Source organism: Mirounga angustirostris, unplaced genomic scaffold, assembly GCF_029215605.1.
Source record: "Mirounga angustirostris isolate CCGP_5_RB_7025 unplaced genomic scaffold, mMirAng1.0.hap1 SCAF_13, whole genome shotgun sequence".
In the NCBI taxonomy this organism is placed as follows: Eukaryota; Metazoa; Chordata; class Mammalia; order Carnivora; family Phocidae; genus Mirounga; species Mirounga angustirostris.
Window position 1 is genome coordinate 47,726,285 of NW_026991721.1, and position 72,089 is coordinate 47,798,373.

Below are 72,089 nucleotides of genomic sequence, written 5' to 3' on the forward strand. Positions count from 1 at the left end.
CTGCTTTGTTGAAGATTAATTGACCATATAGCTGGGGGTTTATTTCTGGGTTTTCTATTCTGTTCCATTGAGCTGATCATGTTTTTAGCATGTAACCTGTCTTTTTTAGCTTAGGTTTCTGGATCAGAGGAGCTATACCCACAGGGCAGCAATAATGGAGTCTTTTCTATATCTGGACTTAATTTAGAGGATTAGATCCTAGATTCCAATCCTGATGTCGCCTCATAGGATTGTTGAGTATAGTATTTCTATAGTATCTCACATGGAGAAGATACTTAACATGCAGCAGTATGATTCTAATAATTTGTGTTTATAATGCCTCTGTACCATCAATCAAAGCCAATGGTCAGCCTTTGTAAATTTAAAGTTTTAAGGAGCTTTATACCTTTTTATTCCAATTTTCTTATTTAATTTATGGGAAGGCTAACATCTAGCATGTTTAGGAGATTGTATGTTATTCTGTTCATAACAGTGTCAGTGTGTTTGATTCTGACCTCTATTCATTTGTTCTTTCTTTCTCTCTCTCTCTCATTCATTCATTCTTCCTTCCCTTCCCTTCCCTTCCCTTCCTTCTCTATCTATCTACCCACACTATATCAGGTTTCTCTGCATAACAATATCAGAGTTTATAAAGTTTACTTTGAAGACATGATCCACCAAGTGCTTAAAACAATGATTTAATGTTTAACATCCTTAAATTTCAATGAAAGTTTCAATTTTGCAAAAGTCTAGGTGAGCAAAACACAATTATATATATATGGCCAAAGATTAAGACCACTTACCCTTGTAATTAACATAATTTTCACAGAAAATATGTAGTAGAATCTGCATTTCCCCACCTCATAGAGGTCTAATCTATTCTTAACCTAAGTGGAATAATATTGTGGATAATAGTTTCCTCCTTTAAACAATGAGGGACACAGGCATTTGTGGAAGAACAGCTGAAAAAATATATAATATATAGATTCGAGTTTATGAAAGAAGGTATAAGTAGAATGAGGACTGTAGCAGGAAGCCTGAAGAGAGATCCTGATAAAGAAGAACTGGGACAAGGGACACAAACAGACAGTGGTGGTGAGGGAGAACCAAAACATCAGATGTTATATATATTATTGGGGGAAATGGGAAGAAGTGATTATTTCTGCTTGTTTTTATGTCATTTGGCCATTCTAATCAGGTCGTTGATGAGAGAGAACTTAAATGATATAATCATTATTAAGATAATCTCTGTGTCTCCTAAATATTGCAGTGTACTGAAATTGTTTAGATACTGGAAGTTTCTATTCATGAATAATAAATATTATGTAATCCCAGCAACATGTAGATCCCAGGTACTGGAGTAAATTACACTCTTTAAAGTAGTCACTGAACAGAAATGAATTAACAAATCTCTACATGTAAAAGTCATCAAGAATAAGGTATAAATGCTGCTTTTAAGGACTGAAATAATTAAATTATATTGTTTATAAAATATTAATGTGCTTCACATAGGACAGACAATTTAATAGTGTTTAACTCTACACATTAACAGCTGGGTAAATACTGTGTAACTGTACTTTCCTTGGGACTCAGGGCACCCATTTATTGTGGAAGGTAAAGGCTACAAATGAAAGCTCAGGGCAGGACTTAAAATTGACAGGCCACATTCTTTTAGAGCCATATTTCAAAAGGCTGCAAATTTTCTGCTGCTGAAAGCTTTTTCAGACAAAATGAATATTTACATTATTGTGTTTTTACTCCCATTTCATCTAATTAATGTATTATTTTAATGAGGATTAGATGTTGATTAGATATAATGACTGCTAATGATCATATGTACTAATTTTAGACAGATGTTAAGGGATTTATTCTAAAAAATACCTCCTGTAATAAATCTCAGGAGAAGCTAGTGAGAGAAAGTTAGATCCTTCTGCATTTACCATGGTAATGAATTAACCATGACCTGAAGAGACAAGATGATTTGGCTCACATACAGGATGGAAATAACAGATGTTTATAGTGCTTTAAAATTTGAATGCAAAATATTTTTAGAAGTGTTGACAAACTGAAGAAGATGAAGATTTTCAGAGCAGAATAAAGAATCCTTGGATTTCTCATATTTGTTTTAGAGCTGGTAGTATCTTTAGAGATGTATTTGTCCAACCTCACCCAGTGACGTTTCTAATTCATCCAAAGTCAAGTAAGACATGCAGAAACTAAATACCAGGTCTGTGTTCTCCTTTTTTTTACATGTATGGCCCTGTAGGGCCAGTTTCTTGGGCAAATTTCTTGGATATTTAATTCAACAAATTTCATTTTATTCAATTTTATGTATTATTTATGTGAAAGCACAGTAGTAAGCAGGGAACCATGATCCATGTAAAGAAATCCCTTTGCCACTTTAGGTATTCTAAGGATTAAAGTGGAAAACAAAATGGATGGTTTACCATCCAGAAGGGGATCAATACCAATATCTTCAAATTTGAAGTCAGTAATACATATGATTACCTTGTAATTCTTGTGTTTAGGCTAGCTGGTGTATGAAAACCTCAGATCTCCATGGTTTAACCTATTAGGTTTAAAATTCATTCATATAGTAGTCTAATGAGGGGTTTGGGGGGTGGCTTTTCTTAGGTGATTTATAGTCTCAGGTACCTTCTATGTTGTGGGTTTGTTAATCGACTAGGGTTTCAGAGTCCTCCATTGAATTAAATATTGATTACATATAATATTAGCTAGTGAACTGGAGAGTCACAGAAAGGTTTTAAGGACCATGGTCAATTAGTAGTATACCTCACTTCCTTCCATATTTCACTGGCTGGTATTTGGTCACATTGGTCCCACTTCACTACAAAGCAGGATAGGAAATGTAACCCTTTCTTTTGATCATGAAAATATAGATGGAATTTTACATCTTTTCCGTAATCCCTTTGTCCACTTTTTAAAAAAAAAATTAACACTCTCCCAGATTTCTCATGTTTCTGTGACAACAGACTGTTAAGTTAGTAATGTATTACTACTCATATTTTGAATAGTTCAATAGGAAATAGGAATTTTTCCTCAGAATAGGAAAGGACATATATTATTTTTTTTGTCATGAACTTTTTTTGTGTGTAGTAAGAAAAGTGGTTCAGAAGTCTCTAGAGTTTAGATTCAGTTTCAGCTTTATATCCTCCTAGCTGTGTGACTTAGCCCAATCACATCACCCCAAGTGAAGATCGTAGTACCAGGCTTATCAACCAGACTGATAATTTCTTAACTTCCAGTAGACTTTATTTTTAGAATAGTTTTAGGCTCACAAAAAAATTTGAGAAGAAAGTACAATGAGTTCCTGTATATATCCTGATACCCCTCCTTTACCTGCCCCACCATAAGCACAGCCTCCCCAACTATCAACATCTCCCACCAGAATGGAACATTTGTTACAATAGATGAACCCACACTGACACATCATAATCACTTAAAGTCCATAGTTTGGCTTTTTTGATTTTGTAATGTACATTTAAATTTCTTGTCTTTTCATGGGTTGCTGGCTCATTTCTTTTTAGCACTGAATAATATTCCATCTACCACAGTTTAGTTATCTATTTACCTACTGTGGGACATCTTGATTGCTTCCAGGTTTTGACAATTATGAATAAGGCTCCTGTAAACATGCATATGCAGGTTTCGGTGTAGACATGTTTTCAACTTTTTTGAGTAAATGCCAAGCCGGGTGATTGCTGGATTGTATAGTAAGATTGTATTTTGTTTTGTAAAAGACTATCAAATTGTCTTCCACTGTGTTGTACCATTTTGTATTCCCACCAATAACAACTGACAGTTTTTTTTATAGACATACCTTGTTTTATTGTTCTTTACTCTATTGTACTTTGCCAGTATTGCATTTTTTCACAAATTGACAGTTTGTGGCAACCCTGCATCAAGCAGGTCTCTTGGCACATTCTTCCCACAGCATTTATTCACTTAGCATCTCCATGTCACACTTTGGTAATTCTTGTAAAATCTCAAAACTTTTCATTATTATTAGAGTTGTTGTGATTTATGGTCAGTCATCTTTGATGTTACTATTTTAATAGTTTGGGGGTGCCACAAACTGTGCCCAAATAGGACAGTGAACTTAATTGATAAATGTGTGTATTCAGACTGCTCTGCCAATTGGCCAGTCTCCTTCTTTTCCCCTCTATTCAAGGCTCCCTGTTCCCAGAAACATAACCATGTTGAAATTAGACTAATTAATAACCCTACAATGGTCTCTACATGTTTCTAGTGTAAGGAAGAGTCACATATTTCTCACTTTATTTTATTTTTTCTCCCAAGTTTTTATTTAAATTCCATTTAGTTAATATACAGTGTAATATTAGTTTCAGGTGTAGGATTTAGTGATTTGTCACTTACATACAACACCCAGTGCTCATCACAAGTGCCATCTTTAATACCCATCACCCATTTAACCCATCCCCCCACCTACCTCTCCTCCAGAAAACCTCAGTTTGTTCTCTATAGTTAGGAATCTGTTTTATGGTTTGCCTCTCCTTTCCTCCCAACCGTGTTCATATATTATGTTTCTCAAATTCTACATGAATGAAATCATATGGTATTTGTCTTTCTCTGACTGACTGACTTCACTTAGCATAATACTCTCTAGCTCCTTCCAAGTCATTGCAATTGGCAAGATTTCATTCTTTTTCTTTTAAAGATTTATTTATTTATTTATTTATTTTAGAGAGTGGTGAAGGGGCAGAGGGAGAGAGAATCTTTAGTGGACTCCACACTGAGTGAGGAGTCCAACACAGAACTCAATCCCATGACCCTGAGAGCATGACCTGAGCTGAAACCAAGAATTGGCTGCTTAACCAACTGTGCTACCCAGGTGTTCCCCTATTTTTTTTTTAAAGATTTATTTATTTATTTGAGAGAGAGAGAAGCTTTCATTCTTTTTTATGGCTGAGTAATATATCATTGTATATATATACCACCTCTCTTTATCCATTCATCAGTCAGTGAACATTTGTGCTCTTTCCATAATTTGGCTATTGTTGATAATGCTGCTATAAACATTGGATTGCATCTGCCCCTTTGAATCAGTATTTTTGTATCCTTTGAGTAAATACCTAGTAGTGCAATTGCTAGATAGTAGGGTAGTTCTATTTTTAACTTTTTGGGGGAACTCCATACCATTTTCCAGAGTGGCTCCACCAGTTTGCATTCCCACCAACAACGTAAGAGGGTTCCCCTTTCTCTGCATCCTTGCCAGCACCTGTTGTTTCCTTTGTTGTTAATTTTAGCCATTCTGACAAATGTGAAGTGGTATCTCATTGTGGTTTTGATTTGTATTTCCCTGATATAAGTGATGTTGAGCATCTTTTCTTGTGTCTGTTGGCCATCTGGATATCTTCTTTGGAAAAAATGTCTGTTCATGTCTTCTGCCCATTTCTAACTGGATTATTTGGGGGTTTGGGGGGTGTTAAGTTTGATAAGTTCTTTATAGATTTTGGATGCTAACCTTTTATCAGATATGTCATTTGGAAATATCTTCTCTCATTCTGAAGGTTGCCTTTTAGTTTTGTTGATTGTTTCCTTTGCTGTGTAAAAGTTTTTTATCTTGATTAAGTCCTAGTGGTTTGTTTTTGCTTTTGTTTCCCTTGCCTCAGGAGACACATCTAGAAACAAATTGCTATGGCTAATGTCAAAGAGGTTACTGCCTGTGTTCTCCTCAAGGGTTTTGGTAGTTTCCGGTCTCACATTTAGGTCTTTCAGCCATTTTGAATCTATTTTTGTGTACACTGTAAGAGAGTGGTCCAGTTTCATTCTTCTGCATGTAGCTGTCCAGTTTTCCCAACACCATTTGTTGAAGAGACTATTGTGTAGTCTTTCCTGCTTTGTTGAAGATCAGTTCACCATATAGTTGTGGGTCTACTTCTTGATTTTCTATTATGTTCGATTGATCTATGTACCTGTTTTTGTGCCAGTATCATACTGCCTTGATGACTATGACTTTGTAATGTAAATTGAAGTCTGGAATTGTGATGCCTCCAGCTTTGCTTTTCTTTTTCAAGATTGCTTTGGCTATTGGTAGTCTTTTATGGTATATTTCTTACTTTAAATAAAAAACTAAAAATGATTAAGTAAGGAATACATGTCAAAAGTTAAGAGAGACTAAAAGCAAGACCTCTTGTACCAAACAGTTAGCTAAGTTGTGGGGTTGCAAAGGAAGGGTTCTTGGAGGACATTAAAAGCACTACTCCAGTGAATAAATAAATGATGAAAAAGTGAAACAGGCTTATTGCTGATAAGGAAAACGTTTGAGTGGTCTACATAGAAGATTAAACCAATCACAATATTTCCTTAAACCTAAGCTTAATCCAGACCAAAGCCCTAACTCTCTTTAATTCCATGAAGGCTGAGAGAGGTGAGGAAATTGCAGAAGAAAAGTTTGAAGCTAGCAAAGATTGGTTCATGAAGTTTAAGGAGAAAAGCCATCTCTGTAACATCAAAATGCAAGGTGAAGCAGTAAGTATTGATATAGAAGCTGCAGAAAGTTATCCAGATGATCTAGCTAGATTAATGAATGAAGGTGGCTACACTCAACAAAAGGTTTTCAATGTAGATGAAACAGCCTTATATTGGAAGATGATGCCATCTAGGACTTTCATAGCTAGAGAGGAAAAGTCATTGCCTGGCTTCACAGCTTCAAAGCATAGGCTGACTCTCTTACTAGGGGCTAATGTAGCTGTTGATTTTAAGTTGAATCCAGTGCTTTTTTTACCATTCCAGAAATCCTAGAACACTTAATAACAATGCTAAATGTACTCTACCTATGCTTTATAAATGGAACAAGAAAATCTGGTTGATAGCACATCCATTTACAATGTGGTTTCCTCAATACTTTAAGCCCAAAGTTGAGACCTACTACTCCAAAAAAAAAAAAATTCTTTCAAAATATTACTGTTCATTGACAGTACACCTGGTCACCCAAGACCTCTGTTGGAGATGCACAACAAGATGGATGTTTTCATGGCTGCTATCACAATGCCCATCCAGTAGCCCATGGATCAAGGAGTCATTTTGACTTTCAAGTCTTATTACTTAAGAATTACATTTTGTAAGGCTCTAGCAGCCATAGATAGTGATTCTTCTGGTAGATCTGGGTAGTCAATTGAAAACCTTTTAGAAAGCATTCACCATTCTAGATGCCAGTAAGAACATTTGTGATTCATGGGAAAAGGTCAAAATATCAACATGAGCAGAAATTTATAATAAATGGATTCTAACCCTCATAGATGACTTTGAGGGATTCAAGACTTTAATGGAGGAAATAACTACAGATGTGGTAGAGCAGATGTGGTAGCAATAGCGAGATAACTACAATTAAAAGTGGAGCCTGAAGATGTGACTGAATTGCCACAGTCTCATGATAAAACTTGAACAGATGAGGAGAGTTTTCTTATGGATGAGCAAATAAATTGGTTTCTTGAAATGGAAACTGCTTCCGATGAATGTACTATGGAGATGGTTGAAATGATGCAAAGGATTTCTATTACATAAACTTAGTTGATAAAACTATGGCAGGGTTTGAGAGGACTGACTTGTTTTGGAAGAGGTTCTACCATGGATAAAATGCTATCAAATAGCATAGCATGCCACAGAGAAATCATTCTTAAAAAGAAGTGTCAATAAATACAACAAACTTTATTGTTTCCTTATTTTAAGACATTGCCAAAGCCATCCTAACCTTCAGCAACCATCACCCTGATCAGTCAGCAGCCATCTGCATTGAGCCAAGACCCTTAACCAGAAAAAAGAGTATGACTCAATGAAAGCTTAGATGATGGTTAGCAGTTTTAGCAATAAAGTATTTATTAATTAAGGTTTATACATTTTTAGATATAATGCTATTGCATACTTAATAGACTACAGTATAATGTAAACATAACTTTTATGTGTACTGAGAAGCCAAAAAATTCATTTTAGTTAGTTGTTGTGATATTTGCCTAATTATGGTGGTCTGGAACCAAATCCACAATATTTCTGAGGTACACCCCTATTTTGTTTTAAGCGATGTAATTTTCTAATGTCATCTGGCCCTCCTCCTTGTTCACATTGGTCTGTATTGTGTCCCTGCCTTAGACCCCTCATACTTGAGTTCACTCTTGCCTGGGATGATCATTTCCCTAGATCCTTACAGATTTAGTTCCTTCTCACATTTTGAGCTTTAGTTCAAACACCCTTTTTTCCAAGAGGTTTTTCCTGAACATCTTTCTGAGATATTACCCCTCCTGTGCCTTTTACTCCCTGTGATGACACTCTGTATATTTTCTTTAAGGCAGTTATCAATGCATACTTAATAGAGTCCACTAGAATGTAAGTTCTGTCTTGTCCATGATACATATGTGGACACTGAGTAAAGTATCTATCAGGTGAATTCATTGAAAGACTAGAACACACACAGCCAGAACTATGTATTAGTAAAAATATTTGTTTGATGTTGGGCAAATTTTGTTTCATCTCTGGACATTCTGAATTTCTAGGGAACATTTCAGAGTCCTTTTTAAACATAAGGTGGTCCTTCTGCTTTTTGTAGGTTCTCAGGGACCACCTTGAGAAGGTAAGGCCTTTTGTTATATAGTTCATTTAAGAATTATGGGCATAAGTTGCAGCCTACTGAAGAATTCTGCAATGAACCTCTTACTAATTGTTTGATTTGGGTTTTATGTGGGCTTCACCTGAGCAGTAGACAAACAAAGAGCATTTGCTTAAAGGGAGGCAAGTGCAACTAGGTGGTATTTTATCTGTATTCTCTGTCATTTTGATTTTGATCAATTGGGGTTCACAATTATGTTTTGGAATATATGGCTCCAGGTGATGTACTCTTGCTGTTTATCATCTAATTTTAAAATTATAATACAACTTTTCTTTATGTAGAGTATTTTAAAGCAGTTTATCATAGAAAAACCTGTGAAGGGTTTTTTTTTATGGCATAGTTTTTACAAAGAAAGGCATGATGCAGGCTTTTCAAAGGGCAAAGCACTATATAAAATTATTTGAAAATAAGTATATATCAGAAAAAAAATAGAGATCATTTAAAGATTTTAAAATTTGGAGGATAGGGCATTAGGATGAATGCCCAATATGATGTAATTGGCCTTGCAACCTTAGTATAAACTGAATAGCGTAAGCTTCTAGCTTTCTGTTCTTGAATCTTAAGTATGCCTGACTTAGATTAAAGAAATTTATTTTTTAGAGAGATGATAAATTACATTTACCAAGCACTTTTACTCAAATCATCTCATACAATTATTCAGATAGGTTTATCAGTGAACTCTTACTAGATCTATTCTATAGAGACTCTGAAAAATGTTGAGTAATTTGTCCAAGTTTGCATAGCTATTAAATGACAAACCTAGTACTCAAGCACAAGTCCATCTGACACAAAGCCTGTGGTTCTTCCATTCTTTCACTATCTATACATTTCTTGTACATTGTCTCCTGACAGGTGAGGTGAATTTATTTCCTTTATTTTGTATTTGTAGCTCTTGGGGCTCAGAGATTAAGGAAATACTTTGTTACATTTAAACAAAAAATTCAGGGTTGATTAAAATCCATGCCTTTCAGTTCCAAATTTCAGAATATTTTAGTGTAGATGTACTTCAGGTGAGATTCCAAAGATATAAGGATTATTAATTCATGTGTCTGTTAATTCATGTGAAGACCAGAATTGAATCTTTCAGTCAATAGTTTCTATAGTATTTTTGTTCATTTAATTCTGAAATAGTTTCAAGTATTTTTCTACAAAAATTACACATTAAGAAAAATATGTTGTACGTTAAGAAAAAAACATATTTTTAGACTCCTCATCTCCACAGATTCTTTTTCAGTAGTTGTGAATTGAGGCCCATCAGTCTGTATATTTAACAAGTGGATGTTTTTGATATAAGAGGTCTGCACAGGAAACTTAGGAAAGCACTGTTATTTTAGTGTTTACTGTATTATAACATGGATTTTATTCCACAATTCCTATTCACTTGAATTTCTCATTCCAAAGGTCAACTCATATTCAGAGTCCTAAAAAATCATGGTGGACAGTGAAATTGATAAAATGCTTCCCTTACATTTATAGATAATGTTACAATGAACAGGAAATCTTTTTTATTACACTGTTGAATAATTATCTTAGACAACATCCAAAGGGGAGGGATCTTGTGCATTGTGTTTACTCCTAACCATTTGAAGTCACTTTCTCAATTTCTGGTTTCTCAGACAGCTTATAACAAACTCATTCCAGATTTATCCCACTGGCTGCTCAGTAGCATCATCTCCATATAATTGGCCTCTTTATAGGTCTCTAATTTTACTTTGACACAGACAGTTATCTGTAATAGGGGTGTTGGACCTTGAAATATTTACTTAATCCAAAAAAATAACTAAAAAAAGAAATAGAAAAAGAGTACAGCATGTCAGTGTCCTTTCTTTCTCCTTGACTGAAAACACTGAAGACTTTTTTTGTTTGTTTGTTTTGGTTTTGGTGGTTTAATTCTGGAATTAAAATCAATTAAAATAAATGAGCAAGTTACAATAGATTTCAATTTGAACATTGTTTATAACACCCACAAGGCTATAATTAGGATATCAAGAATTCTGCTAGTTGTTCCTTCATGTATTCATGTAATGGATATTTACTTAATACTCACAATGTTAGGTACTAGACTAGACAAATAAGACAGGATGGTTTCTTCTTTCATAACATTTGTAATCTAATGAAGAAGATTGGTACTAAACAAATACTTAAAAAGTGTGAAAGGAATAGTATTACAGAATAACTGGCATGGCATGCATCTCATTAGTCCTGAGCATCCTCTCACATGAAGTGTTGGGTGAGCTGATGCCTAAAGAACTGGGGGGGGGGGGGGTTGTCTAGACAGAGTATGAGGGTGCAGTTGACCTAAAGAACAACCTTAACAGAGTTTAAGAGAAGAAATGGTCTGCTCTGTCTGAAAGAATGAAAGCATTTCTATTTGGTTGAAGGTACTTGAGTGAATAGTAAGAGAAAATGCTGGATGAAACCATAGGTCTGATCAAGAAAGGTCATGGTAAGGGGTTGGGACTTCATTCGAAGGACAAGAGGCAAAGGTATTTTAAGCAGGGATGTCAACACATGCAGATTCACATTTTGAAGAGATAATTTGCATTGTTTTGTGGAACCTGGATCTGAGAAGAACAGGAGGGAAGTAGGAGATGATTTACCAGGCTGTAGTAGTCACCAGGTGAGGATTGACAGCCTGACCTTGGATGTTACTGAGACTCATGGGAGTGGAATCTACCAATCTAGAATTGGTGTTTGAATAAACGTTGGGGGTGAGGAAGATGGGGATGCAAATTAAATGCTAGGTTTCCAGTTGTTTAAAGATAGGTATTAATTTGTGCTTTATTCTTTCTATTTTAGAAAGACAAGTGAAGTTAAGCCCCTCTTTTTCTCTATGCCTCTACCTTTTTACCTCTGAAAGCAAGCAAAGTTTTGAATTCTGTAGGTCCTTTCTCAATAGCATCTTTTGAAAAAGTAGAAGTGTCAAGGAAGGAGCTCTGAAAGTTGGATAACAGAGAGGACTATGTTTTCTGAGGAAGAGAATAGCTTTCTTTTCAAGGACAGGAGAAGATGGTGTTAAAAGGAGTATTAGAATTATTTGATCAGTTTCTTGTCCCTTAGGAACTTAGAGAGGGGTGGGGATAATTGGGGTTGTCTCTCTGAAAGATATGTGGGATGAATTTGACACAGAGCAATGAGCAGATACCATTGGAATAGAAAATAAAGCTCTCACAAGGAATTTTGATACATTCTGGACTTTTTTTTTTTTTTTTGAGGCATTATATAAGCCTCTTAATTCCTCTGGAATTCTATGAGGGGGGGAAGAATCCCAAACAATATCTGTGCCTAAATATTTTACCACATAAGTTTTCTTATATACTTATTTTCAGAGTACTTGAAAGTATGGATTTGAGGGTCAAAAAATGTTAGAGAGTATATTGAATAGTTTGGACTATGGGTATTAGAAGGCTAGATAAAACAAAACTCTTAGTGCCCACTAAGTACCATCATGGGACTGTGCAGTGACTCAGTTCTACCAGCTCCACTGTCATCCACATTTTGCAACTGAGCCAAGTGGGGCTCAAAGCTGTCACATGACTTGTGCATGGCCACATACTGCTAGTGGAAGAATAAATTTAATGCCAAGTCACAACATAATGGCTTCTGAAATGCTACTCAGAGGCCAGTGGGGCCTAATAATCAAATACCACTTGACCCAGGGAACAAACCTCTAAGCAGGAACTGTGCTTCTTTTTAACTTGAGTCTGTGGAGCGCCAGCCCAAACTTTCAGGTTAATAGCTATAACTCTCTATTGTAATTACCCACACATTTGGGTGCATCTATACTGTCTGCCTTCTACTTTTAAACCTAGGATTTATCTTCTGTGACATATTTTTTTTTATTCTTATGTTAATCCCCATACATTACATCATTAGTTTTAGATGTAGTGTTCCATGATTCATTGTTTGTGCATAACACCCAGTGCTCCATGCAGAACGTGCCCTCCTCAATACCCACCACCAGGCCAACCCATCCTCCCACCCCCCTCCCCACCAGAACCCTCAGTTTGTTTTTCAGAGTTCATCGTCTCTCATGGTTCGTCTACCCCTCCGATTTCCCCTGCTTCATTCTTCCCCTCCTGCTCCCTTCTTCTTCTTTTTTTTTCTTAACATATATTGCATTATTTGTTTCAGAGGTACAGATCTGAGATTCAACAGTCTTGCACACTTCACAGTGCTTACCAGAGCACATACCCTCCCCAGTGTCTATCACCCAGTCACCCCATACCTCCCACCCCACCCCCCACTCCAGCAACCCTCAGTTTGTTTCCTGCGATTAAGAATTCCTCATATCAGTGAGGTCATATGATACACTGTGACATATTTTTTTAAGATTTTATTTAATTATTTGAGAGAGAGTGAGAAAGAGAGAGCACAAGAGGGAGAGGGCAGAGGGAGAGGGAGAAGCAGACTCTCCTGCTGAGGAAGGAGCCCCATGTGGGGCTCTATCCCAGGACCCTGGGATCATGACCTGAGCCAAAGGCAGATGCTTAACTGACTGAGCCACCCAGGTGCCCCTCTTCTGTAATATTAAACACAGTTTTCCAGTTAAAGGTAATTCAGTTTCTCTCACAAAAAAGCTTACTTTTATTGTTCAATAAATATTGTGCTTAATTTCTTCCTTTCACATTAGAGAACATATGTTTTTCTAGGCATTTCTATGTCATTTTCTTTTGATTCCTTTGTTATGGACTATAAGGAGTATGGTTGCCTCCTTGAAAAGTTGGTCTTATACCTCCTGGATCAGGCAAATATTTTTACAAGTCTTCTTCCTGTAATATAAACAATTTGATTTTGGGGCACCTGGGTGGCTCAGTTGGTTAAGCATCTGCCTTTTGCTCAGGTCATGATCCCAGGGTCCTGGGATGGAGACCTGCATTGGGCTCTCCGCTCTGCGGGGAGCCTACTTCTCCCTCTCCCTCTGCCTGCCACTCCCCCTGCTTGTGTACTCTCTCTCTCTGTCAAATAAATAAAATCTTTTAAAAAAGTTCAATTTGAAAATAAAATACAAAATCCATGAGTCCATATGAGATACAGTGATATACCAATGAAGATTATACAATGAATATGTAGAGAGGAACTACTCATACTTGTTTGTTGTCCATTCAGTGTATTTGAAGAGTCTTTATAGTATCCAGGCACCATCTTTTCCTACTCAGGTCTAGAAACCATCTCTTTTTGTTCTTTATTGTCAAAGGTGCTATCCCTGGTTAATTTTATAACTCTTATGATAAGAAAAACATAGCAGTGCTGTCATTACTTATAATGCCCTGGCTCTTAAGAACTTATTTACTTAAAATAACATAGATCTACTTGGCTATTCAGTTCCCTAATTCCATTTTAATGCTATTTACACCATTATTCATAATGCTGCATCATCCAACACATTCATTATTTACAGTACTACTGCTTATGAATACTGACTTCCAGTGACTCTCAAAAGTTACTGCTGTACCTTGTTGGTGATGACCACAAGGACAATCTTATCCAGAGTATGCAGTACATGTGACTAATAATTAGTTTTCTGATCATGGTATACATATCATTTAGTATTTTTTTAATTTTAATTTTTTGGTGATGGACCTTAAGAAGGAGGGCACATGATGGAATGAGCACTAGATATTATATAAGACTGATGAATCACAGAATTCTACCTCTGAAAGTAATAATACACTATATGTTAATTAATTGAACTTAAATTAAAAAAAAGATACACATATAATTTAAAGATGTCTAAACAAACAAAAATAAATAAATAAATAAATAAATAAATAAATACATAAATAAATAAATAAATAAATAAAAGGGGTCTGAAGATTTGATTAAAAGACAGAGATTGTCAGATTGGGTGGCAATGCAAAATTTAAGTAAAAAATAAATTAATTAACAAACAAGAAAGGTAAAAAGGCAAATTCACATTTTAGCCATTCTGACCAGTGTTAGGTGTTATCTCATTGTGGTTTTGATTTGTATTTCCCTGATGCCAAGTGATGTTGAACATTTTGTCATATGTCTGTTGGCCATTTATATGTCTTCCTTGGAGAAATATCTGTTCATGTCTTCTGCCTATTTCTTGACTGGATTTTTTTTGTTTTTGGGGGTGTTCAGTTTGAGAAGTTCTTTTTTTTAAATTTAATTTTATTATGTTATGTTAGTCACTATAAAATACATCATTAGTTTTTGATGTAGTGAGTCCATGATTCATTGTTTTTGTATCACACCCAGTGCTCCATGCAGTATGTGACCTTCTTAATACCCATCACTGGGCTAACCCATCCCCCCACCCCCATCCCCTCTAAAACCCTCAGATTGTTTCTCAGAGTCCATAGTCTCTCATGGTTCTTTACTCCCTCCGATTTCCCCCCCTTCATTTTTCCCTTCTTTCTCCTAATGTCCTCCATGCTATTCCTTATGTTCTACAAATAAGTGAAACCGTATGATAATTGACTTTCTCTGCTTGACTTATTTCACTTAGCATAATCTCCTCCAGTCCCATCCACATTGATGTAAAAGTTGGGTATTCATCTTTTTCTGATGGCTGAGTAATATTCCATTGTATATATGGACCACATCTTCTTTATCCATACATCTGTTGAAGGGCATCTTGGCTCTTTCCACAGTTTGGCTATTGCGGACATTGCTGCTGTGAACATTGGGGTGCATACGGCCCTTCTTTTCACTACATCTGTGTCTTTGGGGTAAATACCCAGGAGTGCAATTGCTGGGTCATAGGGTAGCTCTATTTTTAATTTGTGGAGGTACCTCCACACTGTTTTCCAAAGTGGCTATACCAACTTGCATTCCCACCAATAGTGTAAGAGGGTTCCCCTTTCTCCACATCCTCTCCAACATTGGTTGTTTCTTGCCTTGTCTATTTTTGCCATTCTAACTGGTTTTGATTTGAATTTCCCTGATGGCTAATGATGAACATTTTTTCATGTGTCTGTTAGCCAGTTGTATGTCTTCTTTGGAGAAGTGTCTGTTCATCTCTTATGCCCATTTTTTGACTTGATTATTGTTTTTTGGGTGTTGAGTTTGAGAAGTTCTTTATACATCTTGGATACCAGCCCTTTATCTGTAGTGTCATTTGCAGATACCTTCTCCCATTCTGTGGGTTGCCTCTTTGTTTTGTTGACTGTTTCCTTTACTGTGCAGAAGCTTTGTATCTTGATGAAGTCCCAAAAGTTCATTTTTGCTTTTATTTCACTAGCCTTTGGAGATGTATCTTGAAAGAAGTTGCTGTGGAAAACCCAAAGACTCCCCTTCCAAATTACTAGAACTCATACAGCAATTCAGTAATGTGACAAGATACAAAATCAATGCACAGAAATCAATTTCTTTCTTATAACTAACAATGCAACTGTACAAAGAGAAATTAGAGAATCAATTCCATTTACAATAGCACCAAAAACCATAAGATACTTTGGAATAAACCTAACCAAAGAGGTAAAGGATCTATACTCTAGGAACTACAGAACACTCATGAAAGAAATTGAAGACACAAAAAATGAAAAAACATTCCATGCTCATGGATCAGAAGAATAAACATTGTTAAAATGTCTATGCCCAGAGAAATTGGTATCTTCAATGCCATCCCAATCAAAATTCCAATGACATTTTTCAAAGTGTTGGAACAAACAATCCAAAAATTTGTATGGAATCAGAAAAGACCCCGAATTGCCAAGGAAATGTTGAAAATGAAAAACAAAGCTGGGGGTATCACGTTGCCTGACTTCAAGCTATATTACAAAGCAGTGATCACCAAGACAGTATGGTACTGGCACAAAAACAGACATATACACTAATGGAACAGAATAGAGAGCCTAGATATGGACCCCCAACTCTATGGTCAAATAATCTTCGAAAAAGCAGGAAAAAATATGCAATGGAAAAGAGACAGTCTCTTCAATAAATGGTGCTGGGAAAATTGGACAGTCACATGCAGAATGAAACTCGACCATTCTCTAACACCATACACAAAGATAAACTCAGAATGGATGAAAGACCTCAGTGTGAGACAGGAATCCATCGAAATCCTAGAGGAGAACATAGGCAGTAACCTCTTGGACATGGTCCACAGCAACTTCTTTCGAGAAGTTCTTTATAGATTTTGGATACTAGCTCTTTATCTGATATGTCATTTGGGAATATCTTCTCTCATTCTGTAGGTTGCCTTTTAGTTTTGTTGATTGTTTCCTTTACTGTGCAAAAGCTTTGTACCCTGATGAAGTCCCAATACTCCATTTTTGCTTTTGTTTCCCTTGCCTTTGGATATGTGTCTAGCAAGAAGTTGCTGTGGCTGAGATCAAAGAAGTTGCTGCCTGTTTTCTCCTCTAGGATTTTGATGGATTCCTGTCTCACACTTAGGTCTTTCAGCCGTTGTGAATTTATTTTTGTGTATGGTATGAGGAAGTGGTCCAGTTTTATTCTTCTACATGTGGCTGTCCAATTTAAAGATAGGGAAAAATCTCTCTTTGTGTGTCAAATAAATAAATAAAATCTTAAAAAAAAAGAGGGGTGTGCCTGGGTGGCTCAGTCAGTTAAGCATCTGCCTTCGGCTCAGGTCATGATCCTGGGGTCCTGGGATCGAGCCCTGCATCGGGCTCTCTGCTCAGTTGGGAGCCTGCTTCTCCCTCTCCTTCTATCTGCTGCTCTGCCTACTTGTGCTCTCTCTCTCTGTCAAATAAAATCTTTTTTAAAAAGATAGGGAAAAATCTTGAAATTGTGTCTCCTCTTGAACTCTGCCTTTACTGGATTCCTATATAGAATGTGGTTTTTCTTTTCTAATGTTGACCATATTCCTACTTTCCACAGACTGACACCTGTGGGAAGGATAGGAAAGAGTCCCATGAGAGATTAAGAAAAGCGGTCCTAATGAAGCATTTGGCAAAGCATAAGACCAACCTGAGAAAGTACCCCTCACAGAACAAATGAGAAGCAACAGAGAATATTGATTGGAAGAGCTAGTTGACTTTGCAGAGAAGATAGGAGGAGCCATTTGCAGAATACTGATAGAGTGTCCTGGAGTCTGCAGAGGGAGTGAGATGACCATCCAAGGAATGCACAGAGTAAAGGAATCCTGGCCACCATTTCTTCACCCTTGGGTGCTATAGACTAGAGGTAACACTGCAGTCAGAACAGACTGATGAAAGAGAATCCTTGACAACAAAAGGGACTTATTAAAGTTCAAGGACCAAGGGTAGACTATAGGATGGGGCCTAGTAATCTGCATATTTACTAAGCAGCTGCTTCTGAAATAGGTCTTTACACCACACTTTAGAATTACTCTTCTTTCAGTAATTGTTATATTATGATGTATTGATTTCCTTTTTGTAATTTTCATTCACTTGAATTTCTCACTAAATCAGTCAATTCATATTAAAAGTCCTGTGCAAGTGTGGCAGACAATAAATTTGATAAAATGTTTCTGCTTACATTTATAGAAAATGTTACAATGGATAGAAAATCTGGTTCTATTTTTCTACTGTTGAATTTCCTTTGGTTACATATCAAGGGAAGGGATTGCTGAATCAAAAGCCTTGGGCATTATGTTGACTTGATTAATTTTGACTTCTCAGAGCTGGTGACTCTCACTCAAAGTTGAGCATAGAAAGTCACAGGGAACCCAAAGGGAAAAATCTGAGACCATGTGAGTCCTAGGCTCAGGGTGTTCTATGATCAGCCCCACACAATTCCAGGGACCAAAGTAAGATCTATAAAATTTCAAGAAAGACCCCTCCACAGTATGGGCCTTACTGAGGCACAAGAAAGGCAGTATTGTTCCAGATACAAAAAATTAAAACCAGCTCTCAAAATAACTCCCTTTGGGAAATTAGGTCAATTGTCTTACCTCTCTTAATTATAGGTTTCTTAAATATACAAGTAAGGAAGGAAAAAAAAAAAATCTCTGTCATACAGTTTTTGAGAAGGCACACTTTTCATAGAATACTTTATGTATCCAAAATCTTACATTTTTTCCTTCCTTAAGGGTCAAATTCCTATTTCATTTTTTAAGAATCTTTTTCTAGTTTTTTTTTTTTTTTAATAGAGGAAAAATGACCTCAAGCAAAACATTGAAGGTGAATTTTTGTGCCTCTGGCTTCTTCAATTTTATCATCTTTTCCCATTGGTTCACTGTGCTTTATGTTCTCTCTCCATTCTTTTCAGAACATGTTCCTTGGGATGATTCTGAATAAGTTATTCACATACTTGTATAAAGATGTGTCAATGTATTTAATCTACTAGTAATTCACTCATTATATTTTAAAATAAGTGTTTATTGAGTACTTTTATTCTGGATATTATTGTAGATACTGGATATAAAGTGAAACAGAGCCAGCTTCATGTGTGAGTGTGACCTGCGCCATCACACAGGGTCCTGCTCTCAGAAGTCTGCCATGCTTGGTTCAGTGCTTTATTGTCCTCATCTTGAAATCCTTAATAACTTTTGAATAATGGACCCATGTTTTTTTAAATTCTTTTTTAATTGGAATATACTTAATATATAATGTTATATTAGTTTCAGATGTATAGTATAGTGATTCAACAATTACATACATTATGCAGTTCTCACCACAGTAAGTGTAGTTACCATCTGCTACCATACAATGTTATTACAATCTTTTGTCTGTATTTCCTATACCGTACTTTTCATTGCCATGACATATTTATTTTATAACTAGAAGTTTGTACCTGTTAATCTCCTTCACCTATTTTGCCCACCCCCCCCCACTCTCCTCCCTTCTGGCAACCACTGTTTTGTTCTCTGTATTTATGAATCTGTTTATGTTTTTTGTTTGTTTTTTAAATTCCACATATAAATGAAATCATATGGTATTTGTCTTTCTCCATCTGAGTTATTTTAGTAAGCATAATAACTTCTATATCCACCCATGCTGTTGTGAATGGAAATATATCATTTTTTATGGCTGAGCAATATTCCATTATGCACACACACATACACACACACACACACCCCACATCTTCTTTATCCATTCATTTATCAATGGATACTTAGGTTACTATCATACCTTGGCTATTCTAAATAAGGCTGCAGTTAACATAGGGATGCCTATATCTTTTCAAATTCGTGTTCTGGTTTTCTTTGGGCGAATGTCCAGCAGTGGAATTACTGGATTATTTGGTATTTCTATTTTTAACTTTTAGAAGAAACTCCATACTGTTTTCCATAGTGGCTGTAAAATTTACATTCTTACCAGTACTACATAAGAATTTCCTTTACTTTATATCTTCACCAGCACTGTTAATTTCTTGTCTAATACTAGCCATTCTGACTGGTGGGAGGTGATATTTCATTGTTGTTTTGATTTGCATTTCCCTGATGATTAGCAATATTGATCATCTTTTCATGTGTTTCTTGGCCATCTGTGTGTCTTTGGAAAAATGTCTATTCAGGCCTTCTTCCCATTTTTTAATTGCATTATTTGGGTTTTTTTGGTGTTGTAAGAGTTCTTTATATATTTTGGATATTAACCCCTTTGTCAGATATATCATTTGCAAATGTGTTCTCCCATTCAGTAGGTTGCTTTTTTGACTTGTTGATGCTTCCTTCATTATGCAAAAGCTTTTTATTTTGGTGTAGTCTCAATAATTTATTTTTACTTTGGTTTCCCTTGCCTGAGAAAGTCATAACTACAGCAATCAAACAAGAAAAAGAAATATAAGGCATCCAAATGGGCAGGGAAGAAGTGAAACTCACTATTTGCAGATGACATGATACTGTATGTTGAAAACCCTAAAGACGCCACCTAAAAAAATTTTTTAGAACTAATAAATGAATTCATTAAAGTTTCAGGATACAAAATTCATATACAGAAGTATGTTGAATTTCTATACATTAATAACAAAGTAGCAGAAAGAGAAATTAAGAAAACAATCCCATTTACAATTTCATCAAAAAGAAAAAAATACCTGGGAATAAACTTAACCAAGGAGGTGAAAGACATGTACTCTGAAAACTACAAAACATTAAAGAAAGAAGTTGAGGATGACATAAGCAAATGGAAAGGTATACCATGCTTATTGGAAGAATTTATATTGTTAAAATATCCATAGTACCCAAAGTAATTTACAGATTCAGTGCAATCCTTATCAAAATACCAATAATATTTTTCACAGAACTAGAACAGATAATGCTATAATTTGTATGTAACCACAAAAATCTTGAATAGCCAAAGCAATCTTAAGAAATAAGAATAAAGCAGAAGATATCACCATCCAGACCAAGCTAGAAGCTATACTACAAACCTATAGTAATCAAAACAGTATAGTAGTGACAAAAAACAGACACATAGATCAATGGAACAGAATAGAGAGGCCAGAAATAATACCACACTTACACAGTTTTTGACAAAAGAGGAGAGAATATACAATGGAGAAAAGACAGTCTCTTCAACAAATGATGTTGGGAAAACTGGACAGCTATATGCAAATGGATGAAACTGGAATACTTTCTTACATCATACACAAAAATAAACTAAACATGGATTAAAGCTCTAAATGTGAGACTTGAAACCATAAAACTCCAAAAAGAAAACATGGGCAACAATCTCTTGGACATTGGCTTGAGGAACCCATATTTTCATTTTGCACTGGGCATCAAAAATTTTGTAGCTGGTCCTGAGCAATGAACCTAAAAATTACACATCCTGCCCTCAATAAGCTTACAAGATACACATACATTTAAAATAATAAGCCACTAAGAAGTAGATACTATATAAAGTTCTGAAAAAGAAAGAGTATTATTTGAAATAGAATAAGAGAGCAAATGTAATTAAGAGGAGGGCAATTAGGGGCTCCTGGTTGGCTCAGTTGGTTAAACATCCAGCGTTTGGTTTTGGCTCAGGTCATGATCTCATGGGTCATGAGCTTGAGCTCCATTCTGGGCTCCACACTCAGGAGTCTGTTTGAGGATTATCTCCCTCTGCCCCTCTCCCCACTTGTGCTCTCTCAATCTCTAAAATAAATAAATACATCTTTAAAAAAAGAAAAAAAAAGTGGGGCCATTAGCACAGTCTCTGTCACGATGTGGGGTGACAGAGCAGGAGTCAGCAGTGTTATGAGATCAAAAAAACAAAAAACATTCTCTAAAGCCCTGAGGTAGATAAAAACTTGACACTTAGAAGGAAATGAGGAGTCTGACATGAATTTGGAGAAGGAGGCAGGGACCAGATCACACACAGCTTTGCAGTCCAAAACACAGATTTCATGTTTTATGCCATGCAGAGTTGAGAAATTAGACAAAGGATGTGTGTGTGTGTACATGTGTTGACAAATGTAGTGACTCTCTAATGCTATTCTAAGTATAGACATTGTTGGATCAGGAAGCCTAGGACGAAGATGTTGATGTTCTCTGTAAAAGAGAGTTCAGAAAAGTAGGGGAAGGCAGCATAAAATTTCTGCTTTGAAATGATGTATTTGAACAAAAATTTGGGGATATTTACTCCTAAAATCAATCATATGTGTTTCAGTTTCTACCTGGAAATCTTAAACACAGCTCTTGCTCTTGCCTATATGTACTGCATCCTCCAAAGAGTGATGTTGTAGAATGCAGAAAGGAATAAAATAGTTGTCATCATAAGTTGTGTCAGCTTGACTCGTCTAACACATGCCTACATAACTGGTAAAACATTTCTGGGTTTGTCTTTGAGGGTGTTTCTGGAAGAGGTTGAGCATTTGATCCAAAAGACAGAGTCAAGAGATCTGCTCTCACCAGTGTGGGCAGGCATCACCCAGTCTGAATCTGTTGATGGTGTAAATTAAAAAAAAAAAAAGGCAAAGGAAGGACAAAATCCCCCTCTCTTCTTTAACTGGGCCATACATCTGCCTCTGGATGTTGGAGCTTCTGGTTTTCAAGCTTTCAGACTCTGGGACTTACACCAGTAGCCTCTGGGTTCTTAAGCCTTTGGCCTCAAACTGGAAATTACACCATTGTCTACCCTGGTTCTCAGGCTCTCAGACGCTGACTACCAGCTTTCCTCATTCTCCAATTATATATATATAACATATATATATGTTATATATATATAACATATATATATAAAAATATATATATACATGTATATATAACAAAATAGAGATGAATTTTTATATATATATAAAATCATCTCCTATTTTGTTTCTCTGGACAGCAGTAACTAATAACATAGAATAGATGACAGCAAATTATCAGGAGAATGTTGAAAAATACACTTTCTACTCAGAAATTGAGTAGATGTAATTTTTTAGATTTTACTTATATAAAAGTAAAATTACTTTTATGTAAATTTATGTAAAAAAATTACATAAAAACAGCCTCAATGATTAGTCACAGCAAAATGATATGTTTTAGTTAATATCCCATACTTTGGGATACTATATAAACATATAATTTATTAGCAGTTAATTAACCTATATGCACATAAATACTGTGTGCCATTGAGAAAGTTATTCACTTTCAAGTGAGTATAAAAATATTCTTGGGAGGGAGGAGCAAGATGGCGGAGAGTAGGAGACCTAAATTTCGTCTGGTCCTGGGAATTCAGCTAGATAGGGATCAAACCATTCTGAACACCTACGAACTCAACAGGAGATGGAAGAAAAGAATAGCAGCAACTCTCTGAACAGAAAAGTGACCACTTTCTGGAAGGTAGGACGTGTGGAGAAGTGAATCTGAGGTGATATTCAGGAAGATACACAGTGGGGGAAGCAGCCTCCATTAGCCAGTTACCCGCAAGTGATAGAGCCACAGAGCACAAAATTGGAACTTTTAGAGGTCGGCTCTGCTGAGGGACATTGCTCCAGTGGCTAAGTGGGGGGTGGAACCCTCGCTGGGACAGTGTGGTCTTAGGACCCTTGGGGTCACAGAAAGACCAGGGGTGCCTGAGTGCAGCAGAGCTCCCAGGTATTGGGAGTGGGGAAGCTGGCTGCAAAGATGGAGCCGAGGAGAGAGCTGTCAGCTCGGGATTGCCATAAACTGATCTGTGGCACAGTCTGGCCACTGCTCTTCCAGCAGGGACCCAACAAGGCAGATCTGGGGAGACTCCCCTTCCTCCCCCGGAGGGAGTGGCACAGGAATGCACCGCAGGAATGTGCTGAGTTTGGAGACTCCACACGGGGTCATGTGCCAAAGATAGAAGCATTCGTTCACAGGCCGGGTGAGCACAGAGGGCAGCCGGAGACAGGGAGACCAGAGTGATTGACTGCTTTTCTCTGGGGGCTCAATGAGGAGTGGGGCCCTGAGTTCCCGGCTCCTCTGGGACAGATTGGGAGGCCGCCATTATCACTCTCATCCTCCAAAGCTGTACGGAAACCTTGCAGGGAACAAAAGCTCCCGAGAGCAAACCTGAGCAGATTACTTAGCCCGGCCCTGGACAAGGGTGGGGCAATTCCGCCTCCAGCAAAGACATTTGAGAACCATGGCAACAGACCCCTCCCCCAGAAGATCAGCAAGTACAGCCAGTCAAGACCAAGTTTACCGATCAATGAGAATGGCAGAATGTCAGCACTAGGGGAATACTGCATATAGAATTCATGGCTTTTTTCCCATGATTCTTTAGTCTTTCAAAGTTAATTTTTTAAATTTTCTTCTTTTTTTTTGAATTTTTCTTTTTCCCTTTTTCAACCAACATCTTATCAATCCCTTTTAAAAAAAATCTTTTTATTTTTCATTTTTAGAGTCATATTCTATCCCTTCTATATATATAAGTTGTTCTCTCTTTAACATTTTGGGATACAGTTTCTTCTAATAGACCAAAATATACCCTAAATCTCTAGTGTATGGCTTTGTTCTAGTCTCCTGCCTGATCACATTCTCTCCCTTCTTTTTTTAAATCATCTTCTTTCTTTATTCAACCAACTTCTTATCAATTCCTTTTATGAAATCTTTTATAATTTTCATCTTTACAGTCATATTCCATCCCTTCATCGTATTTACCCTTATTTTTGTACATATATAAGCTTTTGTTTCCTTAAAATTTTGGGAGACACTTTATTCTAACTTGACCAAAATACACCCAAAATCTATTGTGTGCAACTGATCTATGGACCAGCTTGGTCATATCTGATCATATTCTGTTTTGTTTGTTTGTTTGTTGTTTTATCTTTTTCTGTTTTCTTTTCTTTTGTCTTTGATTGAAAGTGAGGGGGTGGAAAACTTTTTACCATGCTAATGGACACCAAAAGAAAGCTGGGGTGGCAATCCTTATATCAGACAAATTAGATTATAACCAAAGACTATAATAAGAGAGGAGAAAGGGCACTATATCCTATTTAAAGGGTCTATCCAACAAGAAGATCTAACAGTTGTAAACAGCTATGCCCCTAACATAGGAGCAGCCAATTATATAAGGCAATTAATAACAAAAGCAAAAACACATCAACAACAATACAATAATATTGGGGGACTTTAACACTCCCCTCACTGATTTGGACAGATCATCTAAGCAAAAGATCAACAAGGAAATAAAGACTTTAAATGACACACTGGACCAAATGGACTTCACAGACATTCAGAACATTCCATCCAAAAGCAATGGAATACACATTCTTCTCTAGTGCCATGGAACATTCTCCAGAATAGATTACATCCTAGGTCACAAATCAGGTCTCAACTGGCACCATAAGATTAGCATCATTCTCTGCATATTTTCAGACCACAATGCTTTGAAACTAGAACTCAATCACAAGAGGAAAGTTGGAAAGAACTCAAATACATGGAGGCTAAAGAGCATCCTACTAAAGAATGAATGGGTCAACCAGGAAATTAAAGAAAAATTAAAAAAATTCATGGAAACCAATGAAAATGAAAACACAACTGTTCAAAATCTTTGGGATGCAGCAAAGGCAGTCCTAAGAGGAAAATATATAGCAATACAAGGCTTTCTCAAGAAACAAGAAAGGTCTCAAGTACACAACCTAACCCTACACCTAAAGGAGCTGGAGAAAGGACAGCAAATAAAGCCTAAACCCAGCAGGAGAAGAGAAATAATAAAGATCAGAGCAGAAATCAATGAAATAGAAACTAAAAGAACAGTAGAACAGATCCACGAAACTAGGAGCTGGTTCTTTGAAAGAATTAACAAGATTGATAAACCCCTGGCCAAACTTATCAAAAAGAAAAGAGAAACGACCCAAATAAATAAAATCATGAATGAAAGAGGAGAGATCATGACCAACACTGCAGAAATACAAACAATTATAAGAACATATTATGAGCAACTCTATGCCAGCAAATTAGATAACCTGGAATAAATGGATGCATTCCTAGAGATGTATCAACTACCAAAACTGAACCAGGAAGAAATAGAAAACCTGAACAGACCTATAACCACTAAGGAAATTGAAGCAGTCATCAAAAATCTCCCAAAAAACAAAAGCCCAGGGCCAGATGGCTTCCCAGGGGAATTCTACCAAACATTTCAAGAAGAATTAATACCTATTCTTCTGAAACTGTTCCAAAAAATAGAAATGGAAGGAAACTTCCAAACTCATTTTTTGAGACCACCATTACCTTGATCCCCAAACCAGACAAAGACCCCATCCAAAAGGAGAATTACAGACCAAAATCCTTGATGAACATGGATGCAAAAATTCTCACCAAAATACTAGCCAATAGGATCCAACAGTACATTAAAAGGATTATTCACCATGACCAAGTGGAATTTATCCCTGGGCTGCAACTTTGGTTCAACATCTGCAAATCAATCATTTTGATAAGAATACATTAATAAAAGAAAGAACTAAAACCATATGATATCCTCTCAATAGATGCAGAAAAAAATTTGACAAGGTACAGCATCCTCTCTTGATCAAAACTCTTCAGAGTATAGGGATAGACGGTACATACCTCAGTATCATAAAAGCCATCTGTGAAAAACCCACAGCGAATATCATTCTCAATGGGGAAAAACTGAGAGCTTTCCTCCTAAGGTCAGGAATACGGCAGGGATGTCCACTATCACCACTGCTATTCAACATAGTATTAGAAGTCCTAGCCACAGCAATCAGACAACAAAAAGAAATAAAAGGTATCCAAATCGGCAAAGAAGAAGTCAAACTCTCACTCTTTGCAGATGATAGGATACTTTATGTGGAAAACCCCAAAGACTCCACCCCAAAACTGCTAGAACTCATACAGGAATTCAGTAAAGTGGCAGGATATAAAATCAATGCACAGAAATCAGTGGCATTCCTATACACCAACAACAAGACAGAAGAAAGAGAAGTTAAGGAGTTGATCCCATTTACAACTGCACCCAAACCCATAACATATCTAGGAATAAATCTAACCAAAGAGGCAAAGAATCTGTACCCAGAAACTATAAAATACTCATGAAAGAAATTGAGGAAGACACAAAGAAATGGAGAAACGTTTCATGCTCATGGATTGGAAAAACAAATATGGTGAAGATGTCAATACTACCTAGAGCAATCTACACATTTAATCTAATCCCTATCAAAATACCATCCACTTTTTCAAACAAATGGAACAAATAATCATAAAATTTGTATGGAACCAGAAAAGACCCCGAATAGCCAGAGGAGTATTTAAAAAGAAGAGCATAGCTAGTGGCATCACAATTCCGACTTCAAGCTTTATTACAAAGCTGTCATCATCAAGACAGTATAGTACTGGCACAAAAACAGACACATAGATCAATGGAACAGAATAGAGAGCCCAGAAATAGACCCTCAACTCTATGGTCAACTAATCTTTGACAAAGCAGGAAAGAATGTCCAATGGAAAAAAAGACAGTCTCTTCAACAAATGGTGTTGGGAAAATTGGACAGCCACATGCAGAAGAATGAAACTAGACCATTTCCTTACACCATACACAAAAAGAGACTCAAGATGGTTTAAAGACCTCAATGTGAGACACGAGTCCATCAGCATCCTAAAGGAGAACACAGGCAGCAAACTCTTTGACCTCAGCCGCAGCAACTTCTTCCTAGAAACATCACCAAAGGCAAGGGAAGCAAGGGCAAAAATGAACTATTGGGACTTCATCAAGATAAAAAGTTTTTGCACAGCAAAAGAAACAGTCAACAAAACCAAAAGACAACCAACAGAATGGGAGAAGATATTTGCAAATTACATATCAGATAAAGGGCTAGTACCCAAAATCTATAAAGAACTTCCTAAACTCAACACCCAAAGAACAAAGAATCCAATCAAGAAATGGGCAGAAGGCATGAACAGACATTTTTCCAAAGAAGACATCCAAATGGCCAACAGACATATGAAAAAGTGCTCAACATCGCTCGGCATCAGGGAAATCCAAATCAAAACTTCAATGAGATACCACCTCACACACCAGTCAGAATGGCTAAAATGAACAAGCCAGGAAATGACAGATGTTGGCAGGAATGCGGAGAAAGGGGAACCCTCCTACACTGTTGGTGGGAATGCAAGCTGGTGCAGCCATTCTGGAAAACAGTATGGAGGTTCCTCAAACAGTTGAAAATAGAGCTATCCTATGGCCCAGCCATTGCACTACTGGGTATTTACCCCAAAGATACATATGTATGGTTCCAAAGGGGCACATGCACTCCAATGTTTATAGCAGCAATGTCCACAATAGCCAAACTATGGAAAGAGCCAAGATATCCATCAACAGATGAATGGATAAAGAAGATGTGGTATACACACACACAATGGAGTATTATGCAGCCTTCAAAAGGAATGAAATCTTGCCATTTGCATCGATATGGATGGAACTGAAGGGTATTATGCTAAGTGAAATAAGTCAATCAGAGAAAGACCTGTATCATATGATCTCACTGATATGAGGAATTCTTAATCTCAGGAAACAAACTGAGTGTTGCTGGAGTGGTGGGGGGTGGGAGGGATGGGGTGCCTAGGTGATAGACATTGGGGAGGGTATGTGCTATGATGAGCGCTGTGAATTGTGTAAGGCTGTTGAATCACAGACCTGTACCTCTGAAACAAATAATACATTATATGTTAAAAAAAAAAAAAAAGATAGCAGGAAGGGAAAAATGAAGGGGGGGAATCGGAGGGGGAGATGAACCATGAGAGACTATGGACTCTGTGAAACACATTAAGGGTTCTAGAGGGGTGGTGGTGGGGGAATGGGTTAGCCTTGTGATTGGTATTAAAGAGGGCACGTACTGAGTGGAGCACTGGTTGTTATATGCAAACAATGAATCATGGAACAGTACATCAAAAACTAATGATGTAATGTATGGTGTTTAACTTAACATAATAAAATAAATAAAAAAATATTCTTGGACTCTTAGACTTTAATAATTGTATCACTGCCTCTTTCCCAAATATTCCTTTTCCATCCATCTAATAACCATTTCTTATATCTCATCACTCAGCTCAGGAAGCCTTCCTTGGCAGCCCTTGATCTTCCTGAACCTGACTTGAGTGTTACTCCTATTTGTTTTTGCAGAATTCTGGGCTTCCTTCTCCTGTAGGGTATTATCTTGTTGCTTTGAAATATATTTTTACTTGTCTCCTACCCTGTTAAGAGTGTGATTTCCTCAGAGCTGAGAGAACTGTGATCTCTGGACCCACTACCTTGCCTAGGGCCCAGGGTAGTGCTTAATTAACTATTTTAGAACAATTGAATGAATGAATGATTTAGTTCCACACACATGTGTTATGAAGATTTTATTAGGTAGTGCATTAAAAAATATCCAGAACAGGGGTTCAATGAATGTAGTCAATAAATAGGAGTTGATACGGAATGTAATCTTTTTCTTAAGCATTTTATCTTTGATTCTGTGTGAGGAGACTCTTCATGAGTCCAAAGAAGTAAAGACATGCTCCAATCCATGATGCCAGAGTCTGGTAGAAAGGCTGTTGTAAGGAAGGGATATGATTTGCAGAACTTAATCCTTTGTAAATATTTAATTCATTGATTTCAGCCCTGTTCTGGGACTCATAAACATGTCTATCAGGAAATTGTACTGGAGAATCTTTTATAAGGTTTTCTCAGACTCTTTAAAAATGGGTAAGATTCCCTGTTGTTTCACTGATTCTTTTGGTTTGAAAATAATTAAGCAACAAAGAATGTTTCTGATTGGATTCAAAGCATTATTTCTAGTAATATTTGTTATTTGTATTAGAGGATAGAGGATAAAGCAGCATATTTTAGATTGTTCAAATTAGGGCCTGGAAAGCGAGTGCTCTTTTAGTCACATTGCTAATTTGTTCTCTGATCATAAGCAAGGTACAAGCTACTTCACAGCTCTGGTTCTGTAAGGTATTGTTATGCACATCAGGAAATTTCCTTTTCCTTTCCTTTCCTTTCCTTTCCTTTCCTTTCCTTTCCTTTCCTTTCCTTTCCTTTCCTTTCCTTTCCTTTCCTTTCCTTTCCTTTCCTTTCCTTTCCTTTCCTTTCCTCTCCTCTCCTCTCCTCTCCTCTCCTCTCCTCTCCTTTTTCTTTTCCTTTCCTTTCCTTTTCCTTTCCTTTCCTTTCCTTTCCTTTCCTTTCCTTTCCTTTCCTTTCCTTTCCTTTCCTTTCCTTTCCTTTCCTTTCCTTTCCTTTCCTTCTTTTCTCTTTCTTGCCTGCCTACCTTCCTCTCTCTCTCTCTTTCTTTCTTCTATCTCCTCTTTCTTTCTTTCTTGCTTGCTTTCTGGCTTTCTCTCCTTTTTTTTTTTTTTTATATTCTAGTAAGGAAACTGAGAATTGGAAGTATTCAAATGTTCATTTTAGTGCACTAGGCTTCTGTATCAGCAATGAGAATATATCTAATTTAGAGGAAAGTAATTTTTACTGCTTTCTAGAAATATATTTTCAATAAATCTCCATATTGAATTTTTATCCCATGGTTGTTCTCTCTCTTTTTTTTTTTTAATACCACAGTTAAAAAAAAAAAGTTTCTGGCACCTTTCATAGCCATTAATGGCCTAGTAGTAACATTTATTAACTTTTTTACTGATGAAAAGAATCAATGAATAAATGTCACATCAGAATTGCTAAATTTCAGAAAGTTGCATTTCTCTGCAGTCTTTTCTCTGGTAGGGTGACTGACTCCTTATGTTGTCCCATTTAACATGAAGGCATTATGGTTTAAACAAATCAAGTCAATATGGAGAGAAAAATCAGTACTTGATAGAACACCAAACAGCTGAATGCCAGAGCAGAAGGTAAGGCCAGAAAGTTGCCAAATGATGATAGTACAATTCTGTGCCATGCCTCCTTGCCTGGCAGTACCTGGGGCCAGAGAACCCAATGGAAGAGCTTCCACAGACTCCCAATTCTATACAGAATCTATAACAAATGTCCTTTGACAAGGCCAAATCCTAAGCAGTATTTCACATCTCACCTCCTTCTATTTGAGATAGAATATAGGAAATAATTTTCCACCTCCAAATTTCTCAGACTTTCCTTGTCTTTTCATCTTGGGTTGCTGGCTGCAATTGTAACTCCATCCCACAAGTGGTAGCATTGACATTATCTGCACATGTTTCATTGTCGCTGTGGATCCTCTAGCTACCAACTGCCATTATTGAAAATGTGGTCTGCTGGAGGAGTAGTGCTTGGCATCCCTCAGGATGGCAGTCAAGGCATCACCTTCAAAATCCAACTGCGTCTCCTATTTTATAGCACATTTCTTTCTATCACCCTTGACTTAATCAAGCTCAAAGGGAATCCTTTCTCCATCTTGCAACTCTGTGATTTTCTCTGGCAATTCCAATGGGAAAACACTGCTAAATTTAACATAGTTTCTTGGGCAGCTCTACTATCTGATCAACTAGGAAAAGTAAAAGCTGTCAAAACAAACATGGAAACCCACCCTCTATCTCAGAACACTCTATGGTGAGATTAGTATCTTCACAGGGAACACCCTATTTATTTCTGGGAGAGGTACTTGAAATGGCTTCTTCTTGGACAAGGAAAGAAACCAGGAAAACTCCATAAAGACCTAATGCAGCCTATCCTCCTGTTCCAGGGCGTTTGTTCAGGAGCTGTCTTCCAAGCACTTGTTCTGTACTTGGGTTCATTCTGTCTTGGTCAAACTCCTTAAGAATGATGATGTGTTTGGATAATCTGCCTAACTAGTCATTTTGTGTGTGTGTGCCAATATACTCTCTTCGGTTGGCCCCCTTAGGCTTCGTGCACCCCAGATCACACAGGAGTGTGGTGCCTCAACATGAGTCATACCAGGGCTTCTTGCTTATAGCACTGTGCACCATCAGTGTCTCCAGAAACCCACTAAAGTGGAGGAGATCCAACATGTTAGGTGATAAATGATTAGTAGAAAGTGGAAATATTAGTAGGAAATGGAAATATCACTTGTCTCAGAAGTTCAGAGATGAGTAATGGGCCCTCAGAGAAACAGTTCCAGCTTGTGTGTTATTTGAGTTAATAATTTATATTTTAAAAATTTCAGTGCTTTCTTTCCCACACTTTTTAGTAATGTATAATTTATGTACAGAAACAATTATCTTCTTTATTATGAAATTCTCTGAGTCTTGAAAACTGTATGTGATTGTGTAATCACCACCACAATCAACATATAGAATAGCTCCATCAACCCCCAAAATTCCCTAGTGCCCCTTTGTAATCAGCTTCTTCCTTCACCCCAGACTCTGGCAACTGTTGATCTATTTTCTTTCCCTACAATATTGACTTTGCAAAACTGTAGTAAAAATGGAAGCACATAGAATGTTGCATTATGGAACTGGCTTCTTTTGCATGATTATTGGAGATTCATACATTTTGTTGCATGTATCCATTGTTCATTCTTATTAACAAATAGTATTCCATTATAAGTTCACACCACAGTTTGTTTATCCATTCCGCAGTTCAGTGACATTTGAGATGTTTCGAGTTTGGCAATTAAAAATAAAGCAATTTTTAACATTCACATACAGATTTTTGTGTGAACAGTTTTCATTTCACTTGGGAAAATATGTAGGAGTGGAATTGCTGGGACATATGGTAAATGTTTAATTTTATAAGAAACTGCCAAATTATCTTCCCAAGTGGTGGTACCACTCTTTATTCCCACTAGCCATGCACTACAGTTTTGGATGCTCTGCATGCTCACCACCTTTAGATACTGTCAATTTCTTCTTATTTATTTATTTTTCCCATCAACTCTTTTTTATTGAAATATATTTGACATATAACATTGTATAAATTTTTCATGTTAAGTTGATATATTTACATAGTGTAATATGATTCCCATCGTTGTAATAATTAGCATTATCACATTACATTATCATCTTTTTGTTTTAGTGGTTAGAATAATTAAGTTCTAGTCTCTGTATAGAGACTAGATGATTATAATACAATATGATTATTGATGATTATAATACAATATTTTGTGTCTATATTCACTATTCTACAGTAGAGATACTGTACATTAGATCTCTAGGACTTATTTACTACCCATTGCAAATTTGTACCCTTAAATAACATATGTATAATCCCCATTCACCATCCCCTGGTAACCACCAATTTTTACTCTCTGTCTTTATGAGTTTGATTTTTTTTATACTCTGCATGTATAAGAGGTCATATAGTAATTGTCCATCTCTGTCTATCTTATTTACTTAGCATAATGTGCTCAAGGTCCATCCAGGTTGTTGCAAATGGCAGGAGGTCCTTCTTTCTCATGGCTGAATAATACTGCTTTGTATATATATATATATATATACAACATATTTTGTTCTCTATCCATCCTTTGATTAGCACTTAAATTTTTTCCATACCTTAGCTACTGTGAATAATGCTGCAACAAACATGGGAGTATTTTCACTTCCCCTGGGTATACACCCAGAAATGAAATTGCTAAATCACATGGAGGCTCCACTTTCAATTTTTTGAGGAACTCCATATTGTTTTCCATAGTTTAACCAATTTACATTCCTTCAAACAGTGTATAAATGTTCCCTATCTCCACGTCCTTGCCAACACTTATTATCTTGTCTTTTTTATTATAGCCATTCTAATAGGTATGAGTTGATATCTGATTTTGGCTTTGATTTGCCTTAACCTAAGGATTAGTGGTGCTGAGCACCTTTTGTGTGTCCGTTGGCCATTGGGTGTCTTTTTTGGAAAAATGTCTATTTAGTTCCTCTGCCCATTTTTTTTTTACCACCACCTTCCTCTGCCCATTTTTTAAATCAGATTATTTTGGGGTTGTTGGTGTTATTGAGTTGCAGGAGTTCTTTATATATTTTGATTATTAAGATTAAAATTTTAAAAATTAAAAATAGAACATCCATGTGACTCAGTGGTTTCACTCCTGGGTACATATCCAAAGAAAATGAAACATTCCCATGTCCATTTCAGCACCACTCACAATAGCCAAGGATTGCAAACAATTCAATTGGATATTAATCCCTCACCTGATAACATAGTTTTCTCCCATTCTGAAGGTTATCTTTTCATGTTGTTAATTATTTCTTTTACCCTGCAGAAGCTTTTGTTTGTTTTGTTTTCATTTAAATTCTAGTTAGTTAACGTATCATGTAATATTAGTTTCAGGTATAAAATATTCAATACTTCCACACAACACATGGTGTTCATCACAACAAGTGCACTCCTTAATCCCCATCACCTATTTTACCTATCCCCCTGCCCACCTCCTCTCCAGTAACCCTCAAAATGTTCTCTATAGTTAAGACTCCATTTCTTAGTTTGCCTCTCTCTCTCTTTTTCTCCCTGCTTTGTTCATTTGTTTTGTTTCTTAAATTCCACATATGAGTGAAATCATTGGCATTTGTCTTTCTCTGACTCCTTTCACTTAACATAATGCTCTCTAGGTCCATCCATGTCATTGCAAATGGCAAGATTTCATTTCCTTTTTCATGGCTAATATTCCTCTGTGTGTGTGTGTGTGTGTGTGTGACCTCTGATTTATTCATTCATCAGTTGATGGACTTGGGCTGTTTTCATACTTTGGCTATTGTAGATAATGCTGCTATAAATATTGGGGTACATCTATCCCTTTGAAGTAGCATTTTTGTATCCTTTGGGTAAATACCTAGTAGTGCAATTGTTGGGTGAGAGGCTAGTTCTATTTTTAACTTTTTAAGGAACCTCCATAGTGTTTTCCAGGGTGGTTGTACCCGTGTCCATTCCCAACAGTGCAAGAGGGTTCCCCATTCTCCACATCCTCACCAACATCTTTTGTTTCTTGTGTTGTTAATTTTAGCCAATCTGACAGGTGTGAGGTGAAATCTCATTGTAGTTCTGATTTGTATTTCCATGATGATTAGTGATGTTGAGCATCTTTTCATGTGTCTGTTGGCCATCTGGATGTCTTTGGAAAAATGTCTATTCATGTCTTCTGTCCATTTTTAATTGGATTAGTCATTTCTTGAGTATTGAGTTTTATAAGTTTTTTATATACTTTGAATACGAACCCTTTATCAGATATGTCATTTGCAAATTTCTTTTTTTTAAATTTTATTTTATTATGTTAGTCACCATACAATACATCATTAGTTTTTGATGTGGTGATCCACGATTCATTGTTTTTGTATAACACCCAGTGCTCTATATAGTACATGCCCTCCTTAATACCCATCACTGGGCTAACCCATCCCCCCACCCCCAACCCCTCTAAAACCCTCAGTGTGTTTTACAGAGTCCACAGTCTCTCATGGTTCATCTTTCCCTCCAATTCCCCCCCTTCATTTTTCCCTTCCTTCTCCTAATGTCCTCCATGCTATTCCTTATGTTCCACAAATAAGTGAAACCATATGATAATTGACTTTCTCTGCTTGACTTATTTCACTTAGCATAATCTCTTTCAGTCCCATCCATGTTGATGTAAAAGTTGGGTATTCATCCTTTCTGATGGCTGAGTAATATTCCATTGTATATATGGACCACATCATCTTTATCCATTCATCTGTTGAAGGGCATCTTGGCTCTTTCCACAGTTTGGCTATTGTGGACATTGCTGCTATGAGCATTGGGGTGGCAGAAGAGTAGGGGCCCTATTCCAACTGGTCCCCAGAATTGAGCTGGATATCTACTAGATCACTCTGAACACCCACGAAATCAGCCTGAGATGTAAGAAGATAGATCTGGATATACACAAACAGAATATCACAGGTGGTTGCTTTTGAGGTATGAAGCAGGGAGCTGTGATTCCATGGGCAGATATTGGAGGATAAACAGAAGCAGGAGGGAGGCTGGCCGTGCAGATCCTACACCACCAGTGAGCAATTGCCTCCCGCACAGGGGACGGGGCACAGACTCGCAGACCAGTAGTGGCGGGGAAAGGACTTTAGGGCAGCCCCCGGATGGAAACCAGAGTGGCAGGGCCACACGTGCAAACTGGAGGTGGCTGGCGGTTTTAGAAGCACAAAGGGAAGAGACATGTCCCAACCTGGAGGTGAGGACTGGGAGCGCTGCTGAGGGGCACACAACCCAGGATGCTGCAGTTTATAAGCAGCACAGACAGTAACAGAGATAGTGTGGCCTGGAGAACTCACTGAAGAACAGACTGCAATCTCTCTGCTCTGAGGCAGAGGGTTGGAAAAAATCTGCTCTGACTCTCGGAAGAGATGTGGAAAACTGCCAGAGAACAAAAGTCCCAAAAAACCGGTTTTCACTGAGCCCATCCCCCACCACAGGGAGCAGGGCAACTCTGCCCAAACAGGGTTGCCTGAGTAACAGCACAGCACACCCCTCCCCCAAAAGACAGGCTGGGAAAACAAGAGGCCAGCAAACCTAAGGTCCCTATAAAACAGGTGCATCTTGCTTGGGTTGTGGTCAATAATTTGGACTCTATACATTCCCTCAACCACCCCTCAACAGAATGACTAGGAGGAGGAACCCCCAAAATAGGAAAGACTCAGAGATTATGACTTATGCTACAGATTTACAAATGGTTTCAGATATAACCAAAATGTCGGAGATGGAATTCAGGCTAGCAATTGTGAAGACAATAGCTAGAATGGAGAAATCAATTAATGGCAACATAGAGTCTCTAAGGGCAGAAATGAAAGCTGAATTGGCAGAATTTAAAAATGCTATCAATGAGGTCCAATCTAATCTAGATAATCTAACAGCTAGGGTAAGTGAGGCAGAAGAACGAATTAGTGACCTGGAAGACAATTTAATAGATAAAGAGGGAAAAGAGGAGGCCAGGGAAAAACAACTCAGAATCCACAAAAATAGAATCAGAGAAATAAGTGACACCATGAAACGTTCCAATGTCAGAATTATTGGAATCCTGGAGGGGGTGGAGAGAGAGAGTGGACTAGAAGATATATTTGAGCAAATTGTAGCTGAGAACTTCCCTAATCTGGGGAATGAAATAAACATTTTTGTCCTAGAGGCAGAGAGGACTCCTCCTAAGATCAAGGAAAACAGGCCATTTGCAAATTTCTTCTCCCATTCAGTAGGTTGCCTTTTAGTTTTGTTGATTGTTTCCTTTGTTGTGCAGAGGCTTTTTATTTTGATGAAGTCCCAGTAGTTTATTTTTGCTTTTGTTTCCCTTGCCTCAGGGGACATACCTAGAAAGAAGTTGCTGTGGCTGATGTCAAAGAGGTTACTGCTGCTCTTCTCCTCTAGGGTGTTATGGTGTCAAATCTAACATGTAGGTCTTCCATGCATTGAATTTATTTTTGTGTATGATGTAAGAAAGTAGTCCAGTTTCATTCTTCTGCATGTACCTGTCCAGTTTTCCCAACACCATTTGTTGAAGAGACTTTTTTCCCATTGGATATTCTTTGCTGCTAGGTCAAGGATTAATTAACCATATAGGTGTGGGTTCATTTCTGGATTTTCTATTCTGTTCTACTGGTCTATATGTTTATGTCTGTGTCAGTATTATACTGTTTTGATCACTACAGCTTTGTAATATGGCTTGAAGTCCAGAATTGTGATGCCTCTAGCTTTGCTTTCTTTTTCAAGGTTGCTTTGGCTATTTGGGGTCTTTTGTTATTCCATACAAATTTTAGGATTATTTGTTCTAGTCCTGTGAAAAATGCTATTAGCATTTTGGTAAGGATCACATTAAATGTGTAGATTGCTTTGGGTAGTATAGACATTTTAACAATATTTGTTCTTCCAATCCATTAGCATGGATTACTTTTCCATTTCTTTGTGTCACCTTCACTTTCTTTCATCAGTGTTTTATAGTTTTCAGAGTAAAGGTCTTTCACCTTCTTGGTTAGATTTAACCTAGATATCTTATTGTTTTTGGTGCAATTATAAATTGATTGATTCCTTAATTTCTCTTTCAGCTGTCATTTTCTTTTAAAATTTTAGTTGCTCTGGGGCACTTGGGTGGCTCAGTTGGTTAAGTGTCTGCCTCATGATTACTGCTCAGGTCATGATCTCAGGGTTGCGGGATCAAGCCCACATTGGGCTCTATTGTCAGGGTTGAGTCTGCTTGAGATTCTGTCCCTCTGCCCTTTCCCAACTCCTGTGTCCTCTCTCTCAAATAAATGAATAAATCTGTAGAAAAATTAAAAATAAAATAAAATTTACATTGCTCTATTTAAATTCTAGTTAGTTAAATCCAGTGTAATACTAGTTTTAAGTGTACAGTATAGTGATTCAACACTTCCATACAACACACAGTGCTCATCACAAGTGCATTCCTAATCCCCACCACCTATTTAACCCATCCCCCCCCACCTTCCCTCTGGCAACCATCAGTTTGTTTTCTATTGTTAAGAGTCAGTTACTTGATTTGCCTCTCTCTTTTTTTCTCTTTGTTCATTTGTTTTGTTTCTTAAATTCCACATATGAGTGAAATCACATGGCATTTATCTTTCTCTAACTGACTTATTTCACCTAGCATAATACCTTCTAGTTCTATCCACGTCATTGCAAATGGCAAGATTTCTTTCTTTTTGCTGGCTATTATTCTAGTGTGTGTGTGTGTGTGTGTATCACTGTTGGTGGGAATGCAAAATGGTACAACCACTCTGAAAAATAATATGGAGGTTCTTCAAAAAGTTCAAAATAGAACTCTACCATATGATCCAGCAATTACACTACTAGGTGTTTACCCAAAGGATACAGAAATACTGATCTGAAGGGATGCATGCATGCTGATGCTTATAACAGCATTGCCAACAATAGCCATATTTTGGGAAGAACCTAAATGTCCATAACCTGATGAATGATAGAAAAGACACATACGTACATACACACACAGAGGTGTATATATACCATCAAAAAATCGGTAGACCTGATACAGGAATTCAGCAAAGTCGCAGGATTTAACTTTTAAAATAATTTAAGACTCAGAGAAAGTTTGCAAGAGTCATATAAAAGAACAAACATACACATTTTATTCAGATTCTGCAATTAACATTTTACCACATTTGCTTTATTATATTATCTCACTATATATATATGCACATATTTATAATCATGTGTATGTATGTGGTTGTGTGTACATTTTTAAGATCTGTTTAAGATCTGATCATACATTACTTAGTAATTAGTAATGAGTCATCATATATTTTTAGTCTTCTTCAATCTAGAATTGTTCTTTTTTTCTTTTATGACCTTGACATTTTTGAAGAGTGCATGGCACTTATTTTGTATTTTGTTTGATGTTTCTAGTGATTGTTGATTTTTCATTTTCTGTCAGAAATACCACATAAGTTTTTTTTTTCCCCAGTGCATTGCAATAGTAGGAACATTGTATTGATTTGTGTGATTTGTGTTGAAATTAACATTGATCACTTAATGTGGTGTCTATTATATTTCTCCATTGTAACTTTATATTTTCTCTTTTTAAAAGTAATGCATACCTTATAAGGAGATCCTTTGAGACTGTCAATATCCTGTTACTGCTCTAATGCTAATTCACTAGTGTCAGCATCCAGTGATGATTTACATTGGAATCAATTATTACTATGGTGGTTGCTAATTGGTCATTTTCTAACTCCATCATTCTTTCCTCAATTATCAGTTGGCATTCTAATACAAAAAAAAAAAAAAAAAGCTTTCCCTTCTCTTTATTTATTCATTTGTTTACATCCTTTTTTGCTCTTAGATTCTTATTCTATTCCATAGATTACAATCTCTTATTTGGGATGTTCAACCTGTCACAGATTTGGCCAGTGAAAGCTTCTTCATTCTGGCTCCTGATTTTTTAGATACATCTTTGTAATTCTTTAAAGACCCCCCTTTTTTTCCCACAAGATGATCCAGAATCATACTCTTTCAACCTCAGTTCTAGAATCAGCTATTTCTCTGAAAGCCTTGCTTTTATTTTTAATTAATTATTTTTAGTAGATATTTTAGGTTAGAAATGATGATTTTTGTGTAAGACTGATGAATCACAGACCTGTACCTCTGAAACAAATAATACATTATATATTTAAAAAAAAGAAGATAGTAGGAAGGGAAAAATGAAGGGGCGGAAATCGGAGGGGGAGATGAACCATGAGAGACTATGGGTTCTGAGAAACAAACTGAGGGTTCTAGAGGGGAGGGGGTGGGAGGATGGGTTAGCCTGGTGATGAGTATTAAGGAGGGCACATATTGAATGGAGCACTGGGTGTTATACACAAACAGTGAATCATGGAACTCTACATCAAAAACTAATGATGTAATATATGGTGATTAACATAACATAATAAAAATAAATTTAAAAAATTAAAAAATAAAAGAAGAAAACAGTATGAATGACATAAAAAAAAAGAAATGATGATTTTGTGCATGGGGAGTTCACTGTTACTACATTGTGCCTGTTCATAGTTTCTTCTCTCAACAAACAGAGATAGGGTGTATAAGTATACTACACACACATGCACATTTCTATGCATCTGTCTATATATCTACTTATATATCTTTTATATCAGTTATAAAATAACTAAGTCACAGGGATGAAAAGTACAGCATGGGGAATACAGTCAATAAGATTGTAATGAATTTATATGGTGACAGATTTTAACTACACTTACCATACTAAGAATTTTGTAATGTATATATTTGCCAAATTGTATACCTGAAGCTAACATAATATTGTATGTCAACTTTACTTCAATAAAAAATAACATATGTCTATTTTGGTACCTCCATTTCCAGTTCAACATCACATAATTCATTCTCCTGTTCTCTCTTCTGTAGTCTAACACTTTTTCCCGAGCAGTAAGAAACCTAAACTATACTTAACACAAGGTAATTATTATTTTCTGAGTCCTGAATATACCTAAGGTAGTTTCAGAATTGCTTATACATACCACTGAGAAAAACACCTCCACTAACAAGAGTTTAATGCTCATTTGTAGTTTTTTTGCCTTTAGCCTGAGGATATAATGTCAAAATACTGGGTCAAAAAAAGTAATCACTTTTCCTTCTTTTTTAAATGTGGTTATTCATTTCATTTTTAAAATATTAATGTTATAATATCTATGATTTTGGGGGGTTATTCAAATTCAAGTTAGTTAACATATAGTGTATTATTAATTTCAGGTGTAGAACTTTGTGATTCATCAATTGCATACAACACCCAGTGCTCATTACATCAAGTGCCCTCCTTAATGTCCGTCACCCAGTTACCCCATCTGCACACCCACCTCCCCTCCAGTAACCCTCAGTTTGTACTTTGTAGTTAAGAGGCTCTTATGGTTTGTCTCCCTCTCTGTCATTTTTTTTTTTGAGAGAGAGAGAAAGAAAGGGAGAGAGAGAGAGAGAGAAGGGCAGAGGGAGAAGAAGAAAGAGAATCACAAGCAAGCTCCATGCCCAGTGCAGAGCCAAACAAGGGGCTCTATCTCATGACCCTGAGATCATGATCTAAGAGTTGGATGCCTAACCGACTGAGCCACCCAGGCACTGCAATATGGTTATCCATTTCAATTAGATTCAGTTATTTATGTTTGTATGTTATTTTAAAATTTACCCCATCTTTGTTGATTTTTTCTATCTATATTATCTATCTATCATCTATCATCTATTTATCTATCTATCTATCTACCTACCTAGCTATCATCATCTATCTATCATCTATCTTTCTGAGTACATGAAACTTTAACATGGTCCCAAAAGTCATAACTCTGCAATGATGTATACTCAGAGCCCTGTCACTCTCTTGCCATATATTCCTTACTATCCTCATCCTATTCCTAATGTGGATCCTGTAAGTAATCAATCTCATTAGTTTTTGGTTTATCCTTTCTCTATATATTTTTTCATAAATGATCAGATACATGGAGAAGTCATTTTGGCTACACATTTAATACTTTTATTTACATCTCTTTCTTCTTCAAGAAATAGAACTCTATAGAATTAATATTTTTTCTTGTGAATTTACTATGGCTTATATATACTGTTCTTGAGACTTTTTAAGCTTTTATTTAATATAGAATTAATGCATAAAGTAGCAAACTATATATATGTATAACATCTAATGGCTAAGGTCATGATTATTCTTGGTTATTTCTATGCTTTCTTTCATTTATTGTATTAATTCTGCATCATTTTCTAAGCTACTTTGTTTGCTTCTACTTCCCATGTGACTGACAATTAGAGTATGTGTGTGTATGTGTATCTATATCTATACCTTGTATTTATCTATCTATACCTATACCTGCATCTATATCTATACATCTACATCTATATCTATGTCTAGTTTAGAATATACCTACCTCAGTCAGAGAGACTGGCATTTTTATTGCACCTTTTTCTGTTCTTGTTTGGAATTGCACTAATCTAGAAAATGTACAAAATTTAGGAAGGGCTAGTCTTTGCAAATATCCCTGATGTCTGGCTTTGGTTGTTTTCTGTAAAATGCCTCCTACTTTGAGAGCAGATTAGAATGGAGGGAGAATGAACTGACAACTGACAAGAGATTTAGCCTTTTTGACCAGAGTTTGTATCCCAAGAATGTTTAAAACCTTATGTGGATTTTTAAAATGAGTAAACTGAGGCTCAGAGAGGAGGAAGATTTTGTCTGTGATGTTTTTCTTTGTTTGCCAGTTGCCCTTCACTTTGGACTGCATGAATGGCATGAATGGTGGGGAATAAAGTAAAAACAAGGGAGAGGACAGGTATTTCAGATTCCCTTCTAAGCCATGTAATCTAGTTTCCTAGAGCAGGAAAGGAGCTAGGATGGAGTTGAAGATAAATATTGACAGAGCATCTGCTTTATTACATAAACACCATGTTGTTTTAACTGTCACCAGTTTGTACACACCTTTCTTGTTATCCAGAATGTTCCCTTCCTGTAGCTGCCTGAGAAACTGTGATGTATCTTCCCAAAACTTGATAAGACCTCATCTACCATCTGAAACAGTCTTAGGTTCGTTTAAAACAGTAAATAAATCTGCCTTTAATAACATGTCAAATAAAATATATTACTCTTGTCTTTTAACAGATGTGGGCAGTATGACTCAAAAACGTTGATGATTTCTTTAGTCAACAAAACTATAATGGCTTGCTAGCATTCATGCTTTCACCTTTCTGACTTCACCTTTCTGACTCTTTGTATCAAACCAATCAGGACACCTCTCTTCATGAATCATATTGCATTTCAATTATGTGATTTTATTTCCATCTCATGTATTATTCTATGAACTTCTGGATACTCAAAGCCTTATTTGTGTTTAATAAGTTTTTGAACTAAACAGTGTTTCTGAGACTCCTGAAAAGCTAAGGTGTGCAAGAGGGTAAAACTACTACCAATGGTTAGTTTTAGGAACTATTGTTTTCCTCTTTATTATGTCATTTTTACATTAGATATTCTTGTTTTTCTTTTGTTTATTTTTCCAAATACCACATGAAAACTATTTACAGAGATTTTAGGTACTCTATACAAAATTCCTCTGACTCTGAATTTGCCTTCTGGGTTTGATTCTGTGGGAGCAGTTCTCTCTGCCAGTCACACTTATCTAACATCAGAATTATAAGTACTTTGTTTCTTCAGTTTGAAGGAGAGTATTTTTTGCTCTCTGCAGTGTGTGTGTGTGTGTGTTTTCTCTCAAACTGACCACAGAATGCTGATAATCATTCTTTGCGTATGATCTTTTACCTGCTGTGCAAACCTTAGGAACAGCTTGATGGATCCTCTCACCAACTACATGCCCTCATTAATTATGGTAATTCTGTAGATTATTAGATGCCCCATGATATCTAGTGATTTATTGAGGGGAAATCTGTACAAATTCTTGGTTAATTTGGGAATGGAGACAACATAACTCATGTGGACTTCCTCATTAGGACTGGGACAATGGAAAAACTTGTAATAAGAAGTAGGATGAGGCAGTGAGCACTAGAGTGTGAATGAAAGAAACTGTATTCCAGTCTCTGTTTTCATGCTTACCTGCTCGATAACCTTGAACAAGTGCTACAACCTACTTGGTCATGGTTACCGAGCAGGTAAGCACAGAATTGTATATTAGAGCTCTCATCTGTAAAATGGATTAAAAACTTCTACTTTTCCATCCCTTTGGAGATGATGTATATGTCAAATGAAGTGGTATCTAGCAATTTAGTCATTTCTTCACTCATTCATTTGTTCATTCTTTAATTCATCTCATACACATTTATTGAGCTAGGGCTACTAAAATCTATAAGATACCCCTGATCTCAAAGTGGGGGAGAAAAAACAAGTATCAGTAGCATAGTAACAGTTTGGGCAATTCTGTATGTAAAAGCATTTTTTAAATTTAACTGACAAAGAATTGAAATTACCTCTCCTTTCTTAAAAAATGAGATTACCATTCATTCAGTCCTACAAACTGAAAACTTAAGTTTCTGACTCTCCTGACTTCCTCATAACCATCTATACTATCAAATAAGGAAATCCTATTGACTCTCCCTCATTAATCATTTGAAAATATATCTATTTATCTCCATCCCATTTCTATACTACTGGTGCTCTCCCCTGGGTTACCACAAAATTCTTTTCACTGACTTATCTGCTGCTTATTCCCACCATTCCATTCTTCTTGTGGAACCTAGATGATCTTTCTAGAAACAAACATGTTTTTGTCACTCCCCTGCAAAAATTTTTCAAAGAAAGAACATTATTTTGTCTGTAAAATAAAATCTAAGCTCCTTAACAAGGATCAAAATCTTTTTCATAGCTCTTTTGTATCTGCTGTCAAATCACTCAATATTTTCTCATCATTTCCACTACTCTTTCCCTCAAATACTATATAAACTTTTTTTTTTAAAGATTTTATTTATTTATTTGACACAGAGAGAGGGAACACAAGCAGGGGGAGTGGGAGAGGGAGAAGCAGGCTTCCTGCCAAGCAGGGAGCCCGATGAGGGGCTCGATCCCAGGACCCTGGGATCATGACCTGAGCCAAAGTCAGATGCTTAATGACTGAGCCACCCAGGTGCCCCACTATATAGACTCTTTGAGGGATCATCCTTGTATTTCTTATTGTTGTATTTCTAACAACTAGCCTGGTTTTTGTCTTTGGTATGTACTCAATAAACCCTTGTTGCACTGATGGGTTTCCTTCCAGTTTTTTGTAGAATTTTTCTTAGGTGTGTTGAATTAAAGTGATTTCCCGAGCTGCTGCCACTTTTTCTGTCTTTGTTGATGATTGGGATTCAAGCCATGGAAAGAATAATAGGGTTCAATAATATTTTATTTTAAATGACTTGATACTTTCAGGTGCATAATCTGTACACTGTTATACCAATAAGAAAGCAGACATGTTTTATATGTTTTATGTCTCATATGATAATGTGAAGCTTAAAGATTAATTTGTGAAAGTACATTAAAATTCAAGAACTCTAAAATGTTAAAACATTATTAAAATTATTATTATTATATACTTCAGTCATATGATATATTTTAGAAATATGACTAAAATGTGACCCATAAAGTTTGTTCATATAGCTGTTGCTGTTGATTTTATACTATTTGTTGATAGTATCTCTTTGTTCTGATGATAGCAAGTTCCCCAATATTCCTCTAATATATGTAAAAATATGCATTGTTAATCCAAACAAGGACATGATGAGTCAGCACATACAATAACTTTATTGATTCTTTTAAGCTGTTGCTGGGTAATGTATTTTACAAATTTATAGCACCTACTACCACATGCTAAGCCAGCTGCCTTATACCAATAAAGATCAAGTTAAGAAAATTGAGCAAAATGATTAAACTGCTGAAATACACAAGAACAATATTAATAAACTTATTGTGCTGGTATTAAATGAGCTGCAGCTATTTTCAGTGTCCAGAACTGTTTGGCACGCAGTGATTTAAAATCATTACAAATGTTTAAGCATTCCTTTTCCTAACAGGGCAATACATATGAGAGGATCTTTAGTGTTATCCTTCCCTTTTTTTCTATTTTTTAAAGTTAATACCTCTTCTTAGGATCCTTTCTTGGTAGCTCCCTCCCTCTTGCAACCTTTCCACCTAAGACTGGCATTGGAGACTTTCTCTGTCCTTTCACTTACCCTGTGCATTTTGTTACCGTAAGGCTTGCTGCATTTACTGAAATTATTTATATGCTGCCATTCTTTCTCACTAGAATGAAGGTAGACAATGTATCATTTTTCAAATTTTTTTATATATATTAAATTTGAGGTGTTGCTCAATGAAAGTCATTGTGAGATTTGGGGCATGGGAAGTGACACAGAAGCAGATTATCAATAGAAGGGCCTACAAAATCAAAATGGAACACAAGAAATTATCTACTTCATGTCAACTTTATTTGACAGATAATTGATGCATAGGTTATAAAAATAGACTCAAACCAGAGTTAATTATCTTCCCAAATTGATACTTATACTTTGAAGAAGATATTTACATTTTGTGGTATATTGCTTTTTTGTCAATAAAATATCAATAGACAAAAACACAAAGTTGTTTTTTTCAATACATAATAAGTTCCCACAATACCACGGGATTTGTCTGTAAGCTGAATTAAAGGGTAGGGCAGAATTTAGAAATCATTTTAATACAATCATTTAATACAGAAAGCAGAGGGACATTATCATGCATTAGAAAGAATGTGGGATGTGTCTAGCAAAAAGTTGCTGTGGCTTAGTTCAAAGAGGTTGCTGCCTGTGTTCTCCTCTAGGATTTTGATGGATTCCTATCTCACATTTAGGTCTTTCATCCATTTTGAGTTTATTTTTGTGTATGGTGTAAGAAAGTGGTCCAGTTTCATTCTTCTAGTGTTATATGCAAATGATGAATCACTAAATTCTACCCCTGAAACTAATAATACAGTGTATGTTAGCTAAATTGAATTTAAATAAAGAATTAAAAAAAAAACAGTGTGTGTTATAGTCTCACAGATCTGAACTGTAGCTTGTAAAATGAGAGAGACCCTTGCTTTCAAATCATGATTCTGCCACTCACTAGCTTTGCAATGTGGGGGTAATAATTAATGTTTCTGAGGGGATGAAGATAATAATATTCAGACCAGTTTTTCAGATATGAATAAAAAACAATAAAGAAAACAATAACATTCATTATGCTCTTATAATTTGTCAGCCCCTGGGCAGTGTTTCTTACACATGAGTCAATTTAATCTGCACAACAGCCTGATGTGAATTTGGTATTATTCACTTTTTAAAGATAAATAAACAGAGATTCAGAATGGTTAAGTGACTTATCCAAATGTGAACAGCTAGTAAGTGACAGATCAAGATGAGAGTTCATGACTGTGTGACTTCATCGTCAATAGCCCTGATCAACATGTCATGTGGGTAAATGATATTGCAGACTCTCAATAAATGATGACTAATGTTTTGATTATACATTTACAATTGCTGAGTAGGAAACATAGGTATTATCTGGGTTTCCTTCTGGCCATAAACCACTACTTATAGATTTTTAGAAAAAAATCCTCCATTTTTTTATGAACTTCCATCATCACTTGGTGAGATTAATGGATAAAGAATGTTATCATTATAAAAACATTGAACTGAAATCAGAGGTTACAGGGTTTTAGATTAACTTTGCCAAAAATACCTGAATTCTTGATGAGTTCATTGGCTCGAAGTCCTAGTCTCAAAGCAGAAACACCTTATATTGAGACTTGTAGTTCATTGGTTTCAGACTGTTTTTGAATGTTTTGAGGCACAAAACCATTTGCCCTTCCTTTCAACCACATTCTACATGCTAAAATATAAGCTATTTTTGTTTACAGAATTCAGAGAACTGATGGCACCTGCCTGATTATTCAAGGTGGATGACCTTGAAATTGATTAGTGTCCAGTGAGTTATTAAAAATTGAGCAATGATTGGTGGCAGCAAGAGCAAATACAATTTACACTCAAGATATCTAAATTATAAATTCAATTGTATTGACTTGGCACAATTCCCTAAGTCCCAAAGCAGATTGCTAAAGGATAGGATTTAAGATAAGGGTAAGCCTATAAATTGGGTTTGAGGGCTCTCAGAGACATTTGGGAAGATATTCAAGAAATTTGCATTTTATCAGTTGAGTAATTCAGAAACTCTAAAACCAGTTTATGAAAGCCAAGAAGAGCAGGACTTTCAAACAAATTGCATTATGGTTTGTCATTTTTTACTGATTGAATTCAACTCTAGCAGCATGGATAAACATGTAGATACTAGACTAAGAGAGAGGAGATACTAGTTTAATTTCATGATCTACCAAAAAGTACATGGCTTTGGGCAAATGACTTCACTTTTCTAGATCTGATAGTCTTTTCTTAAGAGTTAGGACATTTCTGGATCATCTTTAAGATCCTTTTTCAGTAGCAAAATCTGAAATTCCTTCAACTCTGGTAGGAATCCTGGAGAAGAACTTTCGCCCCTTGTTCCCAGAAAACATACATTCTGTAACATCCAGAATAGAACTGAGCTCAATGTTAAGTAGACCTTCTTAATGAGGAACACTTTTTTAAAACTTAGGGACAATTTACAGATAAACTCTTTAGCCAAACTTACTGTACATAATGGGGGTTCCTCTTTATGACAGGAGAGACATGATGAAGGCAAGTTGAAGTGAATAAATGAATAGTGAATAAAGTTAGTTAATTATATCACATTCTGGCTCAGACTAGATAGTCCCAGAACAATCAATTGAAAGAGAGAAACAATTGGATGGCTACATATTTCATTCTTAATTTAGGTGACACTAACCATGTGAGGTATATTTTATTACTCCACTTTATAAATAAAGAAACTGATGGTTAGAGAGGTTCAGCTATATTTCTGTAGCTTGGAAGTCTTGAGACAAAGACTCGGTTTTCTGAAACCAAGTCTAGTGCTTTTTTCCAGTTTGCTACACTGTACTTCTGTCTACCATTTCTATTACCTTTTAAATATTTAAATAACTTCCTGGCATATCTTAACCACTTTCAGAATTAAAATTGTTATTAGTTCATTGAAATACACTAATAAAGTCATTACTTACAGTTATTTTATAATCTGAGGAGAATCTTAACAGAAAAATACTTGGCACATCTATTTCTCTGATATTTGTTGAGGAAATAATAAATCAGAGAAAATTATAGAAAGTGACTTAAACTGAGGACTCAGGGATGATTCATGGCTCCTATATCTATAAACATATAAAAATCTGAAACTCATAAAACAGTCTGTACTCATTCTTTGGTATATGGCAATGTTAACCACAGTCTTTTGGGCTATCCATTCTTGCCCAAGCTTCCCAAGATATCTTACTCACTTCCTGAATAGTTTTATTGAAGAGTAACATTCTTAGAGTTAGATGAACTGCAATTTAAATTCTGGTCTTGGCACAATATATGTAATTACATGTTATAAACTCAGTACTGGCTCCAATACCTACTATCTTGATGATCTCAAATACGTCACTTTACCACCCATTTGTAAAATGTAGGGGAAAATATCAACATCAGAATGGGTATTGTGTGCATTAAATAAAGCAAAGTCTTTGCATGTACTAACTAATATATTTAACCTCACTGAGACTCAGCTATTTCATCTATATTATAAGAGTGATTACTATGTAATGGATAATTGTAAAGATTAAAAATGATAATAAATATAGGGTACCTAACACATGTGAGGCCTTCAGTTGTGGCATTATTTTTATTTATTTGGTTTAATTTTAATTTCATTTTTATCATGATAAGTACACTCTTTAATCCCCATCCCCTACTTCACCCATCCACCCACCCTCAGTAACCATCAGTTTGTTCTCTATAGTTGAGTCTATTTCTTTGTTTCTCTCTCTCTTTTCTCTCATTTGTTTTGTTTCTTAAATTTCACATATGAGTGAAATCATGTGGCATTTGTCTTTTTCTGACTGATTTATTTTGCTTATCATTATACTGTCTCACTCTATCCATGTTGTGCAAATGGCAAGATTTCATTCTTTTCTATGGCTGAATAATATATCTATCATCTATCATCTATCTATCTATCTATCTATCTATCTATCTATCTATCTATCTATCTATCATCTATCTATATCACTTCTTTATACATTCATCTATTGATGGACACTTGGGCTGCTTCCATAATTTGGCTATTGTAAATAATGCTGCAATGAACATAGGCATACATGTATTCCTTTGAATTAGTGTTTTTGTATCCTTTGTTTAAATACCCAGTAGTGCAATTACTGGGTCAAAATGTAGTTCCATTTTTAACTTCTTGAGGAACCTCCATACTGTGTTCCTGGTGGCTGCACCTGTTTGCATTCCCACCAACCATGCAAGACAGTTCTTTTTTCTCTATATCCTTGCCAAACTTGTTTTTTGTATGTTTTATTTTAGCCATTCTGACAGGTGTGAGGTGGTATCTCATTGTGGTTTTGATTTGCATTTCTCCAATGATGAGTGATATTGAGCATCTTTTTATGTGTCTGTTGGCCATCTGAATGTCTTATTTGGGGAAATGTCTTTTCATATCTTCTGCCCATTTTTAATTGGATTATTTGTTTCTTGGGTTTTGAGTTGTGTAAGTTCTTTATGTATTTTGAATAGTAACCCTTTATTGGATATATCATTTGCAAGTATCTTCTCCCATTCAGTGGGTTGCCTTTTAGTTTTGTTGATTATTTCCTTTCACTGTGCAGAAACTTTTTATTTTGATGTAGCCTCAATAGTTTATTTTTGCTTTTATTTCTCTTGCCTCAGGACACGTATCTAGCTACAGCTGATATGCTACTGCCTGTGCTCTCTTCAAGGATTTTTATGTTTTCAAGGCTTAAATTTAGGTCTTTAATCCATTTTGAGTTTATTTTTGTGTATGGTGAAAGAAAGTGATCCAGTTTCATTCTTTTGCATGTGGCTGTCCAGTTTTCCAGGCCTATTTGTTGAAAAGTCTGTCTTTTTCCCATTTGTTCGTTTGTCCTTTGTCAAAGGTTACTGACCATATAATTGTGGGTTTATTCCTGGGCTTTCTGTTCTATTCCATTATCTATATATCTTTTTTTATGCTAGTACTATACTGTTTTAATGACTACCACTTTGTGAAATAATTTGAAATCTAGATTTGTGATACCTCCAGTTTTGTTTTTCTTTTTCAAGATTGCTATGGCCATTCAGGGTCTTTTGTGGTTTCATACAAATTTCAGGATTGTTTCTTTTAATAATGTGAAAAATACTTTTGGCATTTTGATAGGGATTGAGTTAAATCTGTATATCACTTTAGGTAGTATAGAGATTTTAACAATATCTATTCTTCCAACACCTGAGCATGAAATGTGTTTCTATTTCTTTGTGTTGTTTTGAATTTCCTTCATCAGTGTTTTCGAGTTTGCAGGATACAAACTCTATGGTTATATTTATTTCTAGATATTTTGTTGTTTTTGATACAATTGTAAATGGGGTTATTTTCTTTTTTTAAAATATTTTATTTATTTATTTGACAGAGAGAGACACAGCGAGAGAGGGAACCCAAGCAGGGGGAGTGGGAGAAGGAGAAGCAGGCTTTCCGCTGAGCAGGGAGCCCATTGTGGGGCTCTATCCCAGGACCCTGGGACCATGACCCAAGCTGAAGGCAGACGCTTAACGACTGAGCCACCCAGGCGCCCTGGGGTTATTTTCTTAAATTCTCTTTCTGATGATTCATTATTAGTGTATGGAAATGCCACAGATTTCTGTACATTGATTTTGTATCCTGCAACTTTACTGAATTCTTTTATCAGTTCTAGTAGCTTTTTGATTGGAGTCTTTAGGGTTTTCTATATATAGTATCATGCCATCTGCAAATAGAGTTTTACTTCTTCTTTACCAATTTAGAAGCCTTTTATTTCTCTATCTTATCCAATTACTGTGGCCAGGACTTCCAGTAGTAAGCTGAATAAAAATGGTGAGAGTGGACATCCTTGTCTTATTCCTGACCTTAGGGAAAAAGCACTCAGTTTTTCACCATTGAGTATGATGTTGGCTGTGGATTTTTGATACATGGCCTTTATTATTTTGAGGTATATTTCCTCTAGACCTATTTTGCAGGGAGTTTTATCATGAATGAATATTGTATTTTGTCAAGTGCTTTTTCTGCGTCTACTGAAATGATGATGTTTTTTATCCTTTCTCTTATTGATGTGCGTTATCACATTGATTGTTTTGTGGCTATTGAACTACACTTGCATCCCAAGAATAAATCCCACATGAACCTCCTGTATGATTTTTTTAAATTGGTGTTGGATTTAGTTTGCTAATATTTTGTTGAGGATTTTTGCATCTATATTCAAGAGAGATATTGGCCTTTATTTTACATTGTTGGTGGTGCTTTATCTAGTTTTGTTATTGAAGTAATACTGGCCTCATAGAATGAATTTGGGTTTTCCTTCCTCATCTGTTTTTTAGAATAGTGAGAAGAATAAGCATTAACTCTCCTTGAAATATTTGGTAGAATTTGCCTCTGAAGCCATCTGGTCCTGGACTTTTGTTTTTTGGGAATTTTGTGATTACTGATTCAATTTCTTAACTGATAATTGGTCTCTTCAAATGTTCTAATTCTTCCTGTTTCAATTTTGGTTCAATTCCTTAAAAGAAATTTAGCTATTCCTTTTAAGTTGTGTAGTTTGTTGGCATATTGGTTTTCATAATATTCTTTTACAATTGTTTGTATTTCTGTGGTGTTGGTTGTTATTTCTATTCGTTCATTTGTGATTTTGTTTATTTGAGTTCTCTCTCTCTTTCTCTCTATTTTGATGGGTCTGGCTTGAAGTTTATCAATTTTGTTGATCTTTTCAAAGAAACAGCTCCTAGTTTCATCAATGTTTTCTATTGTTTTTGTTTTGTTTTGTTTTCTATATCATATATTTCTATTCTAATCTTCATTATTTCCTTCCTTCTACTGGTTTTGGACTTGGTTCTTTTTCTAGTTCACTTGGGTGTAAAATTAGGTTGTTTATTGGAGATTTTTCTTGCTTCTTGAGGTAGGCCTGTCTTGCTATAAGCTTCTCTCTTAGAACAACTTTTGCTGCATCCCAGATTTTGAACTATTGGTTTTTTTTTTTCACTTTCATTTCATCTATATATATATTTTTTGATGTTTTGATCTCTTGATTGACCCATTCATTGCTTAATAACATATTATTTAACCTCCATGTATTTGTGCTTTTTTCCATTTTTTTCTTGTGGTTTATTTCTAGTTTCATAGCATTGTGGTCAGAAAAGATGCATGGTATGACTTTGATCTTTTTGAATTTCTTGTGACTTTTTTTGGCCTAATATGTGATCTATTCTGGGTAATGTTCTGTATGACTTTAAAAGAATATGTATTCTGGTGTTTTAGGATGGAATGTTCTGAATATGTCTGTTAAATCCATTTGGTCCAATGTATCATTCAATGTCAATTTTTCCTTGTTGGTTTTCTGTTTGGATCATCTGTCCATTGATGTAAGTGGGAATTTACAATTCCCTATTATTAGTGTACTGCTATTGATTAGTTCCTCTATGTTTGTTATTAACTGTTTTATGTATTTGGGTGCTCCCATGTTGGGTGCATAAATATTTACAAGTATTAAATTCTCTTGTTGGATTGTCCCCTTTATTATTATATAGTGTCTTTCTTTGTCTCTTGTTACAGTCTTTGTTTTAAAGTCATTTTGTCTAAAATAAGTATTGCTACTCTGTCTTTCTTTGACATCCATTTGCATGATATAGTTTTCTCCATCCCCTCACTTTCAATTTCCTGCTGTCTTTTGGTTAGAAATGAATCTCTTATAGGCATCATATAGATAAGTCTTGTTTTTTTTATTCACTCTTTCACCCTATGTCTTTTGACTGCAGTGTTTAATCCATTCACATTCAAAGTAATTATTGATATATGGGTATTTATTTCCATCTTGTTCCATCTTGTTATTTGTTTTGTGGTTGTTTCTGTAGATTTTCTCTGATCTTTCCTCTCTTGCTATCTTTCATGGTTTGCTGGTTTCCTTTAGTGATATACTTAGATTCCTTTCTCTTTATTCTTTGTATATCTGGTTTTTGATTTGTGGTTACCATTAGGTTCATATATATAATATCCTCTGGATATAACAATATATGAAGTTGATGGTCACTTAAGTTTGAATCCATTCTTTACTCCCCTTCCTCTCCCTCACCTATGTTTTAGGTCATATTTTACATTTTTTTATTTTATGAACCCCTTGACTGATTTTTACAGAAATATTTATTTTTATTACTTTAGTATTTTCTACTTTTTTATACTCTTGCTTATAGTCTTTCATGTGATGCCTCCAGCTTTGTTTTTCTTTTTCATCCTTCCCTTGGTGATTTGGAGTCTTTTCTGGTTCCATACAAATTTTAGGATTTTTTGTTCCAGCTCTTTGAAAAATGCCAATGATATTTTATTAGGGATGGCATTGAAAGTGTAAATAGCTCTGGGAGGATAGACATTTTAACAATTATTACCAGCAACTGTATACCAACAAATTAAGCAACTGGAAGAAATTGATGCCTTCCTGGAAACTTACAAACTACCAAGACTGAAATAGGAATAAATAGACAATCTGAATAGACCAATAACCAGTAACAAAGTTGTAGCAGTAATCAAAAACCTCCCAGAAAAACAAAAGTCTAGGGCCAGATGGCTTCCCAGGGGAATTCTACCAAACATTTAAAGAAGAAATAATATTTATTCTACAGAAGCTTTTCCAAAAAGTAGAAATGGAAGGAAAACTTCCAAACTCCTTCTATGAGGCCAGATTACCCTGATCCCCAAATCAGGCAAAGACCCTATCAAAAAGGAGAATTATAGACCAATATCCCTGATGAAGATGGATGCCAAAATACTCAACAAGATCCTAGCTAATAGGATCCAACAGTACATTAAAAGGATTATTCACGACCAAGTGGGTTTTATGCCTTAGATGCAAGGGCGGTTCAACATTCACAAATCAATCAACATGGTAGAGCACATCAATAAAAGAAAAGACAAGAACCATATGATCCTCTCAATTGATGCAAGAAAAGCATTTGACAAAATAAACATCCTTTCCTGATTAAAACTCTTCAGAGTATAGGGATAGAGGGAACATTCCTCAATATCATAAAAACCATCCATGAAAACTTACAGTGAATATCATTATCAATGGGGAAAAGCTGAGAGCTTTTCCCTTAAGATCAGGAACATGACAGGGATGCCTACTCTCACCACTATTGTTCAACATAGTATTAGAAGTCCTGGCCTCGGCAATCAGACAACAAAAAGAAATAAAAGGCATCCAAATTGGCAAAGAAGTCAAACTCTCCCTCTTTGCAGATGACATGATACTTTATGTAGAAAACCCAAAAGACTCCACCCCCAAATTACTAGAACTCATACAGCAATTCAGCAATGTGGCAGGATAAAAATCAATGCACAGAAATCAATTGCTTTTCTATATACTAACAATGTAACTGTAGAAAGAGAAATTAAGGAATCAATTCCATTCACAATATCAACAAAAGCCATAAGATAGCTAGGAATAAACCTAACTAAAGAGGTAAAACTCTAGAAACTATAGAACACTTATGAAAGAAATTTAAGAAGACTCAAATAGATGAAAAAATATTCCATTCTTGTGGATTGGAAGAATAAACATTGTTAAAATGGCCCCTCTCACTTTCAAAGGCAAATGTTATGGGAATTCATCCTCCCCATTTGTGGGTTTCCTTGTGTGAATTTGTTTTTTGCCCTTCTCTACACCTCTGTGGGTGGCCATGGTCTTTTTCACTTGCAGATCTTGTCTGCCCTTCCTACCTTCTTTGATATGTTCTCCTCTCTACCTTTAGTTGTGGAGTTTGTTCTGCCAGTCCTTAGATCATTTTCTGGGCTATTTATGATATGAGTGCTATCTAGTATAAAATTATGCAAATGAAAGATAGGTTAAAATATAGAGCTTCTGGCCCAAATTTAATGTTTTCTGCATGGAAGAGTTTTAAGTAGCCAAGTAATATGAGTTGAAAGAAACAATTAGCAATAACTTCTAGAGTAATAACACTAGCACTAACTGTTAATATGATATTTGTATACAAACAGCAGAGATGTAGAAAAGATATCACAACCAATTATCTCTTTGAGAGGCAGGTCTGGAATAGCAGCCCTTTTATGAATATATAAACAGTAAATATTTAAACTCATTAATACCTTTGTTGCTTTTTAAAATTATAATTGTTTTCCTCTGTAGTCATTATCGATAAGTAGATTGCCCTTCAAAAATATTGCAAATAATGTTGGTAAAACTTATGTAAGGTTGTTTTCCCTCAAGTAGAGCACTGTACCATATGTTTTTGGAGATAATAGCAACTGAAATGTACACAGGTTAATTGGCTATGGCCTTTGCCCTCCTGATTCAGTTGCAGACACACAGATAAGGCATAGCTCTCTCTTATGCCTAAACCTATATAATTAATGCATCTTAAACTATAATGTGTATTCTCTTGAGCCCCTTAAGAGAGATGCTTGACAAGAATTCCTTGGTATTAAACCTACATGTATATCCTATAGTTCCAGTCCATTATGCTCTCTTGTGCAAAAGAGAAGACAGATCTAGGTAATTTTTTGGATCTCCCTAAAAGTAGGTTTCAACAGTCATCAATTTCTAAAATAGTCACAAAGTATTTATCATTTTGTCAATTATAACTTAATCAGTCACAATCTTGAGAAGTCGCTACTTTTGCTAGCTCCTTAAAGATTATTGGACATCTCTGAGCTATAAGCAGGGATTAGAAGAAAGAATTCAGACTTTAGAAACAATCAGATCATTTTAAAATAGGTTCAAATAACACTTCTGCAGTTCATTACCTCTGAAGTCTTGGTCAAACCATGGAACATTTCTGAGACTCAGTTACTCTGTCTTAGGGAAAGAGAAGGACAAGGAGGAAAAAGAGAATAAGGAGGAGAAAGAAGATGATAAAGAGGAAGAGGTAGGAGGAAGGGAGAAAGATAAGTAATTCAAATTTCAGGAGATGAGCACTAGAAATGGTATATGTAGAGAGACTGGCACATAGTAGGCTGTTATTTTACTAAGGCAATTATTCTTTCAAAGCAACACACACAAATCTTTCTCTGTGATTCTTAAGGCAATGTAGTGTGGTAGTTCAGATGACTTGAATCTGAATCCTACTTGCCACTTAATACTGTGTGACCTTGGGCAAAATATTCACCCTTCTGTCTCAGTTATCTCTTCTGTAAAATAAAGAAAATAACAATATTTCACTGTTTTGGGAGGGTTAATTTTTGTAAAACACAAAATAAGTTTCACTCAAATTTTTACTACTTTTTATAATGGGAAATGCCTTTCTATCCCAGACAGAGAAAAAAGGTGCTAATCAGATCATTGGTTCCTTGTCTAGTAAAAGTAATATTTTCCGGGGGGGGGGAGCAAGATGGCAGAGGAGTAGGAGACCTGGATTTCGTCTCCTCTCAGGAATTCAGCTGGATAGGGATCAAACCATTCTGAACACCTACAAACCCAACAGGAGATCGAAGAAAGGAATAGCAACAACTCTCTGAACAGAAAAGCGACCACTTTCTGGAAGGTAGGACGTGCGGAGAAGTGAATCCGAGGCGATGTTCGGGAGGATAGATGGTGGGGGAGGGGGCTGGCAAGTGATAGAGCCGCGGAGCACAAAATCGGAACTTTTAAAAGTCTGCTCCGCCGAGGGACGTCACTCTGGTGGCTAAGCGGGGGGTGGAACCCTCCGGGACAGTGTGGTCTCAGGACCCTCGGGGTCACAGAAAGACCGGGGGTGCCTGAGTGTGGCAGAGCTCCCAGGTAACGGAGCAGGGAAGCCGGCTGCAGAGGCGGAGCCCAGGCGCGGGCCCTCAGCTCGGGGTTGCCATAAACTGTGATCCGCAGCACAGTCGGGCCCCTGCTCCTCCAGCAGGGACCCAACAAGCGGCAGATCCAGGGAGACTCACCTTCCTCCCCCGGGAGGAGCCGCATGGGAGTGCACCGCAGGGATCTGCTGGGTTTGGAGACTCCACCCAGGATCGGGTGCCAGAGATAGAAACGTGCGGTCACAGGCCGGGTGAGCACGGAGTGCAGCCGGAGACTGGGGAGACGGGAGTGACTGACGGCTTTTCTCTGGGGGCTCACTGAGAAACGGGGCCCTGAGTTCTCGGGTCTTCCGGGGCAGAGATTGGGAGGCCGCCATTTTCACTCTCCGCCTCCAAAGCTGTACGGAAAGCTCGCAGGGAACAAAAGCCCCCGAGACCAAACCCGAGCAGATTACTTAGCCAGGAGGGGGCAAGGGCGGGGCAATTCCGCCTCCGGCAGAGACATTTGGAAACCACGGCAACAGGCCCCTCCCCAGAAGATCAGCGAGAACAGCCAGCCAAGACCAAGTTTACTGATCAATGAGAAGGGCAGAACTCCAGCGCTAGGGGAATACTGCACATAGAATTCATGGCTTTTTTACCATGATTCTTTAGTCTTTCAAAGTTAATTTTTTTTAACTTTTTTTTTTTCTTTTTGAATTTTTCTTTTTCCCTTTTTCAACCAACATCTTATCAAACCCTTTTTAAAAAAAAATTATTTTTCATTTTTAGATTCATATTCTATCCCTTCATAGTAGTTATCCATATTTTTGGCTTATATATATAAGTTGTTCTCTCTTTAAAATTTTGAGATAGTTTCTTCTAACAGATTAAAATATACCCTAAATCTCTAGTATATGGTGTTTTCCATTCCCCTGCCTGATCACATCCTGTCCCTTTTTTTTTTCTTTTTTTAAATCCTCTTCTTTCTTTTTTCAAACAACTTCTTATCAATTCCTTTTATAAAATTTTTTATAATTTCCATTTTTAAAGTCATGTTCCATCCCTTCATCATATCAACCCTTATTTTTGTACATATATAAGTTTTTCTTTCTTTAAAATTTTGGGAGGCACTTTCTCCTAAAAGACCAAAATACACCCCAAATCTAGTGTGTGGCACTGATCTATATACCAACCTGATCATATTTGATCACAGTCTGTTTTTTTTTGTTGTTGTGTTGTTTTGTTTGTTTTTGTTTTTATCTTTATCTTTTTCTTTTTTTTCTTTTTCTTTTTTCTCTCTTTCCCTTTCTTTTCCCACTGCTTCAGGTCTTTTCTGATTTGTTTAGAGTATATTTTCTGGGGACGTTGTTACTCTGATAGCATTTTGTTCTCTCATTAATCTATTCTCCTCTGCACAAAATGACAAGATGGAAAAAATAACCTCAACAAAAAGAACAAGAGGTAGTACTCACTGCCAGGGACCTACTCAATACGGACATTAGTACGATGTCAGATCTAGAGTTCAGAATCATCACTTTAAAGATACTAGCTGGGCTTGAAAAAAATATGAAAGTTATTAGAGAAACCCTTTCTGGAGAAGTAAAAGAACTAAAATTCAACCAAGTAGAAATCAAAAAGGCTATTAATGAGGTGCAATAAAAAAAAAGGGGCGCTAACTGCTAGAATAAATGAGGCAGAAGAGAGAATCAGTAATATAGAAGATGAAATGATGGAAAATAAAGAAGCTGAGAAAAAGAGAGATAAACAACTACTGGATCATGAGGGCAGAATTCGAGAGATAAGTGATACCATAAGACAAAACAACATTAGAATAATTGGGATCCCAGAAGAAGAAGAAGGAGAGAGAGGGGCAGAAGGTATAATGGAGCAAATTATAGCAGAGAACTTCCCTAATTTGGGGAAGGAAACAGGCATGAAAATCCAGGAAGCACAGAGAACCCCTCTCAAAATCAATAAAAATAGGTCAACACCCCGACAGCTAATAGTAAAACTTACGAGTCTCATAGACAAAGAGAAAATACTGAAAGCAGCTCGGGAGAAGAGATATGTAACCTACAAGGGTAGAAACATTAGATTGGCAACAGACCTATCCACAGAGACCTGGCAGGCCAGAAAGGACTGGCAGGATATCTTCAGAGCACTAAATGAGAAAAATATGCAGCCAAGAATACTCTATCCAGCTAGGCTGTCATTGAAAATTGAAGAAGAGATAAAAAGCTTCCAGGACAAACAAAAACTAAAGGAATTTGCAAACACAAAACCAGCCCTAAAGGAAATCTTGAAAGGGGTCCTCTAAGCAAAGAGAGAGCCTAAAAGCAACATAGACCAGAAAGGAACACAGACAATATACAGTAACAGTCACCTTACAGGCAATACAATGGCACTAAATTCCTATCTTTCAATAGTTACCCTGAATGTAAATGGGCTAAATGCCCCAATCAAAAGACACAGGCTATCAGACTGGTTTAAAAAACAAGACCCATCAATATGCTGTCTCCAAGAGACTCATTTTAGACCCAAAGACACCCCCAGATTGAAAGTGAGGGGGTGGAAAACCATTTACCATGCTAATGGACACCAAAAGAAAGCTGGGGTGGCAATCCTTATATCAGACAAATTAGATTTTAAACCAAAGACTGTAATAAGAGATGAGGAAGGACATTATATCCTACTTAAAGGATCTATCCAACAAGAAGATCTAACAATTGTAAATATCTATGCCCCTAACATGGGAGCAGCCAATTATATAAGGCAATTAATAACAAAAGCAAAGAAACACATCGACAACAATACAGTAATAGTGGGGGACTTTAACACCCCCCTCACTGATTTGGACGGATCATCTAAGCAAAAGATCACCAAGGAAATAAAGACTTTAAATGACACACTGGACCAAATGGACTTCACAGACATATTTAGAACATTCCATCCCAAAGCAATGGAATACACATTCTTCTCTAGTGCCCATGGAACATTCTCCAGAATAGATCACGTCCTAGGTCTGAACCGGTACCAAAAGATTGGGATCATTCCCTGCCTATTTTCAGACCACAATGCTTTGAAACTAGTACTCAATCACAAAAGGAAAGTCGGAAAGAACGCAAATCCATGGAGGCTAAAGAGCATCCTACTGAAGAATGAATGGGTCAACCAGGAAATTAAAGAAGAATTTAAAAAATACATGGAAACCAATGAAAATGAAAACACAACTATTCAAAATCTTTGGGATGCAGCAAAGGCAGTCCTAAGAGGAAAGTATATAGCAATACAAGCCTTTCTCAAGAAACAAGAAAGGTCCCAAGTATACAACCTAACCCTACACCTAAAGGAGCTGGAGAAAGAACAGCAAATAAAGCCTAAACCCAGCAGGAGAAGAGAAATAATAAAGATCAGAGCAGAAATCAATGAAATAGAAACTAAAAGAACAGTAGAACAGATCAACGAAACTAGGAGCTGGTTCTCTGAAAGAATCAACAAGATTGATAAACCCCTGGCCAAACTTATCAAAAAGAGAAGAGAAATGACCCAAATCAACAAAATCATGAATGAAAGAGGAGAGATCACAACCAACACCAAAGAAATACAAACAATTATAAGAACATATTATGAGCAACTCTATGCCAGCAAATTAGATAACCTGGAAGAAATGGAGGCAGTCCTAGACATGGATCAAGTACCAAAACTGAACCAGGATGAAATAGAAAACCTGAACAGACCTATAACCACTAAGGAAATTGAAGCAGTCATCAAAAATCTCCCAACAAACAAAAGCCCAGGGCCAGATGGCTTCCCATGGGAATTCTACCAAACATTTCAAGAAGAATTAATACCTATTCTTCTGAAACTGTTCCAAAAAAATAGAAATGGAAGGAAAACTTCCAAACTACTTTTATGAGGCCACCATCACCTTGATTCCAAAACCAGACAAAGACCCCATCAAAAAGGAGAATTACAGACCAATATCCCTGATGAACATGGATGCAAAAATTCTCACCAAAATACTAGCCAATAGGATCCAACAGTACATTAAAAGGATTATTCACCATGACCAAGTGGGATTTATCCCTGGGCTGCAAGGTTGGTTCAACATCCACAAATCAATCAATGTGATACAATACATTAACAAAAGAAAGAACAAGAATCATATGATCCTCTCAATAGATGCAGAAAAAGCTTTTGACAAAGTACAGCATCCTTTCTATATCAAAACTCTTCAGAGTATAGGGATCGAGGGTACATACCTCAATATCATAAAAGCCATCTATGAAAAACATACAGCGAATATCATTCTCAATGGGGAAAAACTGAGAGCTTTCCCCCTAAGGTCAGGAACACAGCAGGGATGTCCACTATCACCACTGCTATTCAACATAGTTTTAGAAGTCCTAGCCACAGCAATCAGACAACAAAAAGAAATCAAAGGCATCCAAATTGGCAAAGAAGAAGTCAAACTCTCACTCTTTGCAGATGATAGGATACTTTATGTGGAAAACCCCAAAGACTCCACCCCAAAACTGCTAGAACTCATACAGGAATTCAGTAAAGTGGCAGGACATAAAATCAATGCACAGAAGTCAGTGGCATTCCTATACACCAACAACAAGACAGAAGAAAGAGAACTTAAGGAGTCGATCCCATTTACAATTGCACCCAAAACCATAAGATACCTAGGAATAAATCTAACCAAAGAGACAAAGGATCTGTACTCAGAAAACTATAAAATACTCATGAAAGAAATTGAGGAAGACACAAAGAAATGGAAAAACGTTCCATGCTCATGGTTGGAAGAACAAATATTGTGAAGATGTCAATGCTACCTAGAGCAATCTACACATTCAATGCAATCCCCATCAAAATACCATCCACTTTTTTCAAAGAAATGGAACAAATAATCCTAAAATTTGTATGGAACCAGAAATGACCCCGCATAGCCAGAGGAATGTTGAAAAAGAAAAGCAAAGCCGGCGGCATCACAATTCCGGACTTCTAGCTCTATTACAAAGCTGTCATCATCAAGACAGCATGGTACTGGCACAAAAACAGACAATAGATCAATGGAACAGAATAGAGAGCCCAGAAATGGACCCTCAACTCTATGGTCAACTCATCTTTGACAAAGCAGGAAAGAATGTCCAATGAAACAAAGACAGTCTCTTCAACAAATGTGTTGGGAAAATTGGATAGCCACATGCAGAAGAGTGAAACTGGACCATTTCCTTACACCACACACAAAAAGAGACTCCAAATGGTTGAAAGACCTCAGTGTGAGACAGGAGTCCATCAAAATCCTAGAGGAGAACACAGGCAGCAACCTCTTCGAACTCAGCCGAAGCAACTTCTTCCTAGAAACATCGCCAAAGGGAATGGAAGCAAGGGCAAAAATGAACTATTGGGACTTCATCAAGATAAAAAGCTTTTGCAAAGCAAAGGAAACAGTCAACAAAACCAAAAGACAACCAACAGAATGGGAGAATATATTTGCAAATGACATATCAGATAAAGGGCTAGTATCCAAAATCTATAAAGAACTCATCAAACTCAACACCCAAAGAACAAAGAATCCAATCAAGAAATGGGCAGAAGACATGAAGAGACATTTTTCCAAAGAAGACATCCAAATGGCCAACAGACACATGAAAAAGTGCTCAATATCGCTCAGCATCAGGGAAATCCAAATCAAAACCTCAATGAGATACCACCTCACACCAGTCAGAATGGCTAAAATTAACAAGTCAGGAAACGACAGATGTTGGTGGGGATGCGGAGAAAGGGGAACCCTCCTACACTGTTGGTGGGAATGCATGCTGGTGCATCCACTCTGGAAAACTGTATGGAGGTTCCTCAAAAAGTTGAAAATAGAGCTACCATATGATCCAGCAGTTGTACTACTGGGTATTTACCCCAAAGATACAAAAATAGGGATCCAAAGGGGTACATGCACCCCGATGTTTATAGCAGCAATGTCCACAATACCAAAGTGTGGAAAGTCCAAGATGTCCATCGACAGATGAATGGATAAAGAAGAAGTAGTATATATATACAATGGAATATTATGCAGCCATCAAAAGGAATGAGATCTTGCCATTTGCAATGACGTGGATGGAACTGGAGGGTATTATGTTGAGTGAAATAAGTCAAAAAGAGAAAGACATGTATCATATGATCTCACTGATATGAGGAATTCTTAATCTCAGGAAACAAACTGAGGGTTGCTGGAGTGGGGGGTGGGGTGGGAGGGATGGGGTGACTGGGTGATAGACACTGGGGAGTGTATGTGCTCTGGTAAGCGCTGTGAATTGTGCAAGACTGTTGAATCTCAGATCTGTACCTCTGAAACAAATAATGCAATATATGTTAAGAAAAAAAAAAAAAGAAGAAGATGAAGGTAGCGGGAGGGGAAGAATGAAGCGGGGGAAATCGGAGGGGTAGACGAACCATGAGAGATGATGGAGTCTGAAAAACAGACAGGGTTTTGGAGGGGAGGGGGGTGGGAGGATGGGTTAGCCTGGTGGTGGGTATTGAGGAAGGCACATTCTGCATGGAGCACTGGGTGTTATGCACAAACAATGAATCATGGAACACTTCATGATGTAATGTATGGGGATTAACATAAGAATAAAAAAAATAAATTAAAAAAAAGTAATATTTTCCACGTAGGTTGTATTTTGCAGGTTGCAAAGAAAAAATTAAAAGCATGCACTTAAGTTTGAGTTAGTTTTGGAATTTTCTCAGTGTTCTGTCACTTACAAACTGTATGACACTGAGCTTAACTTAAATCACTTAACCTAAAACTTAGTCCTTATATCTCCATAAATGGTCTTAATGATAGTACCTCCTTCACTGAACTGCTGTGAAGATAAAGCATACAGAGAAGCTAACCTGGTAAGGGCATTGCTGACTCATCCAAACTCATAATAACAAGAGTAATGATAATAAAAAGAGCATAAAGGATGAGAGTTAAAAAAGAGAAAATGTGATCTATTATTATTGCTACTGTAATTTATTTTCCTAACAATAAAGCCATGTTATCACTAATTTTTCCATCATTTTGGACCTCAGGTCCAGTGAAGTGATTTTCTTATAATCAAATGAGTAATAGATTATAGTTGAAATTGAATTTTTTTTAATTTTAATATTTTTTAGAGAAAGGGGGCAGAGGAAGAGAGAGAATTTTTTTTTTTAAGATTTTATTTATTTATTTGACAGAGAGATTGACAGCGAGAGAGGGAACACAAGTAGTGGGGAGTGGGAGAGGGAGAAGCAGGCTTCCCACCGAGCAGGGAGACCGATGTGGGGCTCGATCCCAGGACCCTGGGATCATGACCTGAGCCGAAGGCAGACGCCTAATGACTGAGCTGCCCAGGGGCCCCAAGAGAGAGAATCTTAAGCAGGTTCCACACCCTGCACATGAGCCAGTTACAGGGCTCGATCTCATAACCCTGATATGAGCTGAAATTGAGTTGAATGCTTACCCGACTGAGCCACCTAGGTGCCCCAAACTCTTTTGATCAAATATTAAGATCTTCTCTGCTTCCTCTTAGGTTTAGTGAAAATAAATATAGTCTGACCTGTGAAGTAGTTTAGAGGACTGAAATAAATGTATTTCCCAAAGCTGCATTAAAATAGCTAGGAAAAGACAAGCAGCATATCATCTTTAGAGTAATTCTATGATATTTTGAAATAAAATTAGCCTTCCATAGAAATTGTATAAGGTATTACACATAAATTTATCCTTTTATTTTCTCAACAGTAATGAAAAATAGGCATGACTGTACTCATTTATGATGTTTCTCTATTATAAAGATGAGGAAACGGGCTCAGAGAGCTTAACTACCTTTCTCTTGGTCCCACAGTTAGCAATCAGGTCAGATTTACCTGACTCCAAATTCCAGACTGTTTCCACTATTTAATGCAAGATCATAAATAAGTCCAGGTATTCCCCTTTCTAGGACTAGCTAAAAATCACTTAGAAATGGTTGTTGAGTGCTTCTTTTTTTCTCCTCAAAAAAGTATCCTAAGGGATATAATGGTTTTGAAACCCCTTTGTCATTTAACATTTCAAATATACTAACAGATGGCTTCTCCCAGCTCTAGGCAGATGATGGTTCAGAAATAAGTGGTGTTGGGAGATTTTTTGTAAATGCTCAGGGACAGGAAAGACAGCTGTCACTGAATATCTTAATTACAGCATTTACAAAGTTCTAATTAATGTAATGGTATTTTTATGATTATAATAATGTAATGACCATAGGGGTATTTGTTGCTGAACTCATTTTGTGACATAATTTGGAAATCATTGCATATTTAAGGCTAACAACTGTTATTTGAGTTTGAAGATCTCTTCCTTTACAATAGAAATAAAAAGAAAATTACTTTATACCTAATTATATAACTGAAGAATGTATTTTTTAAAAACGTATGTTCCTGAAAATATAAATTAGAATGGATAGAAATTAATATATTACACAATAAAAAAAACCCTATAGTAGAACATATTGAAGAAAGAACAGTGCCTTTAGAGTCTAGAGGCTTGTGCCATATACTGGCAGTGTGATCCTGGGCAAGTCATTTCAACTTATCTGGGGTTGTTTCTTTTTCAATTAAATGAGGATGATAACAATAATATCTAGTTGGTTGTTATAAGAAAAATTTAGGTACATATATAATGTTTAGCTTATAGTATTTTTATGTCTAAGGAGCTATATGTTCTAATATATTTGAATCTCTTAATAGAAGCTAGATGAGGGACTCCTGGGTGGCTCAGATGGTTAAGTGTCTGCCTTTGGCTCAGGTCATGATCTCCAGGTCTTGGGATTGAGCCCCATGTCAGGCTCCCAGCTCAGCAGGGAGTCTGCTTCTGCCTTTCTCCCTGCCTCTCCCCCTGCTTGTGCTCTATCTGTCTCTCTCTCTCTCAAATGAATAAGTAAAATTAAAAAAAAGAAGCTAGATGAAACTAAAATGAACATTTTGAATTCCAAATATTTTATTTACTCCACAAATAAATTATTATTTTTTTAATTGTGGACTTTTCTATTTGAGGTAGAATATATCAGCTGAATAGGGAGGATCTTGGAGTAGACAGAGTTGTGTTCAAATATTGTGTCTGATACAGCTGTGTGATCCACAGAAGGCTCTTATCCTCTTTGAGTAATCATTCCTTTTAAAAAAATTATTTGGATACCACTGCCAATACTGTGCGTTGTTGTGAAAACAAATGAAGTAATATGGGGTAAAGCACCTGAATGTGTTGTCAGGTACATTTCACTTTATCTACCATTTTTTCCCTTTGTTTGAGGATGGCTGTGATTTAGACCTTTTAGTTTATTCATAATTTTCAAATTGGAGATAGTAATAAAAATGTCATTGATTTTAAACATGGAAGTATAATAAAGCTTCAATTGCAAATGATTATTTGTGAAATTCTTTTTATTTTATCTTTTTCAGTAGATTATGGGTTCCATAGATGAGAACCATGTGCCATTAATCTCAGGATGATCAGTAATCATTTTCTTACTACAGTTGAATACATTCACCAACTATTTTAATAAGCCCCATTAAAGTAATTCCCCCCATTATTTTCTACATCACCCTGCTTATTTTCTTAGAAATATTACACTTCAAAGTTATTTTGTGTGTGTGTGGTTTTCTTATACTATTATCAGTTTCCTTGTCTGTATCCTTGAGGCTTTTACGTTAGTCTACCTCATTTGGTATTGTATCCTAATTATCTAACTAGATGCCCTATAAGCACATAGGAGGTCAAAAAATATAATTTCATGAGTAAGTCTCAGTCTTGGGCTCTCCCTACTGCCATAGTAAACTGGTTTTTAGAGTAAAATTGTGGGCCAAAATAATGTTTAGATGATTGGGGAAGAGAAAATATCATTAATATTTTTGTTATAAAAGTACTATATTTGTTATATAGATATACCACTAACCAGTATAATTTTTGCACTTATTTTAATGGCCATAGATTATAACAATGAGATGAATAAGACTGAAGATATATAACTGAAAAATATCATTTTATTTTATTTATTTATTTATTTTTTTAAGATTTTATTTATTTATTTGAGAGAGAGAGAATGAGAGACAGAGAGCACGAGAGGGAAGAGGGCAGAGGGAGAAGCAGACCCCCTGCTGAGCAGGGAGCCCAATGTGGGACTCGATCCCAGGACCCCGGGATCATGACCTGAGCCGAAGGCAGTTGCTTAACCAACTGAGCCACCCAGGCGCCCTGAAAAGTATCATTTTAAAGAATTAACTGTGTAAGTCACAAACTTAACAGAGCAAATAAGATTCCACTACAATTTGATTTCATTTTCCCCCAGTAAGCATTTATAAATGCCAATGTGATAAGTGTTGCAGATCCAAAAAAATGGAGTACTATTCTGACTTTTGAGGCTTCAATATCTATCAGCTTTCTATAATTAAGAATAGGAGATCGTATACTCAAATTATACACAGATTGGGAAAATGTGGAGGGGGAAGGGAGCATTCAAGAAGATTTATGAGGCAGATGATATTTGACCTGAATTGGAAGGATGCAATGGGATCAATGAGGATAGCAAGCTAGGTGTGGGAGTGGTTGTGGGCTGAGAGTTCCAGGTAAAGGTAACATGAAAAACAAATGTGTGGGGCTATGAAAAAACCTCACCAATTGAGCTTATGTAGCTTCACCAGTAGAGCTCAAGAACTTCTGAAATGTGGGAGGAGATGAGGCTGGGAATGTGGGGGTGACTACTGAAAGGCTTTGAATCTCATTCTGAAGTTCCTTTATGACAATGAGAAATAATACAACGATTTGCAGCAGGAAAGCTTTATTGGATTGAATTGGAATTTGTTTTGTTGCTGTTTTTAGAAAAGTCAGTCTGCTGTTGAAAATAGGTGTGAATGCAGAGATCAAGACCAGTTAGAAATATCTTCTAGAGTGAAGGGTAGAGATTGTGTGGGAGGAATTAGGCCACAGAAGAGGCAAGAAATAGGAAAAGATGTATTAAATAAAGAGGTATGGTTGATTGGATGGGATTACTGACAAGATGGAAAATGATATTAAAAAAAAAAAAAAAAGGACACAATATTATAGGCATCCCTAAGGGGCAAAGCTTCCTTTTAGAAGGGAAATTAGAAAAGTCTACATTGAGATCTCATTTCAGACAGCCTGAAAATGATGGATAGGTAAGGTTTCAATAGGCACTAATAGGGGCAAATACGCTTTAAATAGAAGGACTCTGTATGTGCAAAGGCACCAATTCGAAGATGCATAGGTAATAAAGAGTGATTTGGATCATTATTTGGTCACCTCAGCCAAATGTGCCAGTTAGGTTCCATCATGCAAAATGAGTTATATTTTATTCATCTGGAATTTTCTATTAAACCACTTGCCTGTATTGATGAGTTACTATGATCTACTTGCTTTTGTCCAATAATATTTCATAATAAATGAGAAAATTAGGACAGATCCTGTTACTCCATAATATTTTAATTGCTTTGTGTCAAATGTTGAAAAATGATTATGCATTATAGGTGGTAACATACCACTGGTATCATTAAGTCAACTTGCAGCCTCATTTTTCTAACAGACATGGCCAACTTGTTGAAGGGTACTAAACTTCCACAGAGACAGGTGGCTTGAAGACAAGTAAAGCTGAAAACCATTGGCACCCATAATATCTCTTTTTAAAAAATAGATTTTCTAAAAAAATTCTAGAAAGAGAGGAAAGGAGTTGTATAGGTTAACCTCCATTTGCTAACTCTAGATTCATCCTCTATCCTCTCTGTCCTTTTCTTTCCTGCTGTGTGGAAGGGCTGACCTCTAGAACTGCACCCACCCCTATTTCTCTGTCTCTTGGCTTCTATCAGATTCACCCAGTGGGAATCATCAACAGAGGGCAAGACAAAACAGAAGCAGAGCATATCTTACCCCACTCATGGCCTGAATCAGCGCCACAGTTTTAGCAGTGGCTAAATCACTCCATAATTCCTGCTCTTTTTGGCCATCTCCTGCTCTGTGGTAAGAGATGTGTTGAGGTCTAACAACACTGTTTCCTTCCCTTACCATTCAGTGTTGCACATACCCCTTTTCACCACCAGATTGACTTCACTAAATCCTTTCTCCATCAGATTTTCTCCAAAGAAATGATTTCAAGTGAAATTCTGAACTTTTCATCCACTCTTGGTAAGTTAGTGAAATTGTAGTATCATTTTGGAACACTGGTTGTCTGCCTCTACAAAAGTTAACCATAAGTATATCCAAGAGCCCATCAATTCAACTTCTAGGTATATTTCCAACAGTGCATATATGTGTACCAAATATATGCACAAAATGTTCATGGTAGCATTAATTGTAATAAAGTCTGGAAATAACATATCCACTAATAGAACTCATAAATACGATTTTGGTGCATTCTTATAATGGAATAATACCAAGTAATGAGAATGAATAAACTATCCCATATAACAAAATTGATAAAATATCATAAACATAATATTGTAAAAGATATCAGAAATGATATTAAAAAAATGTAAGGCTTATATCCCCAGGCAGGGAGAGGCAGATTTGCTTCTGAGGTTGCCAGTGGCCCCACTGGATAGAACCTGTCAGCTGTTCCTCTTTTTACAGCTAGAAATATTGATATCTGAACAAGAAGGGAGCAGTAGGGGCAGACACATGGATAGGTTCTTCCTACTCTTCCTGTACTACAGTTCCCTGCTCTGTACCCTGGAGACTTGTTGGGATTTTTTTTTTCCTTTTTTAATTTATTTATGTGTTTATCTAATACCATGTGGTTGTACAAAAGGCTCTGTAAAAAATACAAAGTATTTTTGGTAAAAAATACAAAGACATTGATATTGATATAAAGGGGTGGAAAAAGGTGAAGCTCTTATCCCAGTGGGCCAGGCAGGTGACAAAAGGAAGAGGGCTTGGAGGAGCCACTTTCCCCCTAAAAGAGACATGGCTCCTCCTTCAGCAGGCCACTGCCTCAAGGGAGATCACACCTAGGGTTTCTGGATCTCATGTCTCAAAAGATGACAGAAGCAGACATCTCCTGACTTATAAATATCAGAAACTTAATTTTTAGAAATTTCAGGTTGGACGTGTGATGTTAGAAGTCAGGCAGCGATTTTCCTTGGAGGGGTAGGAATGACGAGGAAGGATATAGGGGAATTGGTGGGAATGTTCTGTATCTTGATTTGGGCTGGTTACATGGGTGTGTTAGATTGTGAACATTTTGTGGAGTCATACATTTATGTGAAATGGTTGGGAAGATGTCTAAAGTCAGAAGCAAAGTCTGGGGCTATTTCTTTTATTTTTATTTATTTATTTATTTAAATTTTATTGTTATGTTAATCACCATACATTACATCATTAGTTTTTGATGTAGTGTTCCATGATTCATTGTTTGTGCATAACATTCAGTACTACATGCAGAACCTGCCCTCTTTAATACCCATCACCAGGCCAACCCATCCTCCCACCCCCCTCCCCTCTAGAACCCTCAGTTTGTTTTTCAGAGTCCATTATCTCTCATGGTTCATCTCCCTGTCCGATTTCCCCCCCTTCATTCTTCCCCTCTTGCTATCTTCTTCTTCTTCTTTTTTTTTCTTAACATATATTGCATTATTTGTTTCAGAGGTACAGATCTGAGATTCAACAGTCTTGCACAATTCACAGCACTGACCATAGCACATACCCTCCCCAGTGTCTATCACCAAGCCAGCCCATCTCTCCCACCCCATACCCCACTCCAGCAACCCTCATTTGTTTCCTGAGATTAAGAATTCCTCATATCAGTGAGATCATATGATACATCTTTCTCTTTTTGACTTATTTCGCTCAGCATAATACCCTCCAGTTCCATCCACGTCATTGCAAATGGCAAGATCTCATTCCTTTTGATGGCTGCATAATATTCCATTGTATATATATATCACATCTTCTTTATCCATTCTTCTGTCGATGGACATCCTGGCTCTTTCAACAGTTTGGCTATTGTGGACATTGCTGCTATAAACATCAGGGAGCACATACCCCTTCGGATCCCTACATTTGTATCTTTGGGGTAAATACCCAGTAGTGCAATTGCTGGATAGTATGGTACTCTATTTTCAACTTTTTGAGGAACCTCCATATTGTTTTCCGGAGTGGATACAACAGCCAGAATTCCCACCAACAGTGTAGGAGGGTTCCCCTTTCTCCGCATCCCCACCAACATCTATCGTTTCTTGACTTGTTAATTTTAGCTACTCTGACTGGTGTGAGGTAGTATCTCATTGAGGTTTTGATTTGGATTTCCCTGATGCCAAGTGATGTTGAGCACTTTTTCACGTGTCTGTTGGCCATTTGGATGTCTTCTTTGCAGAAATGTCTGTTCATGTCTTCTGCCCA